Raw genomic sequence first — 71194 nt, forward strand, 5'->3', positions numbered from 1 at the left:
TGGGTGACTCCCTTCTCAGAGGAATAGAGGGCCCCATTTGCAGACTGGACCCGAGTTGTCAGGAAGTCTGCTGCCTTCTTGGCTTCAGGTCAGGGACATAATGAGGAAACTCCCAATGCTGGTTAGGTCCACTGATTATTTTCCACTACTCATAGTTTAGGTGGGCAGTGATGAAATTTCTTAGAGAAGCCTACAAACTATGAAAAGAGATTTCAGGAATTTAGGCCATTTAGTTCACAGAGTGTGAGATCAAGTGATATTTTGTTCTGTACCTTCAGGGGCAGTGAGGGACACGGAGCAGGCTTGGAAAGCAAAGCAATGAACAATTGTCTCAGAGGTTGGTACTGAGCCAGAAACTTTGAGTTCTTTGATCACAGGGCAGTTTACTTGGCCCATGGTCTGTTATCCATGAATGGAACCCAATTGTCTCAAAGGGGGAAACAAATCCTAGCACAGAAGGTAGTGGGGCTTATCGAAAGAGCTTTAAACTAGCTACGATTGGGGAGGGGACAAAACAGAGCTCACCAGAGATGAGCCTAGGGAAATGCTGCTTGAGCTGGGAGAGAGGCAGATGCCTCAGCTGAAGTGTCTACACCAACACAAGGAGCTTGGTCAACAAGCAGGAGGAGCTGGAAGCAACTGTGCATCTGACAAACCATGACCTAGTTGCTATTACCGACCCATGGTGGGACCACTGCCATGACTAGAGTGCTGTGATGGATGGTTACAAGCTCTTCAGAAGGGATAGATGAGGAAGGAAGGGTGGTGGTGTGGCCCTTTATATTAAAGAGAGTTTTGATGTTGAAGAGCTTGGGCTTCAGAACCATCAAGATGCGTGCATGTTTGTAAGGATCAGGGGAAAGACCTGTAGGTGTGACATCTTGCTAAAAGTCTCTTATAGACTGCCTAATCAAGGTGAATTGATGGGTGAGGCATTCTATGAGCAGCTTACTGAAGTCGCACGATCGCCAGCACGCATTCTCTTGGGAGACTTCAACTTCCCTGATATATGCTGGGAATATAATAAAGAGCAGAGGAATCAGTCCAAGAGTTTCTAGATTGTATAGAAGACAGCTTCCTTACTCAGTTGGTATGAAGGCCTACCAGGGGTGGTTCCTTGCTAGACCTGCTCTTCACTAACAGTGAAGGACTGGTAGGAGTTGAGAAGGTTGGGGACTGTCTTGGGCAGAGTGGCCATGAAATGGTAGAATTCTCTATTCTTGGAGATGTCAGAAGGGTGACTAGCAAAACTACTATCCTGAACTTCTAGAGGGCGGACTTTGACCTGTTCAGGACACTTGTAGCACAGGTCCCTTGGGAGTCGCTCCTTATGGGTAAAGGGGTCCAGGAAGCCTGGACACTCCTCAAGATGGAAATCTTAAAGGCACAAGATCAGGCTGTCCCTGAATGCCATCAGGTGAGCCATAGGGGAAGAAGACCAGTGCAGTTGAACTGGGAAAAACTGTTGAGACTCAGGAAGAAAAAGAGAATCTCCGTCGTTGAGAAGAAAGGACAGGATACTTGGGGAGATTACAAGGAAGTTGCTAAGGTATGAAGGGAGGAATTTAAGAAGCTACCTTACTTCCTTGTCCATTAGTCCATGCCCAGAGCTTCTCAGCCATGTCACTGCCAACTGTAAGCTCCATGCAGAGGTCAAGCGGGACACAGAGGGCACAGCCTTCTGCTGGGTGGATACAAGTGTTGGTTGAACTGGACGGGACAAGCCCTCCCACCATGCCCTCCTGGGAAAATGGCCACCCCAAGAATGGCAGTCTGCCTCCTCCATGACCCCATCTGAAATGCTCCTGCACTGATTGATTAAAGGGCTTTACACCAGGTCCAAATGGGGAAGGGTGGGGAATTGGATGTGACAGAGAAGGGCTGAGGGATGTTGTTGCTGTTGGAGATTGCAGGGAAAGCCTCTGAGTTGTTCCATAGGACTGTGTGAGGATTCCTCAGAGAAGGTCTTACTGCCAATACCCCGTCCTAAATCTTACTGTGTACCCTCTGGGGGTAACCCCAACCTGCTGCTGCCCAAAAGTGCCTGTGGACCAGTGCGGGTAGCATGGGAAATAAACGGGACAAATCAAGAGAAAACCACAGAGCTTTTCCTTTCATGCAGGCTGCTGCTTCTGAGCAAGGCCCTGAACATCAGTACCACAGTGTAGATGCAAGGCCCAGCCAGGCTAAATCAAAACATGCTTCTGGAAGGGGATGCTTTCTGAAGAATCCTTACACTAATGAGAGGACCACAAACATTCACTCAGCGAACTCCAAGTCTCTGTGCCTTTGCAGGCCTAGGGTCTTGTTTGTCTCAGAGAGACATGGTGGGATGGTTCCCACCTCTGAACTGTAGCAAAGTAGGTACAGACTCTTCATTACGATTAGGCAATGAAGATGAAGAAAGGCTGCTGCCATCTGTGAGAGTGCACTGAGCTCTGCCTGGGGATGGCAGAGGAGCCACCTGAATACTGATGGAAAGGTTTCAAAAAGAAGAGCAGCAGATTCTGTTCCTTGCTTCCTGATCAGGAAGAACAAGAGGAGGGGGACAGGCAGGAATCTGAGTTACAGCTCAGATGATTTTTTTTTTCTTCAGACTGCCTGCTATGGTGCAGTGTTTTGGTTCTAGGAGAAAATCATTGATAACACTCTGATGTTTACAGCTGCTGCTAAGCAGTGTTCTACAGAGCCAAGGCCATGGTCAGTGGAGAGCACATGGAACTGGGAGGGAACAGAGTGAGGACAGCTGACTGAAAGTGGCCAAAGGGACGTTCTCTATCAGCTGACAGCAAGCAGAAATTGTATTGAAAGGGGTGGGAGTTCATCTCAGTCTCTTGACTGCCCAGGGCCCAGCTGGGCATCAGTCTGGTGGTGCTGAGCAAGTGCTTGTGCATCAGTTGTTACATACAATTCCATATCAACGGATATATAGTGATAACTATTACTCCTCTCCTTTTATCTCTCTTAGTAAATTGCTTTGTTACAACCCACAAGCTGTACTTTTTTTTTTCCCAGTTCTCTTCCCCATCCCACAGGGAATGGGCAGTGCACCAAGCACTGTGTGCTGCTGAGCCATATGTTGGGTTCAACAACCACTGTCATTTCGGTGCCTGATGTGAGGCTCCAAGGGTAGAGATAACAGCACAACTGTCCAGAGTGAGATAACTCAGGGCTTTGTGGGAGTTGGAAAAGTGCAGGCCATGATGCTAATTGTTTCCCTATTTGTGGAGCTTGTTGAGTCTTCTCATGAAGCTTCACTGCACAGCTCCTTACTTGGTGCTTGGATGCTTGATTAGGGTACTTATTTTGCTATGCTGTTTGACCTCAGTTTGTACCATGTTAAAATTGGCAGCTGCCAAAGTGAAGTTTTGTGCACATTCAGCTCTGCGGTCATCTTTGGGTTTTGGAAGTAATACTGTCCATATGATTAGGAATTACACAATTTACATTGTCGCCTCTGTGAGTCCGGGGGTGTACTGGATATTGTGTTGAGGGACATGGTTTAGTGGGAGCTATAGGTAATAGGTGAACGGTTGGACTGGATGATCCTTTAGGCCTTTTCCTCTCCAACTGCATATGTTGTATATGTGTGAAAATACACTAAATATATTATATATGTATAAATACATTTGTCATAATTATTATCATTTTCTTTTTCTCTTTGTCTCAACCCATAAACCTTAAACCACAGCACTGCCCCGAGATGCTTACGGATCTCCTTGGGACTATTCAATCTGATTCGGTCTCACACTGAAGAGCACCAGAAGATCTCGAGGTTTTCTCAGGGAGCAGCTCCTGAGGTATATTCCTTGCACCAGCTTTGGAAGAGGCGTCCCTCCAGTTCTCTGGTCCTGCTCTGAAGCAGCCCTCTTGTTATGGCAGTGCCAGCAAGGAGACCAGCTCTGACAGACCTGTTCATATTGCTGGCTACTGACTGCAGCCCTGGAGTGCTGCTGTAGAGGCAACAGGACTGTCGTGAGACACACAAGACCTTCAGGACTGCACAAATGAGAGGACTTGAGAGCACTGTGGTGGTGTAAAGAGATCAGAAATGAAAAGAGCATGTTGAGCTGCTGTCTGTGGCTGTACCTCCCCAAATCCAGACAAAGTAGGAAAAAAGAAAAGCTAAGTAAATGTCTATTCTGAAACCTTTTTAGGTATCTTTTAACATATTCGGGGAATCTGGATACATGTTTACATGAGCTCTTGGAGTGAAAAAATGGAAATTAGGTAGGAAAAAAGTGTAATACATTTTTATTTATAAGTTCAATAATATATATATATATATTTGCACGTTGCTATATCTCACATAATCAAACAATCAAAGATGCATGAAAAATAAAGAACCATCACTGGGAATCCTATGAGGAAGTTGTGCATTTTATAGAAGCTGGAATAGTGCTTATTGCAACACCTTCCTGAGAGCGTGCTTGATCTCCCTGTTCCTCATGCTGTAGATAATAGGGTTCAGTGTTGGAGGAACCACTGAGTACAGAAGTGCCATTGACAGATCCAGGAGTGGGGAGGAAATGGATGGGGGCTTCAGGTAGGCAAAAATGACAGTGCTGAGAAACAGGGAGACCACAGCCAGGTGAGGGAGGCACATGGAGAAGGCTTTGTGCCGTCCCTGCTCAGAGGGCATCCTCAGCACAGCAAGGAAGATCTGCACATAGGACACAACAATGAAAACAAAGCAGCCAAAGCCTAAACTCACACCAAAAAAGATAAACACAACTTCCCTGAGATTTGATTCTGAGCAGGAGAGCTTGAGGATCTGGGGGATTTCACAGAAAAACTGGTTGACAACATTGCCTTGGCAGAGAGGCAGTGAAAACGTACTGGCAGTGTGCAGCAGGGAATAGAGAACCCCAGTGCCCCAGGCAGATGCTGCCATGGTGGCACAAGCTCTGCTATCCATCAAGGTCCCGTAGTGCAGGGGCTTGCAGATGGCAACGTAGCGGTCATAGGACATGATGGTGAGAAGGGAATACTCTGCTGACATGAAGAAGAGAAAGAAAAAGAGCTGTGCAGCACATCCTGTGTAGGAGATGGCCCTTGTGTCCCAGAGGGCGTTGGCCATGGCTTTGGGGAGAGTGGTGGAGATGCAGCCCAGGTCGAGGAGGGCCAGGTTGAGGAGGAAGAAGTACATGGGGGTGTGCAGGCGTCGGTCGCAGGCTACGGCTGTGCTGATGAGGCCGTTGCCCAGGAGGGCAGCCAGGTAGATGCCCAGGAAGAGCCAGAAGTGCAGGAGCTGCAGCTGCCGCGTGTCTGCCAATGGCAGCAGGAGGAACTCGCTGATGGAGCTGCTGTTGGGCATCTGCTGTTGTTGGGCTTGGAGTCCTGCTCAGAGTGCAGAAGATAATGACAAGTCCAGACCATTCTCAGAGGCACTACTTCTGGTATACTATGAAATGTTTTTATTCTCTTACAACAGTGTACATTTAGCACCATTACTTGCATTTAATTTCATGTATTTCAACATTCCTTAAGCAGAAGCAGCATATGGAGCTCTAACCTTCCTCTTACTTTCTTACGCCTTCTCCCTGGATATTTTCATCTGCTTCATGTCTCATATCTTTACCCCAAGTGCTCTTAGAGCCCTTTACCCCAGCTTCTGTGGCATTCAGTTTCAGTTAGAAAATGCTGCCTGTTTGTAAGATAAGTGAATTATTCATGTCTACAGAAAATGATGATAATTCCATCCTTTGAGAAAGGGGAGACTGAAAGCACATCACGTGTGACTGTTCACAAAACAAGCAATTTATTGACGAAAAATTCTCAGAACTCTTATTGCCCCTTTTAGATTTCTGACTCCAAACCTCTTTGCCTCAGAACAGGAAATGGAAACCCCCTGCCTTGGCTCTTCTTTTGCAAAGGACCCTAGGTAACATACTGTTGTGCAGTGGAGCTGTGATCCCCTGCCCCAGGCAGCAGCTGTGGCAGCACAAGCCCTGCTGGGGGGCTCCTTCCCACCACCCGTCTCCCCGCAGCGCCCTGGGCAGCTCCCCGGGCAGGCTGAATGCTGAGCCTGGCAGGCGGCAGAGTCCCATACCCGGCACACAGCCCCTGGGGCACAGCAGGGACCCTGCTCTGCAGGACAGCCCTGGGCACCCGTCTCAGCTGGAGCAGAAAGCTTTTTCCACAGTAAAGAAACATGCAGTGCCTGCAGTCAGATCTCCTATGGGATGTCCCAGTTATAGTTATCCCTTAATTAAAAGCAGCTCATGGTCAGCTGTGAGACTTACCTTGTCATGGTCTGTGAGCAATGCTCCTGCAGTGAGCTCACAGCCTGCTCACACCACACACATCCTGCAAGCTCTCTTCAATTTCTCTCCTCTCCTTCTGTCACCTGCAGGCTGTGCTGTGCTCAAGAGCTGCTCCTGGGCACAGCTGTCTCTCTGCAGCTCTGCACACTTTTATGAGCTCCCTGTGTCCCAGGAGCCTGGACAAGCAAGCAGCAGATGATGTCATTTTTATCCTTCCCACTCGTGTCCCCTGACACATCCTTGGGTCTTCATGGCCAACAGCTCCTGAAAGACAACAGCATCATGACTGTGCTTTGAAATCCGCTCAATTATCCACCACATGTCCAGTGGTCAGTGACTGATTGGAGACATATGGGGAGTGCTCCCAGAGTTCGTTTGATGAAACAATAAGGGCACCCAGACAAGGAAGGCGAGGTTTGGACTTTCCCTGTGCAGGACAGTGATCCAGCTGAGGCAGTGCAGGAGTCTCATCCGTTGACAGAAATCCTGGAGCTGAAATTCAGCTCCGTACACACCCACAGGAGCTGGGATTCCTCTGGTTCAGTTCAGAAGTGCACAAGGAGTTGCCTGCATGTGAGCTCCTGCTCTGAGTCCTTGGTCCTTCAGCAGGGAGGCAGTTGCTCACACACAGACACTGAGTGATGCCCAAGGTGCCTGGGCTGCTCCTGATGTGTGCCAGTGCTTGTAAACCATGTGGGAAATCCCTGAGATAGACAGCTCCTTCCTGGGCATCAGCTGAGGGCCAGAGAGGGGATAGCACCGGCTGTCTGGTGAATTCACATGCAACTGCAAGTGCAGCACAGGGCCTTCAGCAAAGCCATGCCCATGGTGTGTCCGTGCTGCTACGTCACCTCCAAGACCCACGATCGGTCTAATGTTTGTGTGCCACCTTCTGCACACTGATACCATAGATGAGCTATCCAGTCAGGCAGTGTCCAGTGATGCTTTTCAATTAGGATGTTTACTTCTGTGGTTTTGCACTAATGCAAACACCAACACACAAGAAGCTAGAAATCTTGGTAGAGCTGCAGGCCTGAGCTCCTGTTTGGACCACAGGGACACAGTTGAATGGCTTCCACAACTGCACTGTAGCATAAGGGGGATACAGAGTCTTTAGGATGGATGGGCGAGGAGATAAAGAAGGGTGACTGCCCTCTGTGAGAGTGCACTGAGCTCTGCCTGGGGATGGAAGAGCAGACAGGTCAGAGCTAATGGAAATGGCCAACAGAGGAGACCATCAGTGTCTTTTCCTGTCTTCCTGATCAGGGACAGTCAATGGAAGGTGCCCTCTGCAGACAGATTGGAATCTGATGTTGTCTGTCCCTTGTCCCATTTGGGGGCCTTTGTCACTCCATTATCTGCGGCAGGGACAGCACAGCAGGGCATGTGGCATCCAGCAGATCCGTGGAGAGCACAGATGGCAGCTTCTTGACCAAGCAGTGGAGGAACCAAAGAGGAGAGGTGCTCTGCTGGATCTCATACTTTCTGTCATGGAAGGACTTGTGGGAACTGTGAAGGTCAAAGGGGCATCAGGCCATGTGCAAGATGCAAATGTATCTCTTTTTATTTATTTATTTATTTTGAGGCTGTAAGCTTAATAGTTGATCATAAATGTCAATAAAACGGAAACAAATAATTGAAGACAAAGATGGAAAACAATGAAAATGTGTTAACCCTTCTCAACATGAGAAATTCTCATGAGTCTTGTTCCATTTTAAGTTGTAAATATGAATCTTTGAGGTGATTTGATGTCTTTTTTTTTCTTTCTTTCTTTTTTTTTCTTTTACTGAAACTACAATGTTTTCCAGAACTGTGTTCGCTGGACACAAATGCCTTCAGGTTCAGAGACACAGACAGCGGTGCCAGTGCCAATGCCCTGTGACTATAGCCCGGTGCCCAGCACTGCTCTTCCCTGCTGCCTATATGATGTGTCTCATCCTCCAGGTATTTTCAACTCTCCTAAATAAATGGCCATGGTTAAGGGCATGTTTTCAGCAGGCCATTTGGGCACACACTACTCCCACTGCCCTCCAGATTTCTCCATCCCTTGCTCTTTGTTCAGTCAGATACCTCCCAATTATCTGTCTGATTTCTGACTTTCAGGGGGATTACTGGAATTTGTTCCATCTCCCCAAATTCTGAGAATCAGTGAGAATGTGTTAACCCGTCTCAATGTGTGAAATACTCACAAGTCCTGATCAGTTTTAAGTTGATGCCTCTCAACTACCTGGCTGATCTATCCCAGGGAGATTACTGGAATTTGCTCTATCTACCAGAGTCTGATGGCCTCTGTTGTCAACTACTTCACTGTGATTCAATCTATCCTATCCTACCTCAGTATAAATCATTTCTTTTAAAAGTATTCCATATGAAAGACAAACTTCAATAGATGCCGCTTGAACATGGCATGCAGTTGATCACTGTGTTTTACTGTTCATTCAATTGCATCACCTTTCTTTCCATTTGCTGGCCAGATAAAAAAGAGAAATCTTTCCTTTTCCATGTGCAGCTGGTTCTCTGAGGAAAGCCAGTGGGAGTTGGTGCAAAGCAGTTTTAACACTGAGCAGATGAATGCAGAGGAGAAGAGTGATGTGAAGAAAAGTGATGCAAGTCCCATAGGTCCATTGTGAGCAGAAATTGGGTAGGGAGGTTGAGAAGGACCTTTGTCAACACAGTAACAGTACAGAACTCATTGGGACAACCTGGATTGGTATCAGTTGCACAGTGCTGCTTTAATGTCTTCTTTAAACCCAACTATAAATAAATAGACAATAAATCTATAATGGATTCTTTAAGCTCTCTCCAGATATCCCTCCTTTTTGCTGAACAAGTTCTGATAACCTGAAGAAGATAACAAGATGGCATAAGGCACAGGAGATTCTTTAGGTTATAATGGTCCCAGGGTGCATTTGATGCTGAGTTCATCAGCCTCCAGTGCAGAGAGAAGTTTGCACAAAGTGCTCAACAAGACAAAGTCAGAAGTAACAGCGAAGTTTCTTGGAGTATTAATGGGCCCACTGAGGAACATTACCAAGTAAGCTTCCCAAGGGACTTGTTAGAGACATAACTGGAAGCCATGACTACAGGCAGGCAAAGGCACTGGCATGCTAAGAAACCTCTCCTTTGCCTTACGAAGCAGACAGGTCAAGCCCTGATTACAAGACCAGTGGAAGAGAGGTCCTGTATCTCATGTTGGCTCCGGGCATTTCCTGGGGCAATGGGTTGGAGGTCTGTATGATGTTAAATGAAAGACATGGGGACAGAAGATCCCAGGCTGTGAATGGGGTGCAAGGACGCTGTGAGGTTCATGTCCCATATGAGACCTATGTTTCATTGCAGGATGTGAGAAGGGATGTGAGAAGGGATGTGAGAAGGGCCCAGTCTGAACAAGCAGTCAATCCCTTGAAACTCTGAACTTCAGATCTCTCAGTTCCAGTGCCCTCCAGTGCACACTCTCCCAGAGTTTGATGTCCTTTATGTTCTGCGGTGCCCAGAAGTGCACCTAGTGCTGCTAGTGAGGCAGTAGCAATGCAGAGCAGAGAAGGACGATCCTTTCCCTCACCCAGCTGGCAATAAGTTGCTTCATGCACTCCAGGGGACTGTTGTCTTTCCTGGCTGCCTTGGCACACTGCTGACTCACATTCAGTGTGATGCTGACCAGCACCCCAACACTTTCCAGTCAGACTCCTCTCCAGTGTCCCATATCCAGTCAGTGTGTATGTCCAGCATTGCCCCTACCAAGGTGCACAATCAGGCACTTGTTCTTGTTATACTTTATGCACTTGGTGCTTAGTACCAACTGGTACCCACTTCTCTGACTTGTCCACATCTCTCTGCAAGTCCTCTCCACCCTCAGTGGAGGCAACAGCACCTCCTCATCTGGTCTCATCAGCAAACTTGCTCAGAACGTCTTCTAGTCCTGCATTCCAGTCATCTGCATAAACATGAAAGGAAAGTGGCCCCAAAATGGAACCCTGGGGACCCCGACAGTGACCATCTACCAGCCTGATGGAACCCACTGACTATAATCCTTTGGGACTGACCTACTGGCCAACTGCTCACCCACCACATTGTGTTTCTGTCTAGCCATATGCAGAACATTCTGTCCAGAAGGTTGTTGTGAGAAACAGTATCAAAATTTCCACTGAAAACGTCAAGGATTACATCAACTGGCTTCCCTTGGTCAACTAAACGGATAACTGTGTCACAAAATGAGCTTAAATTAAACAGGACCTTCGCCTCACAAACTTGTGTTGGCTGCGACCAATGACAGAATTGTCCTTCAGCTGTTTTTCCATAACTCCCACCATCATTTTCTCCATAATTTTACCAGGCTCTGGACTGACAGGTCCATAATTGCCCGTGTCATCTTTCTTGCTCTTCCTTACAATGAGACAACATTTGCCAGCTTCCTGTCAGCTGTTATGACCCTAGACTTCTATAGATGCAATTGAAATGAGAGCCCAGAGCACACTAAGGCGCCATCATTGAAAGAAAGTAGATGTGCCATAGCTTTGCAATGCCTTGAACTCCAGAGTATGCCACAGATGGAGCAGAGGGGAAGATTTGCCTCTTCTGTAGTGAACTCATTCATTTGGTAAGCAGAATAACACTACCTGATACAAGGGGACTGTGTCTCCACTCTTCTCTGCTCAGCTCACAGGGCAGCGGTGCAGGGTGTTGCTCTCATGTCAGTGCAGGTAAACTCGCTTTAACCCTTTTTCCTCTGTAAATGCTTCCTCTATTTGTATGCTCAGATACACTTCCACATTCCCTCAAGTACACTTTCATATATAATTAACAATTACACTTTCTTATACCATCAAAACAGTTTGTCAAACGGTACGGTTCTTCAGTTCACATAAACTCCCTTAATACAGTCTGTATTCTTCAGTTATAAGCACTGTGCCACAGAACCAGCACTGATTGAACCACCTCCCTCACACACTTCCTCACAAGCAGTACATAGTATTACATAAATGGGTTGACACTCATTGGTGGTGGAATGTACACCTCTCCTCAGGACAATCTTACTAATCTACAGAGTACAAACTCCTGTTTTCTTACATACAAGCAGAAAGTACTTATGAGTGGACAGACAACACAGTCTTTCACTTTGTCCGTGTCTGGCCATTTCCCTCACAGGAGGAAGGAAACATGGATCAGGACTCGGCACTCACCCTGCAGCTGTTCTGGGTCTCACTCACACCACACTCACTCTGACATTTAGATCAAAAACCATGGTTTATTCATACTACACAATGCTGACAACGTTTTCTAGCTGGAATCTTAATAACACTCATACTCTGGTCGACCAGTTGCAAACGTTAATGTTTTTCCCAGAGTCGGCTTTGTACCAAACACTTAAAGCAGATGGTAATATTGAACATACAACCTATAAGCCCCATGATTACACCTTGGAGAACCCAGGCTACCATTTGACAGGCTATCCCCTATATCCCATACCCGTAGGAGACACCAACCTAGGTCCCTCCTATTGTCAACTACCTGGGAGAGAGTATTTGTTCTTGTTTCCATTCATATGACATACAGTTCCCTTTCATAGGAACTCACCCAAGGAGTCTTCCTACCCCAGCTGGCAACCAAAGCCATGAGCTCACCTCCCTGGGAGCAGCACGTATGACTGTAAACTGTGTAGGATGTCTCCTCAAGACATATGGGCTCCACTTACCATACACATACCTGGTCCACCTATGAGTGGTCCTTGTCTGTCCCTGCAGTGATCAGGTGAGGAAGGGAGTCCTTCAGAGAAATCTCAGGGTGCGCCAAAAGTGTCTCCCTCTCAGCTGGTCCTGCAGCGAACAGAGCTGGTCCCACCTGGGCCGCCAAATTGACTACAGGAATTGAACTCTATAACCTCTATAACTGATACAGTCTCCCATGACATACTTATAACAAAGCTGAGGAAGTATGGGATAGGTGAGTGGACAGTGAAGTGGGTTGAGAATTGGCTGACTGGCAGAGTGCAGAGGGTTGTCGTTGGCGGTGCAGTGTCTGGCTGCAGGGCTGTAACTAGCGGCGTCCCCCAGGGGTCTGTGCTCAGTCCGGTCTTGTTCAACATCTTCATCAATGACCACCCTCAGCAAGTTTGCTGATGACACGAAGTTGGGAGGATTGGCTGACACACCTGAAGGCTGTGCTGCCATTCAGCGAGACCTGGACAGGCTGGAGAGCTGGGCAGTAAGAAACCGGATGAGGTTTAACAAAAGCAAGTGTAGAGTCTTGCACCTGGGTAGAAATAATTGCATGCACCAGTACAGGCTGGGGGAAGAGCTGCTGGAGAGGAGCTCTGCTGAGAGGGACCTGGGCGTCCTGGTGGACGACAGATTGACCATGAGCCAGCAGTGTGCCCTTGTAGCCAAAAAAGCCAATGGCATACTGGGGTGCATTAAAAAGAGCGTGTCCAGCAGGTCGAAGGAGGTGATCCTCCCCTTCTACTCTGCCCTAGTGAGGCCTCATCTGGAATATTGTGTCCAATTCTGGGCTCCCCAGTACAAAAAAGACAGGGATCGCTTAGAAAGAGTCCAGTGGAGGGCCACAAAGATTGTGAAGGGCCTGGAGCATCTCCCCTATGAGGAGAGACTTAGGGAACTGGGTCTGTTTAGCCTTGAGAAAAGAAGGCTGAGAGGGGACCTGATCCAGGTCTATAAATATTTGAGGTGTGGGGAGCAAAGTGGTGAGGCCAGACTCTTTTCAGCAGTGTGTAGAGACGGGACAAGGGGAAACAGACAGAAACTGGACCATAAGAAGTTCTGCACTAATGTGTGCAATAACTTCTTTATGGTGAGAGTGACAGAGCACTGGAACAGGCTGCCCAGGGTGGTTGTGGAATCTCCTTCTCTGGAGCTATTCAAGACCTGCCTGGATGCCAAGCTGTGCGACGTGGTGTAGGGAACCTGCTTTGGCAGAGGGACTGGACTCAGTGGTCTCTGGAGGTCCCTTCCAACCCCTACAATTCTGTGATTCTGTGAATATCATGGGGTGGTTTGGATGGGGAAAGACTACCCCTTTGAATGACCTTTTGTCAGGGCATGTCCTGGGATTCCTAGGATCCTCAAAATGCAGCATTGCTTCTGTCACTGAAAAATGGGGCCCTGTGTGGGACGGAGGGAGGGTCCATGAGTCCCTGGCCCACCTGACTGAGTATTTCCATGGTCTTAGCAAAGACATACTTACAACTTGAGAATGACAGTTAGCTGCGTTCATGGTAGCATGGCCACTGCTGATGGCCTTGAACTGTCTGAACATAACTGAAGAGGCTCAGGCTGATGCAAATCAGCTATTGAATGATAGTGTTGAAAAACTAGAAAGACAGGTGGCAGTTTTGATGGGGAAAAAACCTAATTCAATCATTCTCCTATGGAAGATCAGTAACAACTCTCTGGAAGACCATGGGGACCCTGTACAAGGGAATCTGTATAAAATGGACTCTGTAAATGAAGGCACTAAAAGGTCAGATTTTGAGGTTCCATTTGGACTAGATCTATTTGAGATCTGACTGATTGTAACCCAAAAATGAAAAAAAATATTAAAAAAAAATGCAGGATAGGCTGGTGGGAGTGCCCTGACCAGTGTCCAACCCCCCAAACCCTGCTGCCCATAATACAGCAGCTGAACTGATGGATATAGTACAGTGGTTTAGACAGAAACCAAGAGAGCATGCCAGCATAGCTGCTCTGGTTATGGGACATGGAGGCAGAAAGCGCTGTGGTGAATGGACTGGAAATTTCAAAACTGACATCCATTACTACTCACCCTGCCCTCAGGCAAAGACTGTATGCTCTGTCCAACATAATGAGGATAGCCATTTGATCAGTGAATGATTTATGGCTGTGTGTCATATAACATGGCCAAATAAGAATGACATAGCATTAAATATCAGCCTGTAGTCCTCTATGGAGGACTAACAAAATTATATTAGAGAATTAGGCATGAAAGAGGCAATTTATGAAGATGATTTTGAGAGCCCAGTCAATAAATTTTTCATCAGGAACGAGGGATCTCATCCTACAGCCATCACCTTTACATCAGTATGGGTCTATGTTATCCATACTGAACCCCCCAGTGGCCCTCAGGTGCTGTAATACAACAGGCTGCCCAATTGATGAGGAGACAAGAGTGCCTACGGCCAGATGCAGGCTCTGAATGGTGGTGGAAAGGTCAGAGAACCATCTGCTGCCATGACTTAGGTGTCCAGCCCCTAAGGTAATCCAGTCTGGACCCATTAGGGTCTTGAGACAACAAATGTTTAAAGACCAGATTAGAGCAGGAGTTCAGTTTAAAAAGATCGATGGACAGCATAATCAGGAAAAAATATCTGTTAAACAGGCCCAAGCACTGAGTATTTATAGTCCAACCTTTTCAGCCAAACTAGATGTGAATGTAACTCAAGAAGGGTCTGGATGGGGGCTCTGGCAGAGCCAGAGTTCTTTGTGAACCCCTATGAGGTTTTGGTCACAGGTTTGGCATGGAGCAGAATAAAGATACATCACAGTTGAAAAGCATTTATTGGCTATCTATTATACACTACAGGTGGTAAATCCAGTAACTCAGATTTCAGAGGTTATCGTTAAACAACAAGGCCAGTCCAGGGGTGGGTAAAAGATCTAACACACATCTCTATGATGGGGGTGGCCCAATCACAAGCAGTGGCGCGCTCAGTTGTTCTGCTTGCCTGCTCCTCAAGGAGTTAGGAGAAATCTATGCCTGTTGCGTGTTCGAGTTCATGCGCAATGCCATGTGGAGGGCTTATCACAATAAAGATTGGCGGTTTTGCTGCGTAGACCAGTCAGAACTCAGATCTGCGTTGTGCTTCCTGCGGCACCAAACGCCCAACAGTGGCAGTTCTGTGTATTGGCCAGCAGGTGGCAGCAGAGACCACGGAAAGAACGTCTGCGGGACAGACCCTGGGGATCCGTTCTCTTTTGATTATAGGGGAAGAACACAAAGATGGATTAAAACAAAAAGGGGGGGGGGGGGGGGAGGAGGAGTGGGAAAAGAAAAAAAGAAAAAATCAAACCACAGCAAACAAATAAATCTTCTCCAAACGTAGCAAACGTGAATGTCTGTCAATAAATAAATGAGTAATTGAATTGATGTCTGTTTCCCCTCTCCCCCACCCCCCCCAACTTCCGAGATGAAAAAACACCTGGTATCAATTGGACAGATACACACAGTGAAGCCAGGGATGGTCTGAAACGCAAAGCAGCTGAGCAGCTTTTAGAAGAAAACAGAGTAGTAACAACTTCTGTAAATACATTCACCACTCTGAGATCCTGTCTGGGTCACCCAAGGCTTGTAAATAACCACTGGGTCGGTTCTGATGTCGAGTGATTTGTTGTCAGTTCTCTCATGGTTCTCCGGTCATTTCTCCGGTGCCAGGATCTGCCACAGGGCATTCTGACCACGGGCATCATGTTTCTACGCTGCCGCCTGCATTTAACAGGCAATGGGACTGCCCAGCATGTGCAAGGCAGCACCTCTTTCACACCACCAGAATGTTTAAGGCTGTTGGGATTGTTGTTAGCGTCCCATTAACACTGAGGCTAGAGATACCATTAGGATTGACATTACTATTAGCATTACTTTGATGGTGCCCTATCTGGGTCATCTTCAGGGGATGTCAGGAGTAAGGCACAGTGTCAGGAGAAAAAGAACAGACTCTGTTACTTTATAAACGTGATAATAGAGAGAGTTCATTGGAAAAAATACAACTCTTAAATAATGCAAAGCATGCTTCTGATTGGATGCAGGCATCATCTGGGCTCTGATTAATATTACTTTTAAGGTAAAGATTATTGTTACCTTAATGATTGTTTTTGGATTATGATCAGGGTTAAGGTTTCTTTTGTTACAAACTTCTAGCATCATTTTTGTTGTTACATTTGGAGTTAGGGACGATTTTAGAATCAGGGTAAGGGTTAGGATTAGAGTTACATTGCGGGTTAATGCTGTTATCTTTACAGCTCCTGTGAGGGTTGGGGTCTGGGTCAGGTGTTTAAAAAATGAAATGAAAAAAGAATTAAAAAAATATATTGAAAGCTTCAGATTTCATTAATCTTTGTGGGAATCATATAATGTGCAACTCAGATCTACCTCTTTGTGCAGTGACTGCCTGTAAATTTGCTAGAGCCTAATATAATATGGCCTTGTGCTTCCCGCTAACTCACCTTCATTTCATTTCCATTACATTTGCTTGGTAGTCAGATTTTGGTGTGTAGATATTTTAAAACAATCTAACTGACACTGGCAAAAACTTAAAAATAAAATTTAATAAATAAATGCACAACAGCATCAATTGTATCAATTTTTATAGATAAGATAAAGAAGAGCAGTTTCCCTTAGTTTTCTGTGCCTCTTTACTTTCTTACCCTCTCCCCTTGTGTGAGAAACTCTCAAAGTCAAAGATTTCTAGTTAGGCAAAGATGGCAGCGATAGCAGCAGTGCTTATTCATTATTGTAATACTGCGCGCACATCCCCTATTGGCAAGGGAGAAACTGCACACCAGTCAGTGAAATCAATTCTGTTCTATGCCCTAAACCCAATGCAGGTGATGCTCTCATGGCTCTCATTGGTTGAGCATCTCAGGCTCACAGACTCCTCGAGACTGTTGCTAGGATTCATTTCCATATAAGGTCAATTACCAACCTCTTGTTTTTAGGTCTGCCTTGTACTTTTCTGTGGAGAGAGAAGGGCAATGTTTCCAAAAGTCAGTACATTCATTCTGTCCTGTGCTGGGCTCTACCCACCCTGTGTATTTATCTTGTGCTTGTCTCAATTCTCCCCATGTCAGAATGCCCCCAGTCTGAACTTAACTCTGTTCAGCAACTTTCTTGGTGGAAAAGCTACTTATACAGCTGTTTTACAAGAGGATTATACATTCAGTTAGGGCCTACACTATGTACTGAAAATACTGGAAACCTCCACTGCAAAAACACAATCTACCTCTCCCATCTGTGCAGCCTTGCAGACCCAGAGCACGCCAGGTTATTTCTGCTTTCATAGCATTTGCATGCTGTAGGGTGAGCAAAAGGTTCTGCTGCTTGATTCTTCTGCAAGAGCTGCCTACCGGCAAATGGTTGCAGGGATGGAGGATGTGACAGAAAGCATTTGTCTCCACAAGAGCATAGTTACATTCAGTGCGGAGTGTGAGATTCAGGTTGGTGTGGAAAAGCACTGACACGTTGGGGATGATGCAGTGCTCACATGTCTAACACTCACAGACATTACTGTCAGAAGGATGGTGCTGTGTTGTGCTTCTACCTTTGGCAGCCCCTGGAGAAATGCTGTGGCACACAGAACACCTTTGTATTGCACTGACTGCTGCCATGCAGCATGGATTTAACACACCAAATCCAGAGGAGCATGACTGCATCTAACTGCCCTGAGAAAAACTACTGTAGCTGAAGAGATGAGGAGGCAGCTGCTCATCTGCAGAACAAGCAGCACTGCCAGACACTGGGCCAGGTGAGCACCTCCTGCTGCAGCGTGATGATGACAGGGCTGGAGATGATCTGCAAAGCCAGCTTAAAAGTGGGAGACGTGAGTAAACATGGCAGGAGGACAGAGGTGTTAGGGAGCAGCCAAGGCATCAAAGAGTATCAGAAGGCTTTGAAAATTATCACAAAGCAACAGCCAGAAAGACTGGGATTATCATGAGCAGCAACCTGGATGCTAGAGATTATTTGCTCCCATACAAAATGGTAGAGATCTTGCTGCAGATATCCCAAAGCCAGGCAAAATGGGAACCCAGAGCTCTGCCTGCACGAATCCCACAGCCATAGCATTGCAAGCTGAACTGCCTTGCTGTTTGTTGCATTCATCCCAATCCCTGTGAATGAAGGCTCAGAATGCAGTCGAGGCGATGACTGAGCATGAGAGTGACTTTATTCATTAAAAGACAGGAGGGCTTGAGAGGTCAAGGGTGAAGATGGGACTCCTCTTGTCAAGATGAGAGTGGCTCAGAGCTTGTGCTGCTGCCTGGTGCCTGGGACTGGCAGCCTGACTCTAAGTCCCCATCTAAGATGCTCAGCTTCACCTCACTGATGCTCACCTGCTCCTGCATGGTGGTGCTGCTGCTGGGGCACTCGGGCTGTTCTTGGGATGGGCAGCACTGCAAAGGCGCTGGGTCACAATCCAGGCAGGTGACTGCTGTGTCTGGCAGGCTCAGGTCAGCATCTTCAGCAGAGCCAGGAGATATGAGAGCATGAACGTGGATGAGCCGCTCGTGTCCATCACTGTTACCATGTGGAAGGCTGTCATCCGAATTGCAGCGATTCGTGCTTAATAAGAACTCTCCATTGATGGAAACACACTGCACATCACTACTTGGTTTGGATCTTTGGGGTTGACAAGGGCTCGAATCACCTAGGAAGGCATAGAAACACAAGGGTTAGTGTCAAACGTTTCCAAGTTGAATCATGAAAGAGGTTGTTGATACTTGGTAATAGAGTGGCGGCAGGAAGAAGCAAATAGGCTTCAAGCAACAGAGCCACTGTCTTGAAAGTGATCCTTGTGCAGGTCCAGCTCGTGTGTTGTTTCACTGTAATCTGCTTCTTTGGGTCTACCTAGTGGGCAGCAGCACTCGAGCTGTTACTGATATCATTGAAAAGAACTGGAGACAATTGTTCTATTCCTAAGAGCTTCAAGGTGCCTAGAAGCACAAATAGAAACCAGCAGTATTTCATCACTTCACCAAAAGGAAGGTCAAACACCTGAGCTGTGAAGAGCAGTTACAGAACCTATGCATAAGATCACACCAGGCATACTTTGTGCTAACAACAGTTATGGCACATAGTCCATTTCCTTCAATATTCCCAAAATGAAATGATGTGGAGCATTACAGGGAAAGAAACACTGCACACAGACACTATGACCCTGATTATACTCAAGCAGCAAACTTAAAGCAAGTCAGAGTTTTAGATTCCAGGATATTTCAGGACCTATCATGTGTGAAATTCAGTTACACAACAGTGCCTAGGTGCCTGCGTTTCAAGCAACTTTCAGATCACAGCCATGTAAAATAAAAACAAATTCAGTGCAGAAATAGCAATCCTGTACCTTAATACTCATGAGATTATCCATTTTTTACAGCACTCTGACTAAGTTCTAAAACTTGCTCATCCCAGTTCACTTCAGCAAGTTCCACCAATTCAAGCAACGCAGTTCTGAGATCCTATCTATGTTATGCAGATAGAATTGAACAGTGCAGAAATAATCTCTGACAGCTTTAAGAGCTCCGTTCTGCTTACAAACTCTCAGTCCAAAACTATTCACAGTTTTAAGGAAATGAACACCTGAAGCAGTTGGATCATCTGCCATTTGCCGCATTCTGCTTCTTGGCATCATGATTAGCACAAAGGGTTTTCTGCTGTCCTGCAGAGATGGACAAAGTCCTGCTTACAAATGGACCAAGTTTCAGTGTACAGCAGAGTTTGTACCAGACTAAAAAGCCACGTCATTCAATTCATGTGCTCAGGTTGTTATGCACTCAGAAAGGAAACAGAACTAACTGTTGGATTCTGAAGGCAATCTGTGGGGTCCTACATTTCCTCCTGATTCTGGAAGAGGAAATTCTAATAGCAAATGCAGAACTTTGATCTTTGTAGACATGAGAAGAGCTGGCATTTAGGAACATTCATTTCAGGGAAATCAAATGATGTGTCTATATTTTTACTACAGATAGTATAGGGAGCAGCCAGTTGAAGAACCAGATACAAAAAATCCAGCCCATTGGCAAGAAAATACTTCTCCTTAAATTCTGTATGCTATCATGGTACAGAATTAGGCTACAGCGCCACATAGGCCAACCAAGTGTAGAACCAAATCCACAAAATACTGGTAGACAAAGCAGCAAAAACAGGGACAATATTCAGCAGACAGGCCTTTCTACCCACAGCTCAGCATGTTCTGCCATCTGAAAAGCAAGGCCTCTTGTCAAGCTCAGCTATTTCCCTTCTCAGTGTATTCTAGCACCACTGATACCCACTGGTATCCTCCTGTAGAGTGCCATCATATTGTCATCATCCAAAGGAAAAACCCACACAGCAGAGCATACAGCACTACACCCATGCTCCAAATATCCGCCTGAAAAACAAAAAGACAAGCTTACAAACCTGAAGCACCTCAAATGGCTTCCTGACAGACTGGATTGTCTGTCCTTGCCAAAGCCCACATATAGCCCATGAAAAGCTGGCTCTTTCCCTCAGGAAAAAAAGCCTTATTGTTCCAGAGAAAGCATATAACCCTCATTCAATTGCCCTTCCACTCAGCTTAGAGCACTACTAAAACCAGCATCTTCACCTTAGCTCATCACACTGCTGCAGTTCCTTTTACAAGGATTTCACTGGCAAAAATGAAATCAAAGCCGTCACAAGGGATTTAGCACAGTTACGTGTTACTGGCTATGAGAGCTGTCAGCACAGTCACCTGTCTGGCTTTGCTGCTGTTCTATTTATGTATAGGCACAACAAGGTTCAGACACCTCACAGTGCAGTTCTCACTTTGACTGTAAAGAAAAAGGAGGCTTGAAAAGCAGTGTGTGGAAAACAAAGAAACAAGAATTAGAACAACAGTGGGGCCATGGCACTTGTAGGAATTGCTCCGCCTTTAACAGCGATTCAAGAAGGATGAGGGCATCCCAAACCAGACCAGTTTGGACAGATTAACAACTGCAAGTAGTGGGTTCCAAAATTCCAGACATGAAATCAAAGCTGGAAAAACTCTTTGCATTTACATCTCTCAATTTTTAGTACATTGTGCATTACAACAGAAACAATTCTTCACATACAACTTGGAAGCTAAAGACAAGTCTGACAAAACAGACTGCACAGAAATGATGGATAATTAACAGAGCAAATTGCTCTTTCAAAAACTTAGTAATAGAAAGAGATCTCTGAAGTTGCTGTTCTGTAGAGCACCAAAGCAGTCGCTTGAGGCAGTTCAGGATTAGCCAGAGACAAACCAGCCAGCTGTGTGAACTGAGACCAATTGCACTTTTCTAGTCTGTGGCCACTGACAGCTTCTGAGAGCTACCAAGCGATGCAACCTAGCAGAATTCAGAAGGGAAACCAAGAGAGCCTACCTGAGCTCCACTGCCCTTAAATGCTCTGTGGAGAGGGAAGGGAAAGAGGGGAAAACAAACACCGTTCTACATCGCTCTGAGCCAATAGACGCTTTGCCCTGGATTAGCTCTGGTGCTGCATAAGCTGGGCTTCCACAGCATGTGTTCAGGCGGTAATCAAGGCCTCCCTGGAAGAACACAAAAAATAGAGAGAAACGTTTGCTTTAACAGAGTTTATGTCTTCTGGTCATAACACTTGAGAAGCCTCAGAGGCTTCTTCTCCTGTGCATATTTTCATTCATCTTAGATTTTGCTTTCATTCAATGTGACCTCTCTAGGCAAATATTGTCTAAGACCATGAGTATCACATAAATGTGCAGATCTCAAGCTGCTCACTTATCTAGTACCCTTGGCATGATGCTTTATTTTCCTCAGCTGATCATCTAGATTGTGCCTATTGATTGTGCAACAACAGCCTGTTGGTCTCGATTACCTGTGAGAGGCTCTAAATTTGGCCAGGAAAAATCATTTGAGGATAAGTAATTATCTGGGACTCAGTAAGTCTTCCCATGCTTTCATAACAGCAGAGATACACACACACACAAACTCGTGGAACCCCACTGCTTTGCACAATCCTGTGCACACTCACGTGTGTCATGCACTGATTTCCCAGCCAGTCCTCGTAGGGTCTCTTACTTAGGATGGGAGTGCAGGGGAGCAGCCAGAAGCTGTTTGCATTCCCTGCTGTCTGCTGGGAAGCTTTGCTGGAGATGCTTGGGTTGCTTTGTTTTTCCTTGGGAGGTGGGAAGGAGCTTTGGGTTGGAGGCACATCCCGTGCCAGAGCATCTCGATGGCACGTGTGGGGCACTGATCTGCAGCAGAGGAAGGGGAGGAGGTCTCAGCACAGCTCTGCACCATGCTCTGCCACACTGGGCAGCTTGTTCCTGGCTCAGCAGCACCATCAGACAAGAAGCAGGGAAGGAAATCAAGGATGGGGGGTACCATCAAACGCAGTTAGTGCATGCCTGTGCAAGACAAACAGACCCAGAGCTTGCGGGTTGTTCCTGCTTTTGTAGCATTTGTGTGCTGTAGCTGAGCAAAAGGTTCTGCTGCTTGAATCTTCTTCTGCAAGAGCCGACTACCGGTAAATGTCTGCGGGGATGTACTCGGTGTGCACGTCTGAAGCCATTTGAGAACCTAGTCGTTCTTGCTGCAGGACCCCTGTCTTCTGTTAAAAGCTGAACGGTCCCCAGAGCACCTGTTTCCATCAGCTGCCACCATCCAAAACTGCCAGCCTTCTTACAGTCACCTGGCCCAAACATCCCTTTTGCTCTACACTTGATTCCTGCAAGAGATGGGAGCTCGGCACGCACACCATCCTTCCAACACCCCATCCCAGCAGCAAGGGATCACAGCACTGGCACAGCTGAAACAAAAAGGGTGTGTGAGTTTCCTGTTAGCACTCAGTGTGAACAAATCTGAGCAACTCACTGAGCAACACCGTGAGCCCCCACTCACCTCAGCAGAGGTCAACCTGTAACCCCAGCCTTCCCCTATCCATGTGCACACGCACACCCATTCACCACCCTCCCTGCTTTGCACACCTCCATGCACGCACTGCATCGTGTGCCCTCCTTTGCATTCACAGACGTGCGCAAACCATCCCTGGGAACACCTACATGCCTACACCTTCCACAAACACCCCTTTGTGTGCACCTGTGTGCAACCCAACTCCTCAGCACACGCACGCGTTTGTGCCACCCTGTCCACGCACTCACCACGTGCCCTCCAGCACCCAAGGATTGCAGAGATGCTCCAGACTGTGCCAGAGATGGAATCTCAGAGTGCTGGGACATGATTGATCACTAAGGAAAACACTTGGAAGCATATTCAATCTGCGGAAGCTGTAATTACTGGGCACAGTTAGCTTTCCTATGGCTCAGCTGGAGGAGGCGGGTGCTCTCATACATCTGAGACACTCGCACAATGTTGGGATCATTCTGATGGAAACTATGTCTTCAAATATCATGGTTAAAACCATCCAAGATGATCATGCAGAGCCTTAGCTCTGGAGCAGCACTTCTTCCCCACCCTTCACGATTCCAAGCAGCTCCAACAAACTTCTCAGAAGAAATCCAGGCCAGCACAGACCTGGCAGACCAGAACCAAGTGCACCTTGTGGGACGGCAGTGCCCACTCCTTGCTTCCACCCTGCTCCAGCAGGTTAAGGAGTCTGAGCCTCACTGGCCTTTGACAGCTCAAGACTTCCAGCACCTCATGCCAACATTTCTCACTAAGATACACCTCAGGCATTGAATTCTCTTCTCACTACCTCCTCCCAGTCCTCCCGTAACAACAGAAACCATTCAGATTCTACAGCAAACTACAGCATCTACCCTGCAAGAGCACACTGAACCACCTGCAACAATGAAACATGGTTTTGGAGAGTGGGTATGAAAACACACCTTTAGACAGCTGTCTCCCTGTAGCCAAAAGGAAACCAAGAAGGAAAAGTCCAGCCTGAAACATACCCATGCTACTAGCCCAGGTTTTTCACAGTGAATACAGAATCCATCCTGTTCTTGAGGTAACAAATGACCAGTGAGTCTCCCGTTGCTCCACCCCTTCTCCTTCAAAGCCCGAAAAAGAAAGAATAAACAAGCAGAAGAAACCCAGACGTACCTTTCCACACACAGAGCAGAAAGTGGAACAGCAGTTGTCTCCTTCCTGAGACATGGTGGGGAGCATCCCAGAGGAAGCCCAAGTTCTTTGCTTCTCTCCACAGGGACTTCAAGCACTCTTGGCAAGAGCTGCTTTTGTTCTTTCTTCAACTGCTTCCATCACCAGAATCTCCTTTGGAAAAGGAACCCGAATGAAAGAATCAGCAAATGAAAAAGAATGAGCAATAACCACTTTCCCAGCTTTCTCCTGACATGCAATTTAGACCCCCAATTCGGGCAAGGTCTTAAAATCAGCTGGTTACAAGAACTGTCCCAAAATATATCCAGCTTCTGTACAGCTGCCGTTATTTCTGACAGCGAGTGTAATCACAGAATCATAGAATGGCCCGGGTTGGAAGGGACCTCAAGGATCATGAAGATCAATCACCTCCCTGTCCCTGCTGGCCATCCCCTCTTCTGATGGAGCCCAGGGGACCATTTGCTCTCTGAGCTGCAAGAGCACGCTGATGGCTCACGTTCTGTTTTTCATCCACCAGGACCCCCAGGTCCTTCTCTGTGGGGCTTCTCTTAAGGACTGCTCCTCCCAGTCTGTAGAAATGCCTGGGATTCCTCCAGCCCAAGTGCAAAACCTTGCACTTTGCTGTGTTCAACCTCATTAAATTCACCTAGGCCAACCTCTCGGTTGAGCTCCCTCTGAATGGCATCCCTTCCTTCCACTGCATCAGCCGCACCACTCAGCAAACAGCAGAGGGTGCACTCCATTGCATCATTGGTGTCTCTGATAACCATGTAAAAAAGCACTGGTCCCAAGACAGACTCCTGGATGACACCACTTGTTATCGGCCTCCACCTGGACATCAAACCATGAATCACCACCCTCTGTCCTCTACAAAACCTCTTTGTCTTCTACTCCTGCTGCAGCTGCAATGGCTGCACCAGCATGACTCACGTGTTTGACAATCCTCCAGCTCTGGCCTAGCCATGCACAGCAGCAGTCCGTCTCCCTCCCAGCTCACTCACCAGTGTGCTGCTGTGCCCCAAATTCAGTGCAGCAGCATTGAGAGCAGGCAGCACCCATCACCCTCCTCTAACTCTCTCTGCCAGCTGCGATGAGGACTGACACAGCACGCCCACCCCAGCCCAGCTTTTCTGCTGAGACACCTCCCAGCAACCACCCAGCACCAATCCCAGTTGCTGCAAACTGTCTGAGAGCCTGCTGGAGTGCACTGACAATAACTTTGTGGGCCAAGCATTAAGCACACCAAGCAGAAGGGAAGCATTACTGGACATGCTGAACAGCAGGGGTTAAGACTGGAGGTGGTCAGGGCTGTAGTGACCATGCCCTCCTAGAGTTCCTCATCTCAAGGAATGCGGGCCTGGCAAAAAGCAAAGTCAGGACCCTGAGCTTCAGGAGAGTCAGCTGCAGGCTGTTCAAAGAATTCTTGCATGAGAGACATTGGAAAACTGTTTTTAGGGGTAAAGGAATGGAAAAGAGATGGTAACTTTCTCAGAAAACCTTTCTCAGAGCTGGAGCTCTGAGCTCCATCCCGACCACACGAAACACAGCAGAGGAGGCAGGAAAGCAGCATGGCTGAACCTGCTGGTTACAGGGAGCAACAAGAAGGAAATGGAGAAACAGCGGAAACGGAGACATGCAGCCTGGTCGCTTTGGTGGCCTTCTACAGTGGAGTGACAGCATCAGTAGGGAAAGGAAAAGCAACTGACATCACTCAGCCAGACTTTTGCAAGGCCTTCGATGTTGAGCAAGTTTCCTGTTAGAGCTCAGTGTGAACAAATCTACCACTGAGCAACACCCTGAGCCCCCACTCACCTCAGCAGAGGTCAGCCTGCACCCCAGCCTTCCGCCTATTCTGCTCCATTGATGGAAGCACACCGGGCATCATTGCTACTCACCCGACCAATGATGACAGGGGCAGAAAAGGGAATTCCTCTTTACCTTTCAGATGAAAAATTGATGACTGTGTGGAATCTTCCCAGTACAGCTGCGGGGCCTTCCTTTACTTGTATCCTGCTGCTCCGTGTCACAGTGGGAGAGCTGCTCTGGCCTCTCCTCTCAGCCTGTGCCTCCTGCAGTGTGAGCAGCTTTGTGGATAGAGGAGACACCCACACAGACTTGGGCCTGGATAGAGAACTGTTCCCTACAACATAGAATAGCCTTTGGTACATTTACATCATGCTCTTTTCCTTGTGTGTGAGCAATCCTTGCTCTTTTCAGATGGTACTATGAGTGTGTGACACCCCAAACACATATTTAGCATCTGTCCATATCATTAAGGCTCTCGTCAAGGCAGTTATTTCAGCCTTCTGAGGGGTAGTCCCCACGGCTGATGGTTGTGCTTCCATTCCCTGCTCAGTAGCAGTTACTGCATGTCCTGCCTTACAGCCTCCTTGTCTCACAAAACTGCAGCTGCTGGTAAACCAGGCGTCTTCTGCATCTTCTAAGGGTTCGTCCTTCAGCTCCGACCGACTGGATGTAATGTGCAGCATCAGTTGTTTCAAAGCAGTGATGTCATCCTGGTTCTCCACCAGGGGCGTTCCGCTAAGGAAAGATACTGGGTTGGCAATAGTAGTTACAATTATTTCTATATCACCCTGCTCTACCAGGATGGCCTGGTATTTCGGGAATCTTTGGGGTGAAAGCCAATGTCCCCCTTTTGCCTCCAATACAGTAAACACTGCATGAGATATTAAAACTGGTATCCTTTGGCCCAGTGTAGATTGATGGGCTTCTTGAATATTGAGCACCAGTGCACCCTGGATATCCCTTACTCACTTCAAGCTGTTTCAAGTTTACCATCAGTCCGTAGCTGTGTATCCATGGTCGGCACCCTCCTGTCATTCCTGGCAACGTATGGAGTTCCTTGGCAGTTTGCAGCTCAGGGGTTGAGCAGATGGCTTCTTTCTTGGCAGTCCTTAAGGTTCAAAGTCCAGCTGTCATCTCCTATCCCAAATACGTCACTTGCTGCTGAGTTAGTTGTGCTTTCTGTTAACCAAGAAACTCAGCAAACTCTCAGTCTATTGTACACAGTCCTTTTGTTGCTGTGGCACCCACGTGCTCCAGTAAAGTTCCACCCTAGGATGGAGGATCCCAGGTCTCAGGCTCACGAGTTGACCAGTTCTCAACAATCATTCAGCTGTTCTCACAACCCTGGGTAACACTGTCCAGGTTCACTGAGTCTCCTCTCCCTCTATTAGGGAGAACAGATACACGCAAGTACTCGTATGCTATCATGAGGAATCCAGTAGGTTACATTTAATTTAGAAGCATGATGCAATCAAAAGCTCGCTTAAATAAAATCATACCCTTTTCTTTCACTCAAAATAATAGCCCAGAAAAAAATAAAAACAAAACAAAACCCTCATCATAATTGTTAAAGAAATAATCTACTAGATCTCGATGGAGAGTGGAGACACATGCTAGTTTTAGGAACACAGCGCTTATCTCATTATCTGAATGCATCTCAAGGCATGCTCCTTGTGAAACTGTGAGAACTTCTATCATTAACAGACGTGTACCGTGCCCTGATATATGGTTAAACCGCTTGCAGTACACTGTCAGATGTACAGGCTGGCAGCTGTATGTGCTGTGACCAAATAAACCCCACACTGAAACCTTTCCGAATTTTAGGACCTACAAGTATTGCATTCATATTTAAAGTAAAAAATTCCTAAGCTACACATGTTCTAGGTTTCCATTTGTTAGATACAACATACCTTTGGAAGTAGGCGCCTGAAAGGATATGCCTTCTACTTGCTTCTCTGTCTGGCTCTTCGAAAAGAAGGCCTTTGGAGCAGGAAATGCAAAGGGCAGCTCATTTCTTAACGCTGACTCTGCATCAACATTCTCTGTGTTTGCACGCTTCTTAGATGCCACTTTTCTTGTCACTGGAGTTGACAGTGTGAATTCCATATCACCCAGTTGAGTATCATGCCTCGAATGGTGCCAGAGACGGAACAAAAGGTTTTCTGATCACAGCCGGAGAAGTTACTGTCAAAGAAATTCTAACAGCTGAGAAGGTCAGACACAATGCTTATAAAAATATCATACATTATTTGGCTATTGAACAAAACAGTTGAAAACTCTGATTCTCTCCTAGAATAAGTTCGTTTCTTATAGACTGTCAAACGCCATTTTTTGATTTGTTCATCTCAATTCTCCATTGAGGATTAACCCTCACCAGCTTATCTAAACATAAATATGAATTATCACTTGGTTTAGTTAAAAATTTGAATAATATCACAGTGGATTTTTTTGTCCAACACAGTAAGATTGAATTTCTTTCAGTACCTTTCAACCTCTGCCTACCTCCAGCCTAACTCCAGAATCTTATTAACTGTGCCTTATCTCTTCCCATTGTGTTTTAAAATCCTCACTGACTCCTTTACTTGTTCCCTTGCTTGCTGTTTCTGTGCAAACCAAACACTGGAGTTAGGGATCACGTCAAACCAACCATGGCCTACAGGTAGAAGGCAACAAAATTTATGCTTAACATACTTCTTTGCTCTATCTTCATCTTCCTTTGGTCAAGGTCCACTAGATACTTAAATATGGAGTAAGCACTAGATACAATGAGAAGCAGATTTCTAGATTAAGAGCTGTATTTTTTCTGTAAGAAACTAGCTGTACATCTTCACACACCTGCTTTGTTTTCTGAGTATTTAGATCGAGTTGAGATTCTTCAAACACTGAAGCTACATCAGAAAATTCCATGGATCCAAACGCATCTGGCACATGGCTGCAGTCTGGCACATCTTCATATGCCAGAGCCTTTTCAGACAGAAATGTTCCATCGAGATTCTTTTGCAGAATTAGAAGGAGGATTTCATCAGAAGATTTCATCACTAAAGTCTAAATAAGATTGCTTTGCAAGTTCCAAACTATGGCTAACAGCTAATGGAAGTCCACAGGCCAGCAGCAACAACTTTTATATTATGTTCTTAATATTCTAATTGTTGATATGACGTTCATATAAAGAGCAGAAGGGAAATTACTCTTAGAGCTCAAGTCATCTTTCACAGCCTGCGTCAACAAGAGCAGCACCTCATAGCCTTTGGTTTCAAGACCCGGACCACAAGCTAGCTAATGATTTTACACAGAATTCCAGAGTTCAAGTCACTGTTTACGTTAGGGCTGAAATTGTACTGAAAGCCTTCAAGTTCATCACACTTAATTATCACTGGCACCACACATAACTCCACGTTACATATGTGATCACACGCAACCTGGCAACTTCAGACAATTCCAAAGCATTCCACTTGCACTTGGCTACTAAAGTACAGAAAAAGGAATTAACATCAGAAATAGCTGCAGTCAAAGCCATCTAAGAATCCAAGTCTCCAGGAAACAAGGAAAGCAAATCCTCTCCAGGACTGTGTTCTAAAAGGAAACAGATCAGAAAGGTGAGTTCTTCCCCCCTTTGACCACCCACTCATGTAACGTCCATGTCATTTCTAAGTATGCTGCCCAGACCAAGACTGAGGATGCTTCAGAAGAAGACCTTCCCTGCTAAGCCAAACAGAACAAGTAAGGTACCAAAATATGTAGAGCCAAACGAGGAAAGGTGCTCTAAGAAGGTAAGCATCACAAGAGACCAACAGGAATACTTACACAATCCAAACAATGCACAGTTTCTGTTCCACAAGCTGCCAAGAGGAATGTGTGCAGTACTCACAGCGCACCATGTACACTGCTTACTGCAGTCATACTGCTTCGTAGGACCAGCCCAACTTACTAAAACGTTTTAATGAGCAGTCCGAACTGTCTGGATCAGCACGGTTCACTTGGAAGGGACCTTCACAGATAAACCTGAAGAGGTGAGGCGACTGCACTATCTAAACCTTAAAGCATATAGGACCTTAAAGCATAAGCTTAAAGCACAGAAGCATAACCAGCAGGTCGAGGGAGGTGGTGCTGCCCCTCCACACTCCTCTCATTGAAACCCCATCTGGAGCACTGCACGCAGTTCTGGAGCCCTCAACACAAGAAGGACTTGGAGATGTTCAGGCAGGTCCAGAGGAGGGCCATGAAGGTGATCAGAGAGGGCTGAAAGCACCTCTACTATGTGCACAGGCTGAGAGAGATGGGGCTCTTCAGCCTGGAGAAGACTCCAAGGAGACCTTAGAGTGGCCTTCCAGTATCTGAAGAGGGCCTACAGGGAAGGCTGGGGAGGGACTTTTCATAAGGGCAGGTAGCAACAGAATGAGGGGAAATGGCTTTACATGGGAAGAAGGTAGATTAGGATTGGATATTAGGAAGAAATGCTTTACTGTGGGTGTGGTGAGACACTGGAGCAGGTTGCCCAGCAAGGCTCCAATATGATTGCTTTGCAAGTTCCAAACTATGGCTAACAGCTAATGGAAGTCCTCAGTCCAGCAGCACAAACTTTTATATTATCTTCTTAATATTCTAATTGTGGATTTGACGTTCATATAAAGAGCAGAAGGGAAATTACTCTTAGAGCTCAAGTCATCTTTCACAGCCTGTGTCAACAAGAGCAGCACCTCACAGCCTTTGGTTTGAAGACCCGGACCACAAGCTAGTTAATGATTTTACACAGAATTCCAGAGTTCAAGTCACTGTTTATGTTAGGGCTGCAATTCTACTGAAAGCCTTCCAGTTCATCACACTTCATTATCAATGGCACCACAGATACCTCACAAAGAAGCATTATGACATCACAAAGGGGCATTATGACGTCAGAAAGGGCATTATGACATCACAAAGGGCATTATGAATCACAAAGGAGCATTATGACATCACAAAGGAGAATTATGACATCTCAAAGGACATTATGACGTCACAAAGGGCGTTATGGCGTCACAAAGTAGCATTATGACATCACAAAGAAGCATTATGACATCACAAAGAAGCATTATGACATCACAAAGGGGAATTATGATGTCAAAAAGGGTCATTATGACGTCTGAAAGGGGCATTATGATGTCACAAAGGGGTGTTATGACATCACAAAGGGGTATTGTGACATCACAAAAGAGCATTAAGACATCACAAAGGGGCATTAAGACGTCACAAAGGGCATTATGACGTCACAAAGAGGCATTATCACGTCACAAAGGGGCATTATGACATCACAAAGGAGCCTTATGACATCTCAAATGGCATTATGACATCACAAAGGGCATTATGACGTCACAAAGGGGCATTAAGACATCACAATGGGTCATTATGATGTCAGAAAGGGGCAGTATGACATCAGAAAGGTGCATTATGATGTCACAAAGGGGTGTTATGATGTCACAAAGGGGCATTATGACGTCACAAAGGGGTGCTGGGAAAAGATCTCTGTGTGGAGATTGCTTCTACTAGAGGTAGTTCTATAAGACTGTTATATAGAGCTGTGCAGGGGCTGTAAATCTGTCTGCAGAGGGTGATGATCAGTTCCAAGTGTCTGCAGTCAATGCTCATGGACAGAGCCCATCCAACCTGGCCTTGAATGCCTGCAGGCCTTGAATGGGGCATCCACAGCCTCCTTGGGCAACCTGTTCCAGTGCGTCACAACCCTCTGAGCAAAAAACATCTTCCTAAGATCCAACCTATACCTCCCCAGTCTCAGTTTTAAACCATTCCCCCTTGTCCTATCATTATCCACCCTCATAAACAGCCATTCCCCCTCCTGTTTATACGCTCCCTTCAAGTACTCAAAGGCCACAATGAGGTCTCCCCACAGCCTTCCATTCTCCAGGCTAAACAAGCCCAGATCCCTCCACCTTTCCTCATAGGAGAGCTGCTCCAGCCCTCTGATCATCACATTGGCCCTCCCCTGGACCCCCCCCCAACAGCTCCACATCCTTCCCAGGCCTGGACACAGTGCTGCAAATATGGCCTCACAAGAGCTGAGCAGGAGGGGACAATCACCTCCCTCTCCTGCTGGCCACCCCTTTTTCAGTGCAGCCCAGAACACACATGGATCTATCTTTTCCATACGGATATTCCCATCTGTGTACATATATATACCACACCTACACCCCCACAATCTGCTACAACTCCACAGAATTTTCAAGGTTGGAGAAGACCTGGATGATCTTATGATCTCAGATCTTATGATCTGGATGATCTTATGATCTTATGATCTGGATGATCTTATGATCATCCAGTCCAACCATCACCAATACTTCCCAGTTAAATCACATCCCTCAACACAACACCCAAACTTTTTGTGAACTTCCCAGGGTTGGTGACTCTACATGAGAGAAAAGGGCACTCAGATAAGGGATTCTGCATTTGCTATTAGCAGAGGTGGGATGAGACCGAGCACTGCCCCAGCTCCTGGGATAACGCAGAAGGGCTGAGACCTTCCAGCTGCTTCCACCCAGGGTCACACAGCAAAGCCAACCCTGCAGGAGTCTGCATCATTCTTTGCATGGCATTGCTAAGAGGAAGATCCCCCCCTACCCTTGGCTCTACACTCCAGCTGCTGTCTGCCATCTGTAAAGCCACCACAGCTCTCCTACTGGAGTTCCCATCTGCACAGTGACAGCTTGGTTTCTTCTTACTGTCAAAGCAGCCACAGCCTCAGTGCTTCTCAAATCTCCCCTTTTCAGCTGATTTCCTCTTTCTAGTGGCTGGGCAATTCCTCCCTCTCACAGTCATCCCTCTGCCCCACTCTGTGCCCACAGACCCACAGAGGGCACACAGAGCCAGCCCTGTCCCAGCTGCTGCTGCTTCACATCTGACAATCTCAGGAGCTGAGATCCAGGCCAAGACAGCAATGCCCAGACATGGTTTGTAGGACGTTTGTGATAGGAAATAGGGAGGCTTGTGATTAAACCTGCCCCCTAAGGAGGAAGGCAATGCTGCCTGCAGCCCCAGCAGGCATTACAAAACATCCCCATTTACAGGAGGGTTTTAAATAACACAATTCAGGAACTACAACTGCACAAATTCCCGCATGCCCTGGAATAAGTTTGGGAATGGACAAGGTTCTACCACCTGTGCAATGCCATAGAAATAACAACCATCCACCTGTAAACCTCCATCCTCTCCCCTGCTGCACAAAGGGAAGCTCAACAGCAGTGCACAAATGTCCCAGCAATGTCTGAGCACTGCTCTGTGCATCCCAACCTGCTCATCCCATCCACTCCTGGCTGGGCAGCAGGATTGGGGTGGCACATTGCAATGGGCACAGAGGAACATGGAAGCCCCACACATGTGAGGAAGGGGCTGGCTGTGCTCCACACTCACGCTATCAGACGTGATTTGCCCTTCTGTGGGGAGCCTCTGCTCTTTCCCAGCTCATCCTCCAGCGTCTGGGACTCCAGGATCTCATTCAGGCTGTTGTTGGCTGCGGGGCAGCTCCATGAAGAGCCGCCCCTCCACCAACCGGCACACAACAGCCGCTCCCGCGCACTGCGGCTCAGCCAATCGGAGCTGGCGGAGCTGCCGCTGCCCGATGGGACCCCCCCCACACATATTGACCCCCCAGACGAGGAAGAGGAGGAGGAGAGCGACGAGGAGCTGCCGCAGGAGCTGACGTTGGGGCGGGGGGGCAACGCGGGGGGGGGTCGGCAGTGGGGGGTGGGGGAGGGGGTGGGGCAGCATTACCCCCGGACCCCGTGGACCCCCCCCCCAGCCAAAGTGCTGCTCTCCGACCCCTGCGGGCTCTTTGTGCAGCCGCTGCCCTCCAGTTATAGGACCCCCCCCCCATATTGCGCTTTGCTCACCCCCACCCCCGAACTCCGGAACCCCCCCCCCACTCACCACATCGCCCCCTCCCCCCCCGGGTGGGGTTATGGGGGGTGGGGGTGGGGTCGACGATGTGCCGTAAGCCGCGCCGGGGTCGTTTGACAAACCCCCTCCCCACATCAAGATGAATGGGGAGCTGTCGGGGGGGGGCTCAGCCGTAAGGATAAAGCGGGGGGGTTAATGACGGGGGGGGGCAGCGCTATAGGGAACGTAACTAATCTAAGCCCCCCCCCCCACATTAACACCCCATTGTGTGTGGGGGTGGTGGGGGTGGGGCACACAATAACCCCCCCAAAGGCCAAACAGCCCCAACCCCCCCCTCAAAGCCGCTGCCTTACGCTGTGCCCCCCCTGCATGAAGGGCCCCCCCCCATCGATTGAGCCCCCCCCAATCTCATCTGTAGTTGAGAGCTATGTTTTTTGTAACCTCCCCCTTTTAAAGCCCCCCCCCCAATGTTGTGCACGTTGTGCTGCCCCCCATGAGCCCCTGACCCCCCCCCTTAAAAGATGGGGTGTGGTGGGGTGGTCTCGGACCCCCCCTCCTTTAAACGATGGGGTGGGGGGGGATTGTCACTGCCCCCCCACCACCAAAATGGACACCCCCCTTTTAAAGGATGGGGTGGGGGTGGGGGGGGTGAAGGTGGTCTCAGCCCCCCCCCCCATTAAAACGGACCACCCACCCCTTTAAAGGATGGGTGGGGGTCAGTTACGGGCCCCCCCCGGTGCTGTGTGTGTATGTGGCCCCCTCCCCGTTTTGCCCCCCCCGTGTCGGAGTGTGCTGGGAAAGGATCTCTGTGTGGAGATTGCTTCTACTAGAGGTAGTTCTATAAGACTGTTATATAGAGCTGTGCAGGGGCTGTAAATCTGTCTGCAGAGGCTGATGATCAGTTCTGAGTGTCTGCAGTCAATGCGCATGGACAGAGCCCGTCTCTGGAATTCCCAGGGAGCGTGCACCTTGGTAAGCACAAAAACCCCATGAGCAGCTGTGTTAGTTCCCTAAAGATGTTTCCTTTGACTTTAAGGACAGTAGTGCATTAACACACCAAAGGCTTTCCTTTATTCCTAATTCTCCTATCTCATATCAACCTCCAGCTACCACTAAAGTGATACAAGATATATTTCTGTGACAGAGACATGAATATCCTTATCTTTTGATATCTCACATGTGCAAGAGGCAGAACTTTCTGTAACAGATCTTAAGCACAGAAGTGCTTCTTCTAGCACACATGCAAAGGGAGAAGTAGAAATGTCCCTATGATTTAATCTTCTATCTCTAAATGAGATACCAGACTTGCATCTAAAGAGCATTAAGACATCCATGTTGTTCTTCCTCAGGACCAGTCCTGGTTGTGAAATCCCCCCTAACAACTGGTGAAGCTGTACCTGGAGGGGATGCCATGTTTACTATTGACCTTACAACAACGTGTTGCGGCACTTGATGCCTCAATGGTAAAGTCTTACAGGAAAGCGAGACCTGCATCATCAAGAGAACCCAAACTACTCACAGCCTAATCATAAAGAACGTCACCAAGAACGATGATGGAGCAGAAGTGAAATTTGTTGCCAAAAATGTTGATGTCAGCACCAAGATGGGAGTGAGAGGTATTTGCTTTGATCCTTCTCCTTCCCTCTTACAGTCAAGGCATAGTTGCTGTGATCTGATGATTAGAACTGGGGCTGCAGGCATTCACTGACTGTACCAAATACCTGAAATTGCATCCCATGGACTGACGTGAGTCCTGGTAATGACCTAAACATGATAGCACTGAGTGTAGGGTAAGCCAGTCTACCCAGCTGCTTGGTATCTGAACCAGATTGCTTCATGCCAGCTGATGAATGTCTGCAGTTCACAGCTATTGGCCAGTGCATTCAGTCAGCAGGTTTACCACTGCATCACCATAGAGCAGTACTTTCAGCTCCAGGTTCAGACAGCCTTTCTGATTGCACTGGAATAGTTTAGAAGTAGGGGAGCAATCATTCCAATAATATCTCTATCAATCAGCTTTGCATGAGAAATAGAACAAATAAAGATTCATTATGGGAGGAGCTGTTTGTCATTGGGTGGAAACCTCTGCAGAAGCATGTTTAGAGCATTCTTAATCAGTAGAAGGAGATGTTTGGTTGATTTTTACTTAGTAAATCCGGCAAGAAGACCAAATGAAATATCTTGAATTGCTCAGCACTGACACAGTGATGAGTGCAGGAACAGAAGTTGATACTTTTTCAGAGATCTTGCAGCAAACATTGACCACGTTAGCCTGATATAAATTGAAATAATGCGGCCTTTGCTCCTGACAGGTGCTGCAGTGAGATTTACCAATAAGAGCAAAGATGTAGAAAAGATCTGCGCTCAGCTGCGTGAGGAAGCCAAACTGCAGGCTGAGCTTTCAGACACAGGCGCTACTGTGGAGTGGATGAAGGATGGGAAAGAGCTCAAGGCCAGTGAAAAATATGAACTGCACATTGTGGGGAAGAAACACACCCTGAAAATTCACAACGACTCAATGGATAATGCTGGAAGTTGTCAGTGCATCTGTGAGGGGGATAAAATGCTCTATCAGCTTTCAGTGAAAGGTATGTGACAGTCTGGGCTGTGCTCTTCCTGCCCAGGGCCAGCAGACTGCATTCACCTGACTCCCCGACAGTCCAGCTGTAGTCAGACAGCATCTGGGGTGTTTTCAGTGGCTGTTTTGACTTGAACTGGCCAATCTGCTTTGTAGAGCCATTTGATTTCTGTGTTCTGTGCTGTGATTCGTCCCTAAGATATAGAGGAAATGAAGGGAAAGATAGGAAAAAGAGCATCCCAGTCTTCCTGCTCTTCTCTCAGGGTGGCCACGAGAGATGATGTAAACAGCTCTTTTTGTAGCAGTGATCCCAAATGTAGAAGAGACCTGTGAAGAGTCACAGGGATGTTTGCTTAGCTGTCATTCCATGGTGGGCTTTTTCTTACACAGATGTAGAGAGAAACTTAACTTTACCTGGAGTAAAATAGGACCGTGGCCTTAGGCTTAAACCTTTGGCTAAGACAGTGGTGAGATTTTGAATCTTTGAAGTCAATTATTCCACTGTGTGTTAATAGGGGCCAGTTTTATCATCTAACTTTTGCGCTCCAATTAATTTCCATAAAGGAATTCTGTTTTTCTTTTCAGTCCTAAGTGATATCTCCATCTTTTAGGCTCAATTTGTTTGCCAGGGGGTTACAATGCAGTAATAGATACCCCCTCCATTGATTTCCTTCTAGTTTGCTTGTTCCAATTCTTTCCTCAGTTTTCCTATTTCAGACATTTTCTTGAAGCCTTGGGCTTCTTCCTTTGGCTCTGTCCCCTGTACAGTGTATGTCCTTAAACTTTTGGAGATAAGGTAATCTGGTACGTGGTTTATAAAAGCTGCCAATTTGCCAGCTTCTGAATTAGAATCTAGCAATTAGAACTAGGATTAAACGTGTACGTTTGGTCTTATGATAAATGAATGCCTCATGGTCACCAATGTCCCTGCAGTTCTTTACCATCATATGTATTTTGAGTGTCCATATTTTGTTTCAGCACTGGCAGACTTCATAAACAAACAGACAACTGGAGGAGTTATCAGGGCCGTTGCTGGAAAACACGCTGAATTTGTTTCTGAGACCTCTGAAGCCAATGTCATGGTGAAGTGGTACAAAAATGGCAAAGAAATCACAACCAGTAAGAAATTCACAATGGAAGATAAAGGGAAACTGCATAAGCTTGTGGCTTCAGCTGTAACGAAAGAAGACGAGGGAACATACATCTACACAATTGGAGATGACACTCTGATGTTTGAATTGAAAGTCTAAGGTAAGTTTGTGAGGCAAACATGGGATCACAATCCATGTAAAGCACTTCAGACTTAATTCATTTTATTTGTCCAACCCTGTGGGTTTCCAGTATTTAGGACAAAGATTGTATAGCTCTATTGAAGCAATTCTGACCTTCCTGTTGTCCCTATGCAAATCCACAGGATGAGCAAATAATGTAACTGTGTTGTGATGAATTCAGGACAGCCTTAGCTCCAGCTGGGGCTGGAGTCACGACTTGAGCCCTGACATCTGGGCTTCATTCTTCTAGTTCTTGAATTGCCTCAGTGCTTACATCATCTTTAAACCTCTGACTGAAATGGTCCTAAGTTCTTAGCATTGGAATCCTGTCACCTCTTTGGACACATTAAACTCCATATTTGGAGAGTTCAGTGTCTCCTGCTGTACCCGAAGGATGTTGTGATCTCTGAGGTGTCTCCCTGAGGTGCTGTAAGCACAGCCATTAGCTCATAGTACAAGTAAAGCACTGTCAGGTCAAGCCTGGAGGAGTAATGCTTGTCACTGACATGTTCCTGTTCAGGGTGGAGCTGGAGGGTAAAATAACACAAGAAATTGTCATTGATATTCAATATCTGTGAAATTCAGCTGGTTGCATTCACAGAACCTGGCGTTAAGATCTGTTTTCTGGTTTATATCTTGAGCCTATTTTCCATAACCCAGTCCTCATTTATGAACTGAAGCTCTACTGAAAGCCTTTCGCTGTGTATGCTCATGCTGCAGCGCAGCGCTTGTGACCTCTAACAGCACATTCACGTTCCTCTGATCAGAGGATCCTTAAGGATGATTAAGACCCTCTAGTCCGACTGCTCACCCATCACCACCATGATGCTCACCATCAGCTAGCTAAAAACTCAGCAGAGATGATAGATCAAGCACAACACTGGATTTGGGATGGCTAGAGATTCCTAAGATATTGAAGGACTGCTTGCAGGTGGTGTTGGCTCAGGTATTCACCCTGCATCCCACCTCCCGTTCTGTTTGGTTGAGAATCATGCATTCTGCAATTTCACTTTGTAATTCAAAGACCCTGGCTTTATCTGTTGAAAAACTGATCTAAAACAAGCCAAGAAGACTCCGTTGGAACTGGTTGATGCAGAACAAAGGCATCCCCAAGGGACAAGTTGCACTGCTTTATGAACATTATTGGATGAGAGCTAAGCTAAGATTTAAAAAGTTCTGGGGCTGTCTCTGAGCATCAAATACAGAGGAAGCCTGCATGATTCCCTGAGAATGGATACCTCCTACTTTGGTGTAAGGTTAAGGGAACAGTAGCAATAACTCCTATCACAAAATGTCACATGGCTCAGACAAAAAAGCCATCAAGAGGGCTTAATTAGGAGCACCAAATGGTCACAAGATGGTCTTAGGGCAAGGAAGTAATCTATCTATGTGATATTGGTTGGTGCTATTAGTTGTTCACAGCTTCACTCTAGAGGGACTGTTGTTCTTTGGTCACCTAGTTATAAAAGAATAGATGGCTCCTGTCTATTACAATTTTTAACGAATTATTTGTTCACTGATGCCATAAATGTGCCTGGCATAGCAATTGGCCTTGGTATATTCAGTGAATGAAAGCAACAGTTGTTGCTCTAAGAAATGCAGTACTAAGCTAGGTCTGCCTGTAGCTGGCAGCCATCAGCTTGCTCCTCAGGCAGGTTCTGTCTGGATGGAATGAAGGGCATGAAATACTGATGTGCTCATCAAACGTTGCTTGTTAGCTTAGAGACAAGGTGTTAAATAGGTTTGTTCATGTATTGCAAACATGTTACTTAGCTACCTTCATTTTAGCTTCAGAAGAACATGTGCAGAATACAGAATTGATTAAAAGAAATAAGAACTGTCTGCATAGAACTTACTCTTTCCTTACACAGGAGAATCAAGCACACGTTTGGTGGAATAATTGACTTCAAAGATTCAAAATCTCACCACTGTCTTAGCCAAAGGTTTAAGCCTAAGGCCACGGTCCTATTTTACTCCAGGTGCCATTCCCTTCTGATTTACTGGAAATGTAGAGAGACATCAGAAGAAAAAAAGATAAGGGAGGAGGTTCAGCAGTGCATGCAGGTGTTCTAAATCTCATGTCCAAATCTGCTATCAGACTGCGAAATGTTTAGCTTTCTGATATGATGTGATATGATGTGATATGAAATGATATGCTTATCATTTCCCAAGGCAAAATAGAGGGGAAAGTATTTTCCTGTCTTAATGAGGCATCACAATGCTCCCTGTGAAGGGCAAGTATAGTGAAAACGGGGAACTGGAGTAAGCTCTGCAGCAGACTACAGCAAAACGGTGTGACTGTTGTGATGTCCCTGCAGAGAAAGAAGATGTGTTTACAAACAAGGACAAGGTACAAGAGGAGGGGAAGGCTGTACTGACTCAAAATGCCACGCTGAGCTGCGAGGTGGCCCAGGAGAAGACGGAGGTGAAGTGGTACAAGGAGGGGAAACTGATCACCTCGAGCAAGAAGTTCAAGATGGAGTCAGAGGGCAAACAGCGTCGGCTGGTGGTGAGCCAGGTGGAGAAGAAAGATGCAGGGGAGTACAGCTGCGAGGCTGCTGGCCAGAAACTCACCTTCAAGATTCATGTCACAAGTAGGAAACACATTTTGGTTGATATTCTTTGATTATTCCATAGTCTGGCTGTGGAAACGTCTGTGTGAACGTGTCTTCTTGATTCTGCCATGAAATTGTTTTGGGGAGGATGAAAAGAAATGCTTACAAACGTGCAGCTAAGATGATTGTTTTTAACAATGTTTCATCCAGCTCTTCCCCTACGATGACTTTTATAATGAGCTGTCCATGGATGTCCAACTGTGATTTGTACAATGTGCAACACTGCTCTACCAGTTGATATTTCAACAGTAGTAGTTACAGATCTCTACTGTGGCTGCACTGAGAAGGTTTGGTTGTCGGTGTCCTAAGTACTTTTAGTCATAGGCATTGCACTTGCCTTTGGCTTGTTGAATCCTACGTTGACGACCATTCGTTCCATGTTCTGTAAATGTAATGAACAGTCATGAATCCATTGATACCTTTCTAATTGTATGTTTCTCATTAGTCTGAGGGTTTAGAACAGAGGCAGATCTCTCACTCCAGCTGCAGTAGAGATTGCTCTGGTGTCAGTATATTTTGCACATAATCCAGTAAATTTTAACTTAGACTCCAGATAGCCATGGGCACATCAGCTGCGTTCTGAGTGACCATTAGTGAGCTGGCTGATGACGAGGGTTTGTCTTCTGTTTTATTTGTAGCTGCACTCTACTGGTTTTTGCTCATAAGTCAACTTGTTCTCTGTTAACTTTACAGTTCTCATCTTGTATTCTGAGCTGATCAGGACAGGGAATCTGTTTTCTCCTCTTCTTTCTTATGGCAGTGAACACATTGGAGCTTAATCCTGGTCAAGGTTTGGCATTTGATCAGCTATGTGGAGGAGCAACTGTACTGGGAGTCTACTGCCTTTCTGCTCACACAGACCTGGTGTCCTTGCAGGACATAGCTTGTGTTCTGTTCCCTTGTAAAGGTTGCAGTCTTTGCTCTCTCCATCTTGGGGCATTCTGCTCCTTCAGTCCCTGGTGTGCAATATATCTCTGCTCCTGTAGTAGACAGTTTTGCTGCTGCCTGCGGTGTAGACTCTAAACTATCAGCTTTTACTGTTCCCACACCACGTGGATGTGATTCTGGGGCCTTTGGATCTGTTCCGTGAGTTGTGTAGCTCATGCTTTTGGCTCAGGAAACTGGCAGTTTCAGCAGAGAGTGGATTACAGAAAGGGTAGATTTGGGAGGTATCTGTCAGAGAAAATGAAATATGAACGATGACAGAAAGACTATGGCAACAGCTGGAATCAACCAAGTTAATCCTCAGCAGCCAAAGCCAGCCCACGTCTTATTGCAGAGGTGTAGGGAGAAAACACAGCAATGTAGTGCTTTTACACTTGAATTTTGCTAGCTGAGGGCTATTATTAGCTGTTTGCCTCAGAAACCAAAGGTTTTCTGTTCTCATTCAGAACGGATGAGCTCATGGCTGCACAGGGTAATGTAATACCTCCTCCTCTGCCATATGTGGAGAGTGCTTGCCTAGCTACTGTTGCTGTATTTCTCATGTATTTCTCACTGTAACATGACGTGCAAGTCCAGCCCTCACTGCAAAATGATGTGGTGTGAAAGTCAGGAGGGATTATGACTACTCTTGGAGTGGTTGGCTCTTTCACTACAGAAATCCTCATCTTACCAGCTTCTCCCAAAGTGCAATGGCTTCCTGAGTCTTAATTTCTCCTCTTACCATTGCACTCAGAAAGCTTTTCAGGGTTCCTCTACCCCACGGTTCCACTGGTAGCACAGAACAATCCCATTTTAAGGACATGTTGAATGTTAGGTGCTGAGTGTTGAGCATTACGGGATGCAGATTAGACCTTCTTGCTTAAAAGAAACAAGTGCTGCACACCTTGGAAACCTATAGAAAACTATAGTAAAAAGGGCTGATTCTGCCATCTCATTATCTCAGTATTTGTGGTGCACGCTGAAATCCTTATTTGAAGTGGGCCAAAGCTCCATTGCATTTGTGAGAAGTTTTGCATCACCTGGTTGGTCTAGGCCATGTTTGTTGTCTTGCTAATAAGCAAGCCTTCTGATCTTCATCAAATCATTGTGGTTGGAAAAGACCACAAAGATCCCCACATCCAGCCTCAACCCATCCCACCATGCACACTGCCCACGTCCCTCAGTGCCACATCTCCATGGTTACTGAACACTTCCAGGGATGGTGACCCCACCACCTCCCTGCAAAGCTGTGCCACCACATCACCATTCCTCTTCAGAAGAAGTTTTTCTTAACATCCAACTTGAACCTCCCCTGAAAATCATCAGTCAAAACAGGGGCTGTTGAAGATGGGCGGAGAGAATGATGCTTCTACAGTCAATACAAGCAGGGAGATCAAATGTAGAGTGTATCAACTGCATTCTTGCATTGGCTTGCTGCCCTGCTCCCTCGCCTTCAGTGGACTGCAGTGCTGGTGGTAGAGCTGTGGTGTGAATCCTGGGATTGCACGTACTGCAACGGTCAGCAGCACAGGAACTTGAGCTGAACTTACCCTCCTGGGCAGCTGCTGCCACTCAGAATTCAGACAGCATGCAGAGGAGAAAGTCATGAAGGAAGGGAAAGGGATGGCAGCAGAAGGCTTCACAGAGTGACAGCGGGGAGGAAGGAGATAGGGGACAGGTCATGGAAGGGTTTGCCATGACTGCTGGGGAGCAGGAGCCTTCCCGGTCACCTGAGCTGGGTATGCCTGAATATGTTTGCATGAATGATCTGAATGAGTGGTCTTCCATGTCTCCACTGCAAATAAAAGGCAATGTCAATCCCCCTCACACCTGCTAGTCCTGCATTCATGCTTGGAGCCTCTGTCTTGGTATCAACATCAGGACCCTGGGATCTTTCCTGGGACCCAAACAAGCATCGGAAGCTTATTCAAAATTGCTCTGCTGTTAGAAGCTGGCTAGCACTAGAGAAGTCCATGATGTAAGTGCGTCAGAAATATTCTGCACTTCTACAGCCTTTTGTAGGGCAAACCATGGAATAGAAATGGAAGCCCATTTATTTAGGGTTTATCTGTTCTCCCACGCCTCAAATAGGAACTAGCATGAACGCTCTCAGCAACCAGTTGTTGGTAAAAGGAGAACCAGATAAAACAGTCATTAAAGTAATCAATAAAAGATTCAACATATCAATCGATCCCACTTAGCAAAGTGATTAACTGAATCCCCTTAACTGAAGTGTGTATGCCTAACTAATTACACTTGCTATCTTTCTGATGCTAACTCCATTTGTTGACACAAAGGGTAAGGTGGGCTTTAAACACTTTCTTCTATATGTGTTAGGTATTAAGAGGAGATGACCTCAGCCAGTTCTCTGAAGAATCAGAGGTTGCTGAGAGTAGAAAACCATGCTTTATGCATAAAACCAAGCTACAAAATCTAATGTAGGCCAAGTATTCACCATATTAAGGGCTATATCATTACCATAGGGTAGAGTCAAAAGATGGTTTTCTGCTCTTAAATTTCTATGGTTTCCTGATTTTGAGGTCTTCATAATTGAGCTGTACTTGGCTGATATCCAGTGTAGAGTGGAGCAATATCAAAAAGACACACAGATGAAGATCTGTCATTGTCTTCATTAGAAGAAATCTGAAAATTAGGAGTATGAGCTGATACTAAAGACTACCCAGAGGGATGGGATGACCACAGGGACTGTGCTGAGGATGCATTATAATGTGTGATAAACACTGTAAAGCAGTGTTGCTCCAGGAAATGGTCCAATACAACATAGAAGCAACTTTTAATGTCTTCCAGTCACAAGTTGTTTATATCTAATGTATATTTTACCCAATGTTTTCCAGTTCCAGAAGCAGAGGATGCCTTTATCAACAAGCAGAAGATGCAGAAGGAGGTGAAGGCTGCACCAACAGAAAATGCCACGCTGAGCTGCGAGGTGACCCAGGAGAAGACAGAGGTGAAGTGGTACAAGGAGGGGAAAGTGATCACCTCGAGCAAGAAGTTCAGGGTGGAGTCAGAGGGCAAACAGCGTCGGCTGGTGGTGAGCCAGGTGGAGAAGAAAGATGCAGGGGAGTACAGCTGCGAGGCTGCTGGCCAGAAACTCACCTTCAAGATTCATGTCACAGGTGAGAGAAATTGTTTCGACTGTATTGAACCCCCCAACAAAGAAGGAGAGGAGAGTTAAGTAGTTTGACACATTCAGCCCCAGCATTCAGTGATGTAGACAGAGCTTAAATTCTGTTTAATTCGTGTACTATTCTGTTTGCCTTCTGAAGCTATGAACACAGATGACTTGGGTAGCCTCAGCTTAAGACAGGCTGGAAATAATTGGGGAATTTCCCTGGGGATCTCAAGTAGATGCAATGATAGCAAAATGAGAAGTCAATAATTACAGGGGAAATTAAAGAATATTAAAGATATCTTCAGGGCACAAGCACACCCCTGCAAATGCTTCTTCCTAAGCAGTCTTAGATACAGCATTTGGTCACAATGCTAGAAGGCGGCATTGGTGGTTTCTATTAAATTAAAGAAACCTGCAACTAAGAAGGTTTTCCCGTATTTTCTTTTGTTTTCTTCTCTATAGCAGGTACAAAAGAAATGCTTAAAAATAGAAAGGCTTCAAGCTGGTGCTTTTCTTTCCAGAAATGGAGGAAGACAGGTGTTCTGTTTATTAGGAGAGTCTGAAAGAAACTGGGAAAAGGCTTTTTACAGGGTTTATAGCAACATAACAAAGGGCAATGGTTTCAAAAGTGAAGAGGGTAGACTCAGATTGGACATGAGAAAAGTTCTTTATGATGAGGGTGGTGATACACTGGAACAGATTGTCCAGTGAAGGTTGTGGGTGACTCATCATTGGGAGTGTCCAAGGCCAGGCTGGATGGGGACCCTGGGCAGCCTCATTTAGAGAATGATGTCCCTGACCACGGCAAGAGATTGGACTGGATGATCTTTAAAGCTTCCTTCTATACCCAAACCGTTCTATGATTCCATAGGGGAAACCATTTTATTACTGCCTCTGAAAACTCAGGAGATATTAGAACTGTTTTCAGAAATAAGTAGGTGAGAAAAATACATTTCCTCACTATGACTTAATCACAAACAGAATTTAACCTTGACCCTCACCTGGCTTTTGCTGGCAAAGCAACTTACAGGTGTCAGCTTGTTTGGACAATGTAATGCCTGTCACCTTGTATGAAACAGACTTCAATGACTGCGTATGCTGGTGTGCTACTGGACAGTGGGGAATGGGGTGTTATTTAATTTTTGAAGATTTTGGAACATGATACTGGTGGAAATGAAAACAAGTTTAGGGCTATCTAAGCTGTTTTGGTCTGGCAGGGAGGAAGTTCTTCACTGGCAATTGATATAGTTCAGATGTTGGCATTCAGTTCATAGCACTGTCAGGAAATGTGAGTGGGAAAGCTGTCCTCAATAGTACAGTCCAAAGACTAATGTGGGCATTTGGGGAAGGCTGTGTAGAAAAGATTCATGTCTTAAATGTGCCCATTTGCCTTCAATTCCAGAAGCAGAAGATGTTTTTATCAACAAGCAGAAGGTGCAGAAGGAGGTGAAGGCTGCACCAACAGAAAATGCCACGCTGAGCTGCGAGGTGGCCCAGGAGAAGACGGAGGTGAAGTGGTACAAGGAGGGGAAACTGATCACCTCGAGCAAGAAGTTCAAGGTGCAGTCAGAGGGCAAACAGCGTCGGCTGGTGGTGAGCCAGGTGGAGAAGAAAGATGCAGGGGAGTACAGCTGCGAGGCTGCTGGCCAGAAACTCACCTTCAAGATTCATGTCACAGGTGAGACAGGTGTTGTCTGAAATACAGCAGAGAACAGTAAAGTAAAATCTAGTTTCTATTATGCAGTGCAGTAGTCTGTGCTGAGGTTTTTTCCCTAGGCTTGATAGCCTGGGTTTGTAGAAAGTATTTGGTTTCAGTATGACACAAAGACCTGTTTCAGTCTGTCTGTAGAACAATAATTAGTAATATATGTACAGTGGAAGCAATATTCAAGATATTATTCAAATCTCTCCTGTGCCTGAGATCCCAAACTGTAATTCTTATTCACCGAAACATTTGACTAAGATAAGTATGTGCAGTGAGGCTGGAGTGCATGTTGTACGTGCAGCCTTTCATGGCAGGAGAAGCAGGAACTTCTCCTAGTTGTACACTGCCTTTTTACTATGCCTTTATGTTGGAGGCTGCATCTGGATAGGTGAGTCTGCTACTCACAGTAAGAGACCTGGTAGAGCTGACTATTCCCAGAGCTCAAAGTAAGATAGATATCTGCAAATCACACACAAAGAACAAAGGACTGCATTGGTGAGCATATTTCCTTTGTGCCTTTGACAGTCACAGTTGTGGCAATGGTAGAGGCCATGAGGAGTCTGTTCAGGAAGCCAGGAGTACTGTTCTGGGTCATGAAAAGGCAGCCAGTGGTTTGACTATCACATGTTTATGTGTTTTGATGTTTCACAGTGGGTCTTAAGTAAAAGGAACTCAGGTTTTGGTTGCCTGCAGGACAGATGTTCTTTTGGGTTCAATATGTTTGCATAGTGACTTGCAACCATGGGACTGGTGTTCAAGGACCCTCTTGGTTCCTTCAGTTCCTAGGTTCTTTCTTGCCTAGATTTGACACTTTGTTTCAACAGAAGAGCTGATATTCTCTAGTGAAGGCTATTAGTTTGGGCACAAGTGGTAACCTAAACCTGTTCCAAGCTGTACATACAAACCTGCAAGTTGGTCTCATTTCAGTCCCTCAGTCAATACTTTTTCTTTTCTTCCCTCAGAGCCAAAACCTGTGTTTATAAACCAGGAGAAGGTGCAGAAAGAGGTGAGTGCTGCCCTGGCAGCAAGCGCCTCCCTCAGCTGTGAAGTAGCACAGGATCCAACCGAAGTAAAATGGTACAAGGATGGAAGACTGCTTGCCTCCTCCAGAAAGTTCAAACTGGAATCTGTGGGCAAAACACGGCGTCTGGTTGTGGAGCAGCTGGAGAAGAAAGATGCTGGAGAATACATCTGCGAGGCTGCTGGCCAGAAGATGACCTTCAAGTTGGAAACAACTGGTGAGCATTGGCTTTGGGAGCACTAAGCAGCTGTTTATGTGGCTTAGAGGAGGACTGGCTGTCTTCTACCCTGTGGGCACGGAACAGCCACAATTCCCCCTGGAAACACATCAATGACCCACACCACAAATTGGATTCTCATTTTTAATGTCGTGGTAGCGAGGTGAAAACCTGGATGTGGAATACTTTTGACTAAGGTACTTCTACTCGAATTTCTAGAATTACCCTCTAGAGTGTCTTTCTGAATACATAAGCAACCACAGCTGACTATGATCCTGATTTATATCTAGGTTCAGGCTTACTGTTTCATTTAGGTTGATGAATAGCTCCAGAGAAGATAGGGAAATACAGCAGTTCACTGATACCACGTGTCAGAAGAATGCAGCTCAGTGCTGGGCAGTTTGCTGCTTCATTCCCTCTTACAAGTTGCACCCAAGGCTGGAAAACACCACTGAGATAGCTGAGTCCAACCCCTGCCCACCCTCACTGTACTTACACAGCTTATTGTTGCTATAGAAAACAGCTTCTCTGTAGAGAAACTGAGTTAGTTCCATTAAGTGGCTGAAGCCCTAAGTGATCCAAGGTGAAGCATGATCCAAACTGTAATTTAGCTAATTGTAGTAGGGAATCCAAGCCTTAATGAGATAAATTATTTAAAATATGAGTCCTCCATCTAAAACAGCATTGAACTCTTCCCCTGGTTTATGATAGAAGTGAGAGTTTAACAGCAGAAGTCTGAAGTTATGCTCCATATTTCTCATCACTCAAGTGAATATTTGAGTATATTAATTCCTTTGGTTATGTTAGAGCTCATAATGAGGTCAGCTGATGTTCTTTAAATGCTCGGAGTCTAGCAATGTGGGGAAGTGGACTGCTATTTGCTGTTGAGCTTTAGGCTAAGAAGCCTGATTTTAGAGGACCTGACTTCCCCTTTCCCTTCCCCTCTCCTCCCCTTCTCCCTGGATGGATCCCGCATGGTTTGAGAATGAGTTCAGAGCAAGGTAAATGAGGAATTGCCATGTGAAAACCTGTTGTTTACTGCACTATAAAAGACACTTAGTCAAAAGACAAGTGTGTGTTCCAAGCTTAAGATTACAGGAGATCCTAGAAACAACTCAGCTGCTCAAACCTGTAGTCTGGCTGAATATTTTATTGTCAGTTTTGGTCAGAAGGAGATGCTTGAGTAAGACAAATAAAAGGTCATGGGTAAGTTGGTCCTTTTTGTGATATACTTCTAGGCTTTCATCAGGGAAAAGCTTAATTAGTCCAAATAATTATAGCAGAAACATTACACCAAGAACATGTGAGTGATATTTCAAATTTTTTGACGTGAAGGTAAACTTTACCTGGTTCTGCCATTCCCCAAATGTTTGTTTCCTTATGACAAGAAGAACTTTGCAAAAGTAATTTATTTATTTTTTTTCAGTCTTGTGTGCAACACAAAAAGGGGTAAAATCTAGGAGGCCACCTGAAATGTTTTTTCCATCTGGAAGGATCCATTTAAGAGCACCCATGGACCTGGTTATGAACAAGTTTTCTTTGCAAAGGCTGTTGCTTAATTAGCAGATACTGTACCTGGGAGAGGAAGAGGGAAGTAACTTGTTTTGGAAGTCCTGATGCTATTCAAGCATTCAAGGCCAGGCTGGATGGGGCTTTGTGCAATTTGGTGTAGAGGGAAGCATCCCTGCCTACAGCAGGAGGTTTGGAACTGGGTGATCTCAAAGGTCCCTTCCAACCTAAACCTTTCTCTGATTCCTTTGATGATTCTATTTCTCAGCTGCTGGTGTGAGATCTCCAACCTGTCCCCGTTGTCTTTCAGTGTGGCAGATCAAGCTGGTGAAAGGTCTGCAGCCCCTGGAATTCCCTGAGAAGGGAACTGTCACCTTTTCGGTGGAGGTGTCCCATGAGGATGTGGAAGGGACTTGGCAGAAGGACGGCGTGCAGCTGAAGCCTGCACCAAATATCACGATGGGTGTCCAGGGGAAGAAACATTCCTTGACACTTTCTTCTGTGACCCTTGAAGATGCAGGACTCATTTCCTTGAAAGCAGAAGGCATGAATTCATTGGGGAGGCTCGCTGTGACAGGTATTGGTTGGTGCAAGGTGTCATTATCTGCTCCTGTCCCAGATTACTTGAACAGCAGAACCAGCTTCCCTTCCAGCTGCAAAGAATGTTTTGCACTGGGCCATTGCCACCAGAGTATCCCTCAGATATCAAGAGGATTGTTGGAACGTTATTGTCTCTAGCACAAGTAATGATAATGTGCTCAAAACAATAGGTTTTTTTGTTGTTAATTACAAGCTATATTAAGCATGGCGAGTAGGCACTGCCTTTCATTATTCCTTATGCCAGATGCTCCTAGAGACCTCATTCCCAACTAAATCCACATCCTTCTTTCTCCTTCTCAGAATTGCCTGTGAAAATCAGCAAGCCATTGGCAGACGTTAGCGTCACTCAGAAGGACAAGGTCACATTTGAGTGTGAGCTGTGCAGGCCCAAGGTGGACGTCAAGTGGTTCAAGGTATGGCATGTAATGGTATTTTCCTTTCTGACTTCTCTGGAAATGAATGAGAGCCTTTAATTTCACTTCCAAGGGATGCGAGTCTGAGCTTTTGCTTGATAGCTTTTGCACTGCTCTCCTTTCTTTATGCTCTTTTACTTGCCCAGATCAGCACTCTTTGTTATTATGTCCTGAGTTCATTTATCAAGTTGAAATGGAAGTTTGTTTTGGGTTTATTGTGAACTCCTGAGGTCTTGCTTCACAAAATATTGTTGGTTGGAGTACAGTCTTGAGCTTCAACTCTAACACAGAAATTCTCAGCCGGGATTTTGTAGCCTTGTTGTGAACTGGGTTTTAGGGTGAAATCTGAGTTTTCTTTGCACCTGACAGTGTGAGAATTTGCTCTGGCCTTTTGTGTACCTCCCTGGTGCTCAGCTGTTCCTTCCCTTACTTGGGGATAACGTCATTTATTCAAGGTGATGTTCAAACGGGCTTGTTAACAGTCCTCTGCAGTGCTTTAAGCTGTCATAAGTCAGCCAGAATTTATGCAAGTTCTATAGCCATTCCTACATGTTGAAAACACTGCACTGTGCTTAAGCTTCAGCATATGTTCCAGTAAGCACAGTTCCATTAATTCTAGGGGAGTGGGTGAATTAAGCATAGATCTGAAGGCTCCCTTTGCTCAGTGCAGAGATGGAAGGACTTATGGAGATCTGACTTGATATTTTCCCTTCTAGGATGGGAAGGAGCTCCATCAAAGTAAAAAAGTGGGCATTACTCCCCAGGGAAATAAGAGAAGTCTCATTATTCACAAGTAGTGAACTCTCATTTTCTCTCTCAGTCTGCAACCAGGTTGGGTTGCTGTTTCAGTACTGGCTGTTTTATGCAGGAACTCTGCTCCTGAGGTTAATCTAATTTGTGTCCAGGCCCTTCAGAAGGAAAGGGAAATAGCAGCACAGAAATATGGTCTGATTCTGACACAAATAAGTGCAGACCTGGAGAGTTAAAAGGGATTGAGTGATGTTCAAGGGATTTTGAAGCAAAGATGTCCCCTAGGTAAGATTTGTGGCTGGCATTCCCCATACACTGTGGGCACACAAGCTAAGGAGAGACTAGTGATGAGCATGCAGAGAAGCCAGTCATTCAGACAGGTTTGTAGTGACACGACATTGTAGAGTTCTGTCTAGTTCTCCTTGGCATAGTTTGGAAAATAAAGATGAGGTGATGGTGGTAACCAATATGGCTTCCTCAAATTCAAGCCATGCCTGACAAACTTGGTGGCCTTTCATGATGGAGTAACAGCATCAGTGGATAATGGGAGAGCAACTGACATCATCTACTTGGACTTGTGCAGAGCATTTGATCCTGTCCTGCATGACATCCTGGTCACCAAACTGGAGAAAAATGGTTTTGATGGATGGACCAGTTGCAGGATAGGGAACTGTCTGGATGGTCACACTCAGAGAGCTGCAGTCAATAGCTCAGTGTCCAGGTGGAGGGTGGTGTTGGGACCAGTGTTATTTAACATTTTTGTAGGCAACATGGACAGTGGAATCAAATGCAGCCTCAGCAAGTTTGCAGATGACACCAAGCTGAGCGGTGCTGTTGATGTGCTAGAGGGAAGGGATGCTACCCAGAGGGACCTGGACAGGCTGGAGAGGTGGGCCCTTAGCAGCCTCATGAACTTGAGTGTGGCCAAGTACAAGGCTCTGCACCTGGGTCAGGGCAATCCCAAGCACAGGTGCAGGCTTAGAGGAGAATGATTTGAGAGAAGCCTTGACCCTGAGGAGAAGAGTTGGTGTGGAGGGAGGTGTCCCTGCCTATAGCAGGGGGACTGGAACTAAATGACCTTAAAGATTCAGTCAGTTCTATTGTTTTTCTACCCTTAATTTTGCTTGAAAGGTTTTAGAATAAATGAGGTTCTGGTTTCCATGAAAACTGTTTGCAGGGAGCTCCATTGTAGCTAGTAAGTCTATCTTTAAGTTCACGGGCAATAATGCATTGACTGTGTTGAAAAGGGAAATGACTCAGGAATGGATGATGGTTTAGAATAAAACATAATCCTACTTATTTTCTATGCAAATATGTGTAAGGAAAAGATGCTGCACTCAGTTCTGGAAATACCCTGACAAATATATCTCTAGTGTTTCACAGCTGGAGATATCAAGATTGTTAAACCACTGGAAGATGTGGAAGTGAATGAATATGGGAGTGCATCTTTTGTCTGAGATTTCACACGATGAGGTTCAGAGCCAGTGGTACAAAGATGACAACAAGCTGAAGGCTGGTGACAACATCAGAATGCGGCAAGATGGTAGGGTGTAAGAGGGGGATCTTTCTCCTGAGTGGGGGGTGGGTTGGAGATGAAGCAGAAAGGACATCTGAAATGAAGTGAAGAAGGTTCAGAAGGGAGTTCCTCTTTTGTTTTGGGACTGAGGTTAGGGTGGAACAAGTGACATGGACCAGCTAACATCATTTGCAAGAATGTCAAAAAAGTTGAACGCCACCAGGACCTTTCAGAGAAATAAAAACTCCTACCTACCTACCTTTCTGCCCACAAAATATCCAGCTTGTCTTTTGGGTTTTACTTTTGCTAAGTAGAACAGATTATTTTCTTACGAGGTTGATTTTCTACTTTTAAACTTCAGATTTGTGTTTGAACATTGAGGGATAAAAAACATAGCTTGACTTTTTCTTCATTTTCTCTGTCTGATTGAAAAGAGCACAGGGTTGTTTTTTTTTTTTTAATATATACAATGTTAGGGTATATATATGATGTTAAGTGTGATAAAGAATAGGGAGACATTTGAGTTAGCACACTACTCAAGAGTTCAGTCCCCAGCTTTGCCACTGTTACAATTATAAGGGCAAGAACTTCCTGGAAAATGAATTTCTCCTAAGTAGAGTCATTACATTTGAGCTACAGAGACCTTTACTAGGTGAAAACTTGTTGTTCAGAGCTAAGTTGCTGTATTTAACCAAAGTAATTATCAATGCCCGTGTTTCAATGAACCTCTTTTCCATTTCGTAATGCGAGGAGTTTGATATTGGGATGGGAAGGTCATGGTTTGATTTAGATGTTGGACTGGGAATCAGAAGATCTGGGCTCTTTTCAGATTGTCAATCTTATTGTCTGACTTCTTAACAACATTCTTTATTTTTTAATGATGTTTCAAGGCATTCTGAGCTGATAGGTGTAGTGTTCATGTGCAGTAATGCTGACATGAGTAAGTGGGGTGATAATGTAAGAGTTTTTTACATTCCTTCTAAATCTCTGCTTTCTCTTGTTCCATCCTTCTTAAAGAGCAATCCATTAATCTAGTAAAGGAGCTGTGTGATGAGGATGTGACTGAGCCTGAAAAAGCCAAATTTGAATGCGAGATATCCATTCCTTCTGTGAAACCTCCCGAGTGGTATTCCTACGTGGGGAAGTCTTACAGGCTGGCAGAAACTTGATTATGCAGCAAGAAGGCACCATCCACCAGCTGACCATACCGAAAACCACCACTGATATGACAAGCACCATTCAGTTCTCAATTGGCAAATCAAAATCCACAGCCAATCTGCTTGTCAGAGGTAACATATCCTGGCTTGGTTTACATCATGAAGATGAAGAATTAATTAACGTACAGCCTTCCTTCACTGGGGTCTTTGAAATATTGTGTGTGTGTCTGGAGGGTCTGCTCCATTTCCAGTTCAAAGTCGTTGGACACTAAATGAGACAGCTGCATCTCAGTAAAAGATCTGTTTGAATAGCTGTGATGTGCTTACTATTCTGATCTACAGAGCTGAGGTTTTGTCCTTGGTTATACCAAAGAAGTCAAATCAGGTGAAATTAATTGTATTTCTGAACTAGACAAGGTTAAGTTTGGTAGCACCTAAATTTGATGCAGTTTGTCATTGATTTCATCTGAAAGAAACTCGCAGGCTATTTATCTGCTGTTGTCCCCAGCATAAGAGTCTCCATTCACATCCTAAAGTACTTGTTATATTTTCAACTCACTCTTATTTGAATAAAAGCCTCAACAATTGGGAGCAATTTAATAAGCACAGAACAAGAGCTGGACCTTGCATTTGGTAGATAATATACAGTATTACTTTATAGAAATGTAGTCAATGGCATTCCCTATAGACAATCGTTTGTTTTATCTTTAGAGTCGTTCAAAGAACCATTGTGAACTTGACATTAATTGGAATGGAATACACGCAAGAGACTTTCCTCTTCTTCCAATTGTCCTCATCCTTTCTTCTCTTCCACCCCTGCTTTGCAGATTACCATATAGAAATCACCAGGAAGTTGGAGGACAAGACAGCTTTGGAACATCATTCTGTCATCCTGTCCTGTGACTTCAGGCCTTCTCCAAAGGTTGTGAAATGGTTCAAAGGCCACACACTCATCAAGCCCTCTGAGAAGTACAAGATCAAGAGGGATAAGCATTCAGCAGAGCTCAAGATTCTGAAGCTGAAGCCCGATGATGCTGGTGTGTACAAGTGCAAGGCAGGAATTGCAGAGACTGAGGCCATGCTGACAGCTGAAGGTATGAGCAAAGAGGGTGGCCTCTTCCATGTCCTATTTCACCTCAGATTTCTCTTCTTGAGGTTGATTTCTGCCGTTCTCTCCTGCTAACTTTATAAATGTATAATCTTCACTGAGAAGATTACACAAAGATCATCTAGTCCAACCATTCTACCACATCCCAGTATGATTTATAGTAACAGTGGTAACAGTTCACCTTGTTTCCTCACAGCCCGCAATGTAGAAGTAACGAAGCACCTGCAGGATGTGGAAATTGAAGAAGAGAGCTCTGCTGTCTTCTCCTGCGAGCTGTCCCATGATGACGAGGACGTGGAATGGTTCCTGAATGGCAACCTCCTTTACACCAACAATTACAATGACATCAAGAACGTTGGCAATTGCTGCACACTGACAATGAAGCAGGTTAAGCCTGAGGATGTTGGCACAGTGACAGTGAAGTCAGACAAGGTGTCAGAAAGCGCACCTGAAGGTGATAGGTGGGTCTGATCACACCCCTCCTGGATGTAAGAGATGCTAAGGAGCTCCAGTTCATTCTATTGTGCAGCAGTCCTGCTTCTAAAGCTGACCTCTCTGGGGTGACAAGTCATCAGAGGCTTTCTTCCAGTGGAAGGTTCCATTGCAGCAGATATCAACGAAGGAGGATGGTTTTGGTGTCCTGCCAAAGCATTCCATTGCTTTTTATCATCATTTTATTTACCACAAGGAGAGTTACAAGAGCAGTTTCTTTTACTGCTTCAGTAACATGCAGTGTCAATGCTGTTGTCTCCAAGGATTTATGACTGCAGAGAGAGATCATTCAGTGTGTGTTTTGCCTCTGGGATGACTAATGACCAGGCTGTGAGCAACCTGATCTAGCTGTGAATGTCCCTTTTTATTGCAGGGGAGCTGGGCTAGATGGCCTTTAAGGGTCTCTTCCAATTCTAAGGGTACTGTGATTCTAATCTGCTCTCCCCAGGAATTAAGCTCTTTTACTCTATGCGCTCAGAGTTTGAAGGATTTCCTCTTTCTCCTTTCTTTTGCATTTGATGGAAGTTTTTTCCCCAGTATAAACATCTGATGTGTGAAATAGAAGATAGATAAAATGAGTCAATAAAACAGGAAAATGAAAAGTGTTCAGCAGCTTATCCTCTTAATCCTGTGGCCTGCTGTATGAGCTCTGCTCCATGTGAGGGCAATGCCAGCTCTCCAGCTTTAGAAGAGCTGCATCCCAATTACTTCATATGATATCAGTCCCACCCACGGCAATGCAGGCTGTCCCTCCTGTTCCCTGTATTCTCCTACTGATTAGTTCAGAATTCCATAAAGTGCATTCAGTCAACACACATGAAACCGCTTTAGGTTCTATATTGGTGTCGTCAGTGCTGGTAAAGATTTATTTATCCCTCTTTAAAAATCTGAAAGCAACTGGAAATGTCTCAACTTCTGTATCACATTGTTCTGTTTTGCCCTTTTAATTGCAGAGAACCTGCTGTCTTCGTGAAGTCCTTGGATGATGTTTTTGGTGAGGAGCGGGGTGTGATTAAATTGGAATGCGAAGTCTCTAAAGAGAAGGTCAAACCAGTGTGGAAGAAGGACGGTGTTGTGCTCTCTTCTGGCAACCAGTATGAGCTGGTACAGTCTGGGAAGACCCTATATCCCCTTATCCATGACTTCGAGAAGTCAGATGCAGGTTTCTATACCTGTGATATTGGCAGTGATGTTGCCAAATCAAAGGTCGGCATTCAGGGTAAGTACTGTGGAAAGTAAAGGAGTGCTGAAAGCACATTCAGTGTGGTCACCATGTCTTACACCTATTCCCCCACGAGCCTTAATAGTTTCTACAATAGAAGTGTATTACTGCAATTTAGTGCAGTGATGTCTGGAAAATTCCCATTGCTTTTGATGTAAATGTATCTCATTTTGCCATGAAAATCACCAAACACATCAAGAATGTCCTGGAAATATTTCCTTTCTATACATCCCTAAAATGGAGAAATGGTTTGAACACCAGTAGGGGTAGGATGGTAACAAATTAGCTAATAGAAACATTTAATTTCTTGTCATAGGCAAAACCCTTTTTCTCATGCAGCATCCTAGAGTTGTCCCCTCTGTTAGGTTGTTCCCTCTGTAGTTCATTGAATCTTCATTCTGCTCCATGGACTGAGCTGCTCTAATTGTAGTTCTTCCAGAGCAAAGACAAGAGATTCACGTCTCTTTTTTTTTATAGCTTTCTGGTAATTCTGAGAGGAGAATGTCTTAGAGAATACATCAGTAAGGAATGCAGCCATGTTCTGCAAATCCTGAGTTAAAACACCAGTACTGCTACTCATGTCAGTCACAAATGCCTTTTCTCCATATAAACCTCATACTAACCTATCTCTTACCTTCCAGAGCTGAATAGTGGCATTACCAAACGGCTGAAAAACACTGAAATCCAGGAGGGAGAAGATTGTACTTTTGAATGCATTCTGTCCCATGAAAGCATTGATGAGTTCAAGTGGACACTGAATGGAAGCAGAGTGGAAAATGGTGGGCGATTTAAAGCTTCTAACGTGAGTCGGAAATATACTCTCATTATCAAAAGTGTGACTCCTACTGACGCTGGGGAAGTCGTTTTTACTGCCCGTGGTCTAACCTCCAAAGCCTCTCTGTCTGTGAAAGGTAATGAGATGGGAGAGATTCTGGGGTCTGATTCCTTCAACTGTCTTCTGATAAGATTGTCGTGAGAGCTAACTCATAATATGGTTAAAGTGAATAGCAACCTTCTACTTGAACCTCGAAGCACTGAGAATTTCTCTTAAAAATAAGTAAAAGGACAAAACATTTTACACAAATGTGAGAACTACCCAAAGCACTGGGGTAGTGTTGGAAATGGGCATCTCACTACAGCTTGTTCCATTAACAGTAAATCAGGAATGCTCTGTTGAGGGAACTGTGGGAGCAAATATCCTCTAAGTATAAGCTGAAGGGATGGCCTTCACATCATCTAGCTGTACAACAAATTCCTATCTAGAGCATGTGCATCTGAGAGCATCATCCGAGGCTCCCAGTGTGATGAGTGGAGAGAAGAAAGAGGCAGTTTTCAGACATGGTTCATCATCCTCAATTGGGTAGATTTAAGAGAGAATAAATGCTGCCTGGAATTCTATTGTCTGTACTTTGCAGATTACTGCTGGCTGTAGGATGGCGTCTGTTGCAAGTGCCTCTCTAACTTATCTCCAGCATGTAGATGCGTGTATTTTGAGAGAGGCATCCTACCCTAAGTGTATGTTACTCAAAAAGCATGTTTTCTTCCAGGAAAACCTACTGAGGTTTCAAAACAGCTGGAGGATAAGACAGCAGCAGCAGGGCAGGACATCAGCCTGAGCTGTGAGCTGTCAAAACCGGATTTGAACATCAGGTGGTACAAGGATGGCAAAGCAATCAGAAAAAGCCAGAAGTACGACTTGCAGCAGGAGGGAACTGGGGCCATTCTGATCATCCATGACTCTACTGCCAAGGTCAGCGGCGAGTACCCCTGTGAGACAGAGGACTCCATAACAAAAGCCAGGGTCACTGTGAAAGGTGAGTTGAAAAGCACACTGGGGATGGCATGTAGAGAAGTTGAGGTAAATATCTGCAGCCTGTGGGTGATGTTTTTCTCTTCTGTTTCCTTGAGCAGGATCAATTCTTAGTTTTCAGAAAATACGATGGATTAAAATCTTTTCCTTAAAATAATCTGGAAACTGAATGATTCTCCAGTGTGATGTGGATCTGGGCAGCCTGGTCTGGTGGTTGGTGACCCCTTGGCAGGGGGTTTGAAACTAGATGATCTTTGAGGTCCTTTTCTACTCAGGCCACTCTATGATTCTGTGATCATTCTATGATTCTATGATCTTGGTTGTTAGTGAGCCAAGAAAAGATGGCAATCTGAATTAGTCTCTATTGAATATGTGTAATCAAAACTATATGCAGGTTATCAGATGAGATCCTACCAGCGCATGTATAATGGTATTGAACTTTCCAGATATCTACTGGAATTATCAAACCTATGTAAATGGGTGGACTCTGTGGTCTTCTTAGACTCTTTGCATCTCTATGTGATATTCTGAAATGAGGGCAAAGGAGATTCAGGACACCTCTGTATGCTTGGGACTTGTTGGGGTAACAAATCCCTTTGTCCTACACCCTCATCCTTTTTTTTTCCTTCCAGAAAAACCTAATTACTTTATCAAGGAACTTTCAGATCTGAAAATTGAAGAAAGTGGAAGTGCACTTTTTACATGTCAGAGCGAGAAAGCCGCATCCTTCGTCATATGGAGGAAAGGCATTGCTGAGCTCAGGCCTGGCAGGAAATACAAGAGGGCACAGAAAGGACGAGACCTGCAGCTGTGCATAAAAAATCTGGAGAAAAGTGACAGTGACGTGTACACCTGTGACATTGGTGATGCCCAGTCCAGAGCCAAACTGGTTGTACAAGGTATGTGTGAGAGCCATATGACTGCGCATCCTGTTTCTCCACTACCAAGCCATTATCCTGGTAGAATTTGTACATTTATGGCAGGTCTTTGGGGCTGCAGCTGTCTGGCCTGAATAGCGGTTCACAAGCCATGCACAGAGCAAGCTGCACGGAAAGGGAAAGAACTACCGACTAGAGCAGTGCCATTGAGAACTTTATGTATCATTTAAAAACCAAAAATGCTGATGTATGGTGAGGCTGGTGACCCAGAAATCAGTGTGAACTTTCTATCTCTGACCTTTCTGAGTTACAAATAGTCCTCCAGAGTTCTAGGCAAAAATTCCCTGATGCTGCATTCTGGGTAGTTGTCACGGTTTAAACAAAAATCTACCTGTGTCCATGACAGGGGGGCCACAGGCAAGCGAGGTGCTAGAAGGAGCTGAACCTCTGTCCCAACTACTTCAGAAGCAGCCCAAACCTCCTCGTACATGGCTAAGATCTCCTTCTCAGTTGGAGTGTAGCACTCCTCAGACCCTTTATATGCTCGACTCCAAAGTCCCGGGGGTTGGCCTTGGGTTTCTCCTAAAGCTCTTTGCCACAAACTCCAAGTGGGACCTTTCTCTCCAGCAGCAGTGTAGAGGATGTTCTTCACATCCTGTCCTGTCCGTACTGGCCCCAAGGCCACGGCACGGGCTATCTCTTGTTTTCTCTGCTCAAAAGCCTGCTGCTGCTCAGGACCCCATGAGAAATTATTCTTCTTCCGTGTTACCTGATAGAGGGGGCTCACTATGTGGCTGTAGTTTGGGACATGCATTCTCCAAAAGCCCACTACTCCCAGAAAAGATTGGGTCTCTGTCTTGTTGGTGGGAGGAGACATAGCAGTGATTTTTTCAATCACATCTGCTGGGATGTGTCGATGCCCATCTTGCCATTTTACACCTAAGAACTGGATTTCCTGGGCAGACCCCTTCACCTTGCTGCGCTTAATGGCAAAACCAGCTTGCAAAAGAATTTGGATTATCTGTTTTCTTTTCTTGAAAATCTCTGCTGCTGTATGGCCCCACACGACAATATCATCAATATACTGCAAGTGTTCGGGAGCAGTAAAATTATTCATGCTTTATATGATGTTATGATGTGGAATACTGATAGCAAAATTACAAAATTATTAAACCATAACACCCTGGTATTTTTCTTTTTTTTTTCTTAAATATTTTCCTTTTTTTTTTCTTAAATATTTTCCTTTTTACTATTTAAATGTTATGGGCACATCTTGTAGAAACACAAGGCTGTTTACAAAGAAGTGCATGCTGTGTTGCTGTATGATGAGCAAGATACATCTATTCTTCATCTAGCAGGAATAGTTGCTGAGCCTTAAGAACAGTTTCAGAAAGCTTTGGGAATTTGGGCGTTTTCCTTGTTTCTGCAACACAAAATGAAAATTTACGCTGTATACAAAGAAAAGGGGAGTCCGAACTTGTACGTTAAATTTGAAGGAGATCAATCTGGGGTAATATTCAAAAAAAAAAAAAAAAAAAAAAAAAAAAGGGAGCGTGGTCATCAAATACTATAAAATATATTAGCTGTTACTAGAATGCCACTTATCTTCCCCCCATACGAATCACTGTCATGTTGTATGTGAATTTGTGAGGTGGGTTTTGAAGCTGAAATTAAAAACTTCTTGTATGGCTGTCTTCATAGTGGCTATCCAGACTATCTGTAGAAATAACAGCTATTACGTAGTCAGGTATTCACCAGTTTTAACTGATTATAAATTACGTTTCAGGGTGGAGAACATAGCATAGTGCCTGACACCTGTGTTGATCCTGAGGGCATTCTTGATTCTGTGCATTATGATGTCATGGATATTAAAGAGCAAGCTGAGGCAGCACATAGTTCCATTGTATCCCTGGGGGACCCGAAGGAAGATACTGGCTGGTTTGAAAAGCAGCTGGAGAAAACTAACTTTGAACTGATGGAGACCAAAGAAGAGCTAACAGAGGAAAACACCAAACTACTTAAAACTGAAGAAGAGCTGATGCAGAAGAACAAAGGTGAGTTATGCGATGTGAAAGGTAGAAGACAGAAATAGTTCATTAATCTAAAAGAGAAATAACCAGTTTGAGTAGGAATTAGAGGAGATGTTCTACCTTTGGAACCATAGCCTGTAGATAAGTGATAGTTTGTTCCTTGTGTATATTCAGGTTCAGCAATTCCACGGTTTTTGGTTATTTCTTTTCTTTTTTCCCCCTCTCCTTTAAACTGCAACTAGCAGCTTTACGCTTTCGTAAGTATGGGGTTAAATGTCTATATCTTGATTTTTACTTTTATATTGTAATCTCTACTCTTCTTTATGTCTTGTTGATGCAATGTTTTCGTTCCAAGAAATATAGAAAACTTTTGAATCACTCCCAATAAGTGAAGACCACATGCAAATTAATTAATCTGTTCAAAAGCTACCTAAACATTAGAATATCTGGAAAAATTGATTACTTAATAAACTATCTATTGGCTACTTATGTAATACAACCTTTTCTGTGTGTTACAGACTTTGAAATGCAGATGATTAAATTGGATGAGTCTGATGAGCAACTTAAAGAAGCAACTGAGGTAACTTTATCAAGAAGATGTTGTGTAAAATTGTTTTAATACCAACTTGTGGTAGCTTAAAATGCTATTCCAGTAGGCTCCATTAATAGATTTCTTACCGAGCTTAGCTTAACTGAATTTGCCTTTAATGCATTGTGTAATTCAGCTACTTAACACTACATTAGAAACTGATGACTGAATTTTTTTTATTTTTTATTTCCAAGAAAATGAATGCACAAAATGAAAGGATTCGAGAGCTAATGGACATCGTGGTGCAGAAAGATGACATTATTACAGAGCTACAAGACTTAAAATCTCATTTAGAAGAAAAAGTAAAAGATTATGTGAGTTTTACACATCTCCGTATCCTTATACAAAAAAAGGAAAACACTAATTCTATGCTTGTAATCAACACATTTTTGGAAAACTGATTTTCTGTATGTAGCTGGTACTCGCTTGAAATTGTAAACAATTCAAATTTATCTGAAGGTAGTTGTTGTTAACACAAACAACAAAAATATCAGTGTGTTCCACTAACTCCTGCCTCACACTCCTACATCAGAGGAAGAGCAACAGTAAAAGTATGTTGAGTAGAGTTGGAAGTACGAGTATGAATGGTCAGGATATCTCCACGTTCTATGCAGTCCATAAAACTTTATCCTGACTAATGTACTGCGAGCTACTGAATATGTGAAGACTAGCTTGATTAAGTATGTGTGCATACCACTTCTGGTGGTTTTTGTTCATTTTTTGATGTTTGGTAGCCTGAAGTAGCTCTGAAAACATTTATAGTTAATTCTGTCACTCAGATCTCTAACCTTGTAAGCTTAGGAACTTGACCCTTCTTAGTCTTTGACTGTCTGCATCACTGCAACTTAGTATTTCCATGGTATTAAAGCTGACTGTGATGAGTAGTCATGTCCTCGCCTATTACTTCTTCCAAGAACAAGGCTCCAACTCTATCTGTGAGATTGTGTGGCCTGAACACTTCTGAGGCTTTTCTTTTCATAAGTTACTAAAGATGAATAATCAGTCCTTGGCAGTGCCAGCATGGCTTAACAATCGTCATCTTGTAAGTAAGGAAGGTTCACTTGTGGTCAAGGACACAATCTAAAATATGCGTGACAGAGCTGACTAAGCTTTAAGGTTGGATTCTATCTGTCACGATGAAAGTGATTTTAGCAGCTTAGCAGAAGTGTGATGTGATGAACTTGTATGAGAGCTGACCATTTGCTCTTTGACCATGTTTGTAATTTTGTTGACTTCTTGGAAACAGGAAATTCTTTGATAAACTGGTAAACTGTTGATTGTGTGCAAGTCTTTTACTTTGTAACCTGCTAGGCTCTTGCTTTCCCTTGTATACTCTACTGAGTATTGCACTTGTCATTATCTGAAGGTGTACTTGTTCTGTCTGCTATTGAGATTTGCAACTGATGTCTATAGAGTCACCGGGTAAATATTTTAGCTGTATGGTTTTGTGTAAATATTTGCCTACAGAAGATTACTGAGACTTAAGTGCTCCTTTTGTTAAGCTTCAATGTAACTGATCTTATATCAATACAGGAAAAGACTACCTACCATTTAACTACCATTAAAGCAGAACTGGCAGAAGAGAACACTAATAAAGGAACTGAAAGCAGCCAATTTTCAGTGCTTTCAGTTAAAGCACTGAAACAAGAGAAAACTGAGTTGGAAGTGGGAAGAAAGCGCAGTACTGATGAAGATAAGCCTACTGTGGAAGAGCCACCTCCAAAGAAAGGTACAGTTTCTTCCATCCTTGAACAGGGTGTCTTCCAAAACAATAAATTGCTTCCTATTCCGAATCGGAAGCAAAAGGCTGTGAAGCGCGTACCTTATGGTATAAGGAGAAAAGCCACTGTGTTAAACTGTAAATAGAAGTAACTGTTATGTAAATATCCCTTTTTCAGAAGGTCCTATGCTGTTCATTTTTGAATGCTTAAGAATAAAAGTTTTTTGCACTATTTTTTTCCTTTTTGCTGCTTTTTCCTCATCTGTTGATGCACTTGCAGATTTGGTAATAGTTTTAAAGCAGTTTCTTTAGGATTGTTTCAACTGCTGTTGCTGATCTTCTGAGTAGCATCAGCTGCTCAAGTGCTTTTTTTTGTTTGTTTGTTTTGTTTTTCCTGAAGCAACTATCAAAATTGTTGATGACCTGCTAATTGCTCGCTCATGGGCAATATTTGAGCAAAATGGTTTGGATAAGCTCTGATGCATTTAACTTCACTTCTGGGCACAGCTGAGCATCAGTGTTCCTAGAATTACGGAAGGCATATACAATGTAGAAGGGAAAATCTAAAACTTAGCTGTATTCCCTTCCTTTCTTGTATTCCTCTTGCAAAATATGTGCAAGGGAGAAAGTCAAGGCCTTCTTTGGATGAGATGCTGTTCTTGGATGATTTGTCCCTGCTGCCTTTATTTGGCATAAATATTGAATCCTAATGTGACCACTGAATGGCATCACGTATATGCATCTTACCAGAGACTGAGGGAGGGATGTGGACTCCTCCATACTCCAAATAGTAGTGGGTTTGTTCTAATCATATGACCAAAGCTCTCATTTAAAAATTAATGACAGCAATGCTTCACATAGGAATTAAAATGGGTAGCTGATAGTCACAATGTCAGCATGAAGTTTTCTGTTAGGAATTACTGAGTATTCAATCATGTTAAAATTTTCTTCTATTTGTGAGTATTAATAGTGTCCAATTTCAAAAACTGCTTAATATATATTCTTTAGCTATGTTAAATATACACAGTAGAACAATGAGCACAGGTATGTTGTGCTGGTTCTTTTGTAGAATTAGTTATATAAGTAGCACGAGCAAAAGTGTTTTAGGAGATGCTAGGTTATCTCAGCTTAAAGTTCAGGGTATTTACACCATTCTCTGAGCTTTTAGGTCTTGTTTCCTATGCTCTGTAATAATGCTTTTTCCCTACTTCCTGTGTAAGGAGCTTCTAGACTGAACATTACACATCTTCTCCCTAGTCTTATTTATCTTGCTTTAGTGCTTGCTTGTTGTTTTCAGCATAAAGTGTTTAGATTACTTATAAATCATATTCCCCTCACTAGTGTTGCTGGGAGCAGCAATCAAAACCAAAACCTGGTTTGGGGTGGAATATGCCACTGCTGTTTCTTCAGTATGACTTTTAAATCAGTTGAGGGCTGTATATAAAACTCCTTAGATGAGTTAAGAGGCTGTTTCCATGCAGTACATGTGAATCTGTATGTAATGCAGGCTGCACGTGGGCGCTATAAAATTCTGCATTTCTGTAGTTGTAGTAATAAAAGGACTGTACAAGAATCACCATGGAATATATTGTTGTGGTGACCCAATCCCTAGTAAGTCTTGACTTATATTTTTTTTAATACTTAAAGTATGCATATTATGGAATGGACGTAACTGGATTCTAAAGCAATGATGAAATACAGCAGAAGTCGCTTTTGATAGAAAGAAAATGCATGTGATTTTAGCTAATTGCTCACCAGTTAAAGAAAAAAACAGCCCCAAGCTAATGGAATATTTATGGAAACTTGAATCTGCAAATTTGTACAACTTTATGAGTGAACTTTATATGCAAAAGAGTAAGTGTGGACAGAAGTAGGAATCCTCATATTTTGTTTAGAGATCAACTGAATAAGAGAGACAGATATCAACACTTAAGTGATCAACTTGTCCAGGGTTTTATCTTTCTTTTGAAAGTAAGAGGACTGTGAGTTGGAATGAAATTTCTTAGAGAACTGTTTATCTACCATTTAGATGTAGATGGAGTGATTCCTGGCTGCCTTATAGGGATTGCTGAAGCATGGAAGATAGAAAGAATATAGCTGTGAATTATCTATCTCGTTCCCATGTTTCTTAAATGTAATTAGATTTTCTACTGGTGTGGAGTGGAAGGTTTGAGTAGTGCCATGGTAAAAGTGTTCTTCCAGACTGAAAACCTTTTGCTGTTAATTCTGTATAGAAATCTGAGGCACCTGATTACGTGTCCAGAGGACTTTAATTCCTTCACTAGTATCAAATACTATGTGATGTGAGGGCATGGCTTGCATATTTGTGACAGTTTTTCACTTAGAAGTTTCTACTTGGTGTTGTGAACTGCTATGTAATAATGATTTTAATCAATCTGAGCTACATTCCTTTTCCCTTTTTTTTTTTTGTTTGTTTGTTTGTTTTACAGTAGTTGTAAATGAGAGAAAGAAAAAGAACACAGTAGAGCAAAAGAAAATTGAACACATGAAACAAAAGTGCTCCACGTACCGAAAGGAAGTACTAGCACTGAGGGAAAGAACTGAAATCTTGGAACGTCATTTAGCTGTGCTTGAAGAACAATGCAGAAGAGAAAAAAATAAAAAAGAAGATTTCAGTAAGCAGGTAACAAGCCTGCGTATTCAGCTTTCTTTTTCTGAAGAAACAGCTGATGTTCTCCGTGAACAAATTCTGCAGGGTCAAGCTGACTATCGGGAAATTGCTTCTGAACTGGATGAACAGAAATCTATAAATATGACACTAGAAGACAAAAATGCCCAACTAACTAACAACATAGAAGTTGCCAAAGAATATATAATTGATAAAGTGTCACAAGTAAAAGAAATGCGGACCAAATTAGATGAATTATACAAATGTCACTTAGAGTTTCACACCATCGGTACTGACTTTGTCAGTGTAAAGGATTCCTCAGACTCTGAAAAAGATGAGACAGGGACATCTCAAATTAGTTCTGCATGCATTCAGTCACAGACTTCTTCCATCTCAGATCTTGGGCAGGACCTCTCCTTTTACTGTAGTCTTGAAAGGATTTGGGAAGTATGCAGAAGTATTGTTGATGTTTCCTCACAAAAAAGTCAGCACATCAAAGTACTGCTTCAAGACAATGAAAACCTAAAGGCGGGACTGAATAATGCTGAATATCATAATCGTCAACTTGTAATGAAGCTATGTGAGATTACAACTCACACTAGTCAGGAAGATGATCTTGTGAATCAGTTACATGAGCAAATAGAAAAGAAAACTCAGGACTTTGAAGAAAAGACTGCAGAAGATCAGAGAGTGATTGCACAATTTCAGGAGGAAGTTGCCAACTGTGAGGTAAAAATAAAAGAGCTTGAGTATCTCCTGGAGGCTTCCAAGACAATGGAAGACAATGTGTCAAAACTCAATGAATTACTTAAAGAAAAAGAATCTATTATTGTTAATCTAGAGACAGTTACAGCAACTCTGCAGGAGAAGTCTGCAAATGCAGACAAAAAGGTTGAAGAGTTAAGTAGCAAAGAAGCAAATCTGATTCAAGAAGTTATGCAGATGAAAAACAGCTTGGAGCAGATGAAACACTCTCTTCGGGAAAAGGAAAAGAGTGAAATGGAGAAAGTGCAACGTATAGAATCGTAAGTAACCACTGAGTTAAGTTAGAGCCCTTTGAGAATGAACTAGAGTTAAAAATAGTTAATGGGAACATCCCTTCGACTTAATGCATCTGCATGCTTATCAATGGCCAAACTACTACTTTAGGATGCTTTGGTATGCTACTTGAGTTCCAAGGGAAAACAGGAGTGTGCAAGGAAATAAAGAATAATATGGGGATTTCTGGTGGTTTTGTTGTACATCCCTCAGAATAGCATCTGAATAATTTATTGCTTCAGCATCTGATTATGAGAAGCAAGCTGAAATTCAAAAGTAATTGTTTAAATCTTGTCACTGGTCTGGATAGATTTAAGAGTCTATTTACAAATAGAAACCAACAGGCAGGGCATGGATTAAGCTGTAATTGCTGTTTCCATGAGATGTGTAACAGTAATGTTCTTTGTGTCTTTATTTTTAACATAAGGCTAGAAAATATTCTTTCTGAGAGTTCTGCCCTTGTACTGAATTTGAAAAAAGATTTGCAGAGGAAAGAAGAAGAGTATGCAGATCTAAAAGACAAACATTCTGATGCCGAGAAACAAATTCAGCAACTACAAAGCGAGGTTTGTAGTCAACTGAGATATTTTTTTCTGTAAGATTATGCTTGGCTTTCTGCTGTTAAAACTTCTCAAACTTTAACTATGAAGCTGGAAATTTCACACTAGTGTGGCTAGCAGCAAATCTTAGGTAAAGTTGCCATTGAAGCTCTAGAGGGAACCAGATGTTAAAACATGGTTTCGCATAGATAATGAACAGAGGAAAGTAAATTTGGTTAGTAGTCTGGAATAAGGTTTGTGAAGAGAATAGCTAATCTGCCTCTGGAGGGGACTTGTTATTATCTCTAAGTTACTGGTGACTTGCCATTGGTATCCGTGGTAACTCCAAAGCTTAAAACCTAAGTCTTGTGAAAAAACGCTGATAACTGGGAAGAAGAATGCTATTTACTTGAAGAGAAATAGACTAATTTCCAGAGGCTCTTTAATATAAGCATGTATATTTTTTTTCTTCAATTTCAGCTTCAGTGATGTTAATAGTTAAAATTTAATTATTAAACAAGAAGATATCTTAAAACCCATTTTGCAGGATCTTAGTCTGAAAGTTTATTGGGTGTGCTTGGGGTGGAAAATTGAAGCTTAAAAATGAATTCATGTCTTCCTTGGTAACCTTGCACTTGCTGTCGTTTTCCTACTCAGCACTTGTTTGTGAATTCCTCTTTATTTAACAAAGAAGTATTTGGCCAGGTTGGATTACAGAAGTCTTTTAATGAACCGTGAGCTGTGCTTACATTACAGGTGTCCATGATGCGTTCTGTGGAGGAATCCCTCAGGAACAAGATGGAAGAACTTGAAAGGATTAATAACCAGTTTAAGGATGAGCTGGATTATAAAGACTTCTATATCCAACAACTTAAGCAGGTATTTTTCTTGCTCTTAATTTTTATTAAATGAATGATGCAGGTTTTCCAAGCAACAGGAAAAAGGTCAAAAAAAAAATAAAAAAATTGGAGCAAAATGAAAGTGGCCAACTGAAATTAGCGGTAGACCATGAAAGATATTCAAATAATTAGTCACTACAGAGCACTGGCAGATTGCTTTAAATACAATAATCTGCATAGTAAATACATATGTAATACATGCATGTAACCTGATCTTGTTGAGTGACATCACGATATGTTAATTGAAATGTCTTACCATAAACTCTTTTTATCAGCTTGAGTCCTTATTTATGCTTTATGAAAAGCTTATTAATTCTAGGCTGTCTTAAAGATTCTGCTTGTTTCTACTGTGTATGCTTTTCTTTCAACATGAAATATAGGAGTTGGAGGAAAAGGACCATAATATTCAAAAGTGGCGTGAGGAGAGAGATCAGTTAGTTGAAGCTTTGGAAAAACAGCTCAAAACTTTGGCTTCTATTGCCATACAAAAAGAGACAGAAATAGCAGAACTGAGACAATCTGCCTTAAAGGATTCAAGCAAGGTCAGCTCTCCTTTCCTCCTACCTGATTAGCTACCCATAAATTCTGTAAGACTCCTGTACCTGCTCTTTGTATTTTGGGTGTGCTTCTGTTCTTGAACACTGTCGTATTGACATCATGTGCAACTAACCAAAAAAAGCACCAGCTTTTATTTTTGTTCTTCAGTAACAGAATTTCTGTTAATTACTAAAATTTCAATTTTTTCAGTAGTTCAGATAAGCAGATGTCAGTTTGATGCTTATGATCCTACAATCATACTGGACATCTGTAGCTTTTTCCGATAATTCACAGCATTTCTGGATCCCAAGCTAGGCTCAATACTCAGACAGTAGTTCTGTCTCAGGTTTCTTACTTTCTTTGCTTTCTCTGAGGTAGTATCTACAATGGCATGAAAAGACAGAAGGGGACGTGGAGAGAGATTAAGGGAAGCATCAAAAAGCAGAGGGGGGATGATCTCTGGAAGTTGCATTTCTTATTTCAACATCCAGCTTTTAATCAGGATAGCCAATCTAAGCCGTAGCATAGAATTTCAGAAGCTAAACAGAAGACTAAATGAGTTGTGCTCTTTTGAGAATTTTTGGATTCACTTTCTCTGAGAAGAAAGATGTTCTCATAGCAAAACTTCCCCTACAACTGCCGACTTTCTCACAGTACCGAGGATTTGGGAACAAATAAAAGCTCGGGTTATTATATCTTAAGGGAGATGAAGGCTGAAGCACATAAGTAAAATAGAAGAATCAAAATATATTGTATTACAACTTCCCAGGCAATTCTGTGACTACTGCACTTGTAACAGTGACCATACAAATCCGTGAAATGTTACTGTTCTTGAATAGTTAAGTGTTCTAGCCTGCAATTCTAAAACTGATGCTACTAAGTAATTGCAGTACTGCTTGTGTGTGTTAATTCCTTTTGCCAATCCCACAACTCAGCAGTTTTTACTGTTTATTAGGATAATGCAACTGTGATAGAAGAGTTAAGAAAAGAACTGGCTGACAAAGATGACTTTATAAAGGAATTAAAACAACGCATTAACCACAGTAGCCCTCAGACTTTGCCAAAAATACCTTTACTTGAAGAAAGACAAAGTAGAAGGAATGACTCTGTAAATGAAAAGGTATGATTATATTTATAGAAAGTCAGTACTTAACATCTTGTTAACCCCTTTTTGTTCTTCTGTTTTCCTAGGAGATACTGGAGCTAGAATCATTTTTCTTAGCATATAGTCCTTTAACTACATATTCAGTGATGAGTACTTGTTGGTTCTTTTTGTCTTCCACTCAAACATGAGCTCTCATCTTCTCAAAAATATTTTATTTACTAGAACACCATCTCTCTGTGTACATTATGGAACTTTTCCATGCAGTTTTCCATGTATTCGTATGTGGATGCTGAAGATTAGGCAGAGGTTTAGCCTTTGGTGTTCTAACATAGCAGCTGTGAGCGTGCAGAGTATGGGGGGAATGGATGACAAAACGACCAGCGTTACAGATTTTGTCCCTAAATAATGTCTCGCTTTCTCTCTTTTGGAGGCAGAATACTGCCTGAGACTGTTAGTGAGACCCAGTAGGGTGTATCTGAAGATCACACAATGAATAGATGTTACTACCTTCCCACACTTGTGCTGTGTTTCAGCTAACGTGTTCATGTGGCGTCTGAGCTTGAGGTTTTACACTGTAACTTTAGAAAACTCGAGATATTTTGGAGGTCTAATGCATAGCCTAATCTTTACTCCTTTTAAATATTTACAGCCTAGGAAACAATAAAGCAAAACAAAAACTGGAGAAAGTATTCCATTAAGATGCAAAGCTGAAGACAATTATTTGTCACGTCGATGTACTAGGAGCCTCACTTCATTAAATGAATCTGAGGTTAGTATGAAACTTCAGATCTGAAAATGTTGTGATTGTATTGCTTTTGATAAAGAATGAGTAGGAAAAGATCTCATGTTCTCTAAACAATTCCCAAGTTTTAATTTATTTATCCCTTTCAAGGTGATCAGATCACCTGTTTTTATAGCCTTTGATAGGAATAAAAGCTGTTGAAACAATTGTGTGATGAATTTTTGTCAGGTGCTGTTGAAAACTCTCCTCATGTTAATGCTTATGAAGTGGCTCATGATTAGATAAGTTACTTGGAAAAAATTCATGGAGCCACTGAAACGGGCACAGCAAATTGAATTTATTTTCTTCCTCTGCAGGATTTCTGGATATTGTTTTGTTAGCAGATGATGTTAATCATTCCTATATAAGTTTTTAATTGCTAACTTTCATAAAATAGCAGTTACATATATTTTAAAAACAAAGTATTTATTAACCAACTTAATTCTTGGAAATACAGTGGGTGGTGATACTCCATTCAGATTCTTAGCAGAGCCTGATAAAGTGTCTCTGACTACTTTTTGTCTTTCTACAATTAAAAAAAGCATTAAAAACAAGCATTAAAAATGCTATTTCTACCTCAGTAAAGTAGTTGAAGAATTTAATTAATGAACTGCTTTAATGAACAAAACTAATAGCCAAGCTCAGTGATAATGGTTTAAGAGAAGGGAA

General features: G+C 44.1%; 3 protein-coding genes across 9 annotated transcripts in view; 2 read left to right on the forward strand and 1 right to left on the reverse strand.

The window, feature by feature from the left end:
- Nucleotides 1–18205: 18205 nt before the first annotated feature.
- On the reverse strand, nt 18206–24259 carry LOC146756411 (rho GTPase-activating protein 32-like). 3 transcript variants are annotated; one of them, XR_014937440.1, is made up of 2 exons: nt 24032–24259; nt 18206–18654 (listed from the first exon to the last, which is right to left on the reverse strand). XR_014937440.1 is itself a non-coding variant. In XM_085524465.1 (2 exons), the coding sequence occupies exons 1-2, from the start codon at nt 23882–23884 to the stop codon at nt 18233–18235; spliced, it is 492 nt and encodes a 163-aa protein (XP_085380591.1). In that variant the 5' UTR covers nt 23885–24025; the 3' UTR covers nt 18206–18232. The 3 variants fall into 3 exon arrangements, 1 of the variants encoding a protein (XP_085380591.1); XR_014937441.1 differs by lacking the exon at nt 24032–24259 and adding an exon at nt 19348–19615; XM_085524465.1 differs by lacking the exon at nt 24032–24259 and adding an exon at nt 23815–24025.
- Nucleotides 24260–53001: 28742 nt separating this feature from the next.
- Nucleotides 53002–54302, forward strand: LOC146756412 (obscurin-like). Its single transcript, XM_085524387.1, has 3 exons — nt 53002–53280; nt 53976–54242; nt 54289–54302. Exons 1-3 carry the CDS (start codon nt 53079–53081, stop codon nt 54300–54302), a joined length of 483 nt encoding a protein of 160 aa, XP_085380513.1. The 5' UTR covers nt 53002–53078.
- Nucleotides 54303–60448: 6146 nt separating this feature from the next.
- Nucleotides 60449–71194, forward strand: part of LOC146756413 (kinesin-like protein KIF20B) — a 13708-nt gene continuing 2962 nt past the window's right edge. The window contains exons 1-8 of one of the 5 annotated variants that reach the window (XM_085524452.1): nt 60449–60712; nt 61207–61268; nt 61472–61591; nt 62811–63006; nt 65448–66651; nt 67092–67230; nt 67960–68082; nt 68483–68691. In XM_085524452.1, coding sequence (XP_085380578.1) covers nt 60520–60712; nt 61207–61268; nt 61472–61591; nt 62811–63006; nt 65448–66651; nt 67092–67230; nt 67960–68082; nt 68483–68674 — 2229 coding nt within the window. In that variant the 5' untranslated portion in view covers nt 60449–60519 and the 3' untranslated portion in view covers nt 68675–68691. Of the gene's footprint in view, nt 60713–61206; nt 61269–61471; nt 61592–62810; nt 63007–65447; nt 66652–67091; nt 67231–67959; nt 68083–68482; nt 68692–69581; nt 69760–70393; nt 70514–71194 lie in introns of those variants that run through there. The other 4 variants (XM_085524453.1, XM_085524454.1, XR_014937437.1 and 1 more) reach the window with 4 other exon arrangements.

This window comes from Coturnix japonica, chromosome 27, assembly GCF_054131305.1.
Source record: "Coturnix japonica strain WE chromosome 27, WE-NBRP24, whole genome shotgun sequence".
Lineage (NCBI taxonomy): Eukaryota > Metazoa > Chordata > Aves > Galliformes > Phasianidae > Coturnix > Coturnix japonica.

Coding starts and splice junctions, on each gene's coding strand:
- LOC146756412 (XM_085524387.1), top strand. CDS start 53,079: ATGCGAGATATCCATTCCTTCTGTGAAACCTCCCGAGTGGTATTCCTA. Junction 53,281..53,975: donor AGCCAATCTGCTTGTCAGAG/GTAACATATCCT, acceptor CCTGCTTTGCAG/ATTACCATATAGAAATCACC.
- LOC146756411 (XM_085524465.1), bottom strand. CDS start 23,884: ATGGGTATGTTTCAGGCTGGACTTTTCCTTCTTGGTTTCCTTTTGGCT. Junction 18,655..23,814: donor AGGGAGACAGCTGTCTAAAG/GTGTGTTTTCAT, acceptor ATGCCTTCCTAG/GTGATTCGAGCCCTTGTCAA.